The 72,089-nt window shown below is 43.1% G+C and overlaps 1 protein-coding gene across 1 annotated transcript; it reads right to left on the reverse strand.

Moving 5' to 3' along the window:
* Positions 1-37,121: 37,121 nt before the first annotated feature.
* On the reverse strand, positions 37,122-52,875 carry LOC310858452 (uncharacterized protein; the record flags this gene model as incomplete). Its single annotated transcript, XM_083764567.1, has 15 exons — positions 37,122-38,832; positions 40,469-40,531; positions 40,618-40,734; positions 40,823-40,900; positions 40,996-41,073; positions 41,243-41,300; positions 41,629-41,763; positions 42,397-42,542; positions 43,327-43,401; positions 43,503-43,811; positions 45,039-45,176; positions 46,501-46,561; positions 46,822-46,920; positions 51,720-51,841; positions 52,404-52,875. 13 exons carry the CDS (start codon positions 52,873-52,875, stop codon positions 40,619-40,621), a joined length of 1,887 nt encoding a protein of 628 aa, XP_083620693.1. The 3' UTR covers positions 37,122-38,832; positions 40,469-40,531; position 40,618.
* Between the last annotated feature and the right edge of the window lie 19,214 nt (positions 52,876-72,089).

Here is a 72,089-nt window from a genome sequence, read left to right on the forward strand (position 1 = left end):
TGTCAATTCACCTGCAGCATCATGTGTTCAGGTCCTTGAGCCTTCTCCTCCTCCCGGGCCAATGATTTTAGGACCTTTCGTTCACACTCGCTTCCGTTCCAGGCAAATGGTAATCGAGCAGGATTCTGGTGCATCTAGAGCACAAATGGAATCAAAGAGAATAAATGGAAAGCCCAATGGTATTATCAGAAAAGTCACAGCTGTCAATCCCCAGTTCCCACATATGCAAGATGGAGGTGATGCCACCCCCGGCACGATGGAAGAAGCGGGGTGCATACGTTGGTTAGACATACTAACAGTCTGACAGGCATTAGTCGGACAACACCGTCGCTCCAGACATGCGTGGTCGGTTACAACTAACCCATGGCGGGTTAAAACTAACCCGTGGCTTCCTGTGAGGTTAGGATTAGGGATGGGTTTTGGGTAGGGTGTCAGACTAATTAATGCCTGTCGGACTGTTAGTACGTTGTAAAAACACATGCACCCGGAAAAACTGTATATGTGTAGGGTTTATTTTTCCTTCCTTTGAATCTATTTCTACCCATGCTCTCGTTTGGCTTATTTAACTGCAGTTCTAAGGGCTGAACAAACTATGTTTCTCATGTCTTTCTGCTTGAGCACCTCATGTACAGTAGTGCTATGCATGGCCGTTTGCAGTTTTGGTGGAACTTGGTCGGCTAAGCCCTTTTTGTTCACAATTCACATCACATGACATAAATTATGTGTATTCCCTCGACGGTATATATATAAAAAAAATCACACCAGTGTGAACCAAGTGGTGCAACTCCCGTCTATTGGTTCTCTGTAACGTTCCAATTTGTATCATTCCAATTTCTTCTCTGTATCGTTCCAATTTCTTCTCTGTATCGTTTGCGTCCAGCAGGTGGCAGCCATGTCACATACTTCTCTCGTTCCAATTTCACGCATGCGCACACCACTCGTGCTCACACAGGTACCTCGGTACATCACAAACAGGTACACAGCTACACGGACATTGCATGCTGGGTGTAGAAGTGGTTGCACCACTTAAAAACTGACCGGCTGTTTTAATAACTGTTGGTTATTTTATCTATGCATACTGTATAGAAATGCAGACCAGTGATATGATTTTCCAAACGCGGGACGCTGCAGATATTTTACAGAATGATCTCAAATTTAATTTCCCTGAGTAGTGAGTACTAATGGTAATGTGATATAGATTGTCAGTTCTTTGTCTCTGTCTGCCCAAAACACTGTGCTATTATGGAGGTGAGAAAAATATAAAAATAAGGCAACCGTACATGCAACCAAAAACCAACCGAAACAAGTGACCAAGTACAATGATACAGGCACAGCAGGGCTCACCAGAGAGGATATGATGTGTAGTGGTCCACACAGATGGGCTCTGAGGTTGTAGGCTGAGAGCACACACCGGCAGACTGTGCACACGCAAAGGGGCTTATGATAAGCACGGTTGGTGACACACATCACAATATGAAGAAGACCTTGCCAAAAGAAAATGCTCTGTTAATTATTATTCAAATAAAGTATGGTAACTCATGTTTCCAACTGTGGAACAAATGATGTCTTCATTACAAAAACTACAAGAGCATTACACTGTAGCTCTTGAATGGCATAATAAATGGTAAATGGACTGCATTTATATAGCGCTTTTCTCCAAAGCGCTTTACATGATTACAATGTACTTCACAAGTTCAAATTCACACACCGATGGCATGCAAGGCACCAACCTGCTCATCGGGAGCAGTTGTTAGGGGTTCAGTGTCTTGCTCAAGGACAACTCGACACTTGCCACCTACTGCACCTACTGCATCACAGTGTTGATTATGATTCTACAGATGCAGTGGTGTCATGGTGTTTTTTTTTACTTGTACCACGGCGTTTTAATGATGTCACATGCACTCGTGTGTGCATGTGCATGCATATGCGCATCACGGCATGCTCACAGAACAGCTGATAGCCTAAGCCTATTGTTAAATAGTGTATGAGAGTTTTAGACACAAACACAAAAGTAGACTTAAAATAGTCAGACAAACATCTTTACTGCACACTATAGCGAAACTAAAAAGTTTGCTTTGGACGAATGAATCTGTTCTTTGATGGAGGAGGAGGCATTATTCTTGTGTGCAGAACACCACACAGCAGCAGTAGCCTACTGGACCCATAGCCTACTGCTGTAAGTGTGCATGCTTACCGGCGTATAGGCTACGTGCGCTCAGGTAAACAGTTAAAGCTGTCCTGTTGTTATGCAAAGTACACTGTACTTGACACAGCTAGTAAAGCAGACCACTGGGTACTTGGAAAGTCTGGTGACGCGAGGTTGATTAGGTGAGTCTTCTCTTGAATCTAGGGGGACACGTTCTAGCGTGCACGCACATGCACCGTTCCGTCCCTACGCGTGCACGTCAAAAGATTACTGGTACCACGGCATGGTACTGCGTCTAAGAGCATGACACCACTGTACAGATGAGACATAAAACAGCCCAACTCACCGATGACTGGTTCAGACCGATATTCTCTCTTGATGTACTGGCATTCATTTGTCAATATACTATTGGAGGCCACTGAGATAAAAGCAAAAGCAAGCATCAATTAAGCTTCACGGTTAACAATCAATGAAAAAAGAATGACAACCGATTGTCTGCACGTTTAAGCAGCACACCTCCATAATTACAAGGGGGCTCATTATAAAAAATACTCTCTGCAACATCTCTGATAGTCCAACATATAGAACAAGTAGAATAATAATAAATCATACCTGGTTCGTGCTCCAGTTCATCTGCTGTGATTGTAGAACAGAGGGTTAAGAATAAACAAGATGAATTAATGTCACATGCAGTACATGTGGTTAACAACAGACCATGAGATAACAGGGTTTAATATATTGTAGTACCTTCTGTCCAAAAGATTGTCTTCATTTCCTGTGGACATACAGACACAAGTCAATTCAATCATATTCTCACTTGTGGACAAATGTGTTATGATCAGACACAATACAATGATCATTTGGGCTGGCGTTAGCCTCGATACCCAGGCTTTCATTTCGTCTGCGCGAAAGATGAAAGCCTGGAAAAAGCCGTGGGCTGAACCAGTCTAAAAGTGGGAGTCAACCCTTCCGTGTGGGCGTCGCTCTAAATGATGTGACGTAGCGCTGCACTAGGGGGGAGAGGAGGGGCCGGGGGTGACGGACAGATCGATGAGATCCAATCAGGGTGCGCGCATTTCTGAGGCGCTACCCGCCCCTCTAGACCAGAAATGTCTCTGCTTAGGTCAGGCTAGGCTGGCGTCACATACAGTATGTCAATAGATTAACGAGAAACATGTAACTGGCACTTGAAATTTGTACAAGAGACCATTTGTTCAAGCTTTCTAAAGCCACAATTTGGGGATTTAGCATTGGGGAAGGGGTGTTACTAAAGTGGCTATTTTGGTCACCTGTCTAAATCCCTAAAATACCACCGCTACCCGTTACATTATGCATAGGTGTGGTTTACAATAATGAAACCAGTCACCGTGCCACATGCCATTGCCTTTAAGTGATCCCTTATCCGTTGCCCGTTATGCCCAGTAGGCCTACTATATTGCTTCATAGCCTTACGGTCTATACGGTCATAGCCCATGGAAGAGTGATGCGTTGCTGCCTTGAAGTCTCACTTGTGCTGCACCCCCAGAGCTCCAAAATTGGAACATTAATTATGAATTGAGTGGGCAAAACCATACCTATATTAGCTTGTTATCACCATGACACTTCCCCAATTCGTTACTTAATTAAGTATCTGAAGACAATTATTTATTTTATTACAAATTTAACATTTTTAAATATGCAAATGAGGCATTATGTAGGAAAATATGCAAAATAATCGAAAATATGAAAAAGCTACTACTGTGGAAGGGTTATCATGTATTCATTTACTTGTATTGATCCTATAAACAATTTTTGCTGCTTTTTGGCTGGGGCATTTTCTCTCTAACGCACGGATAGTGAATATTGTCAAACAATGTGAAAGTATGGCTCACCTTTTTGTGTTCCCATCCCACCACGTGAGCAGAATATTCCAATATGGACTCGAACTTCATAATGCATACCTGATCAAGAGTCAAAATTAGATCATATTAGCATCATCTTTAGATTATTACATTGTACTTTACAGCATTATAGGAAGAGGCAAGCAAGTACTGCGTTGTGTCTGGGGATTACGGGAGATTTACGGTTGAAATTAACTGGGAGACTCAGACAGTCCAGCAAGGTTTTAGGAATACATATGTGTATGTATGTATGTATGTGTATGTACGTTGTAACTGGCTGCTCTCCTACTGTCAAACAGCACTGGCAGTGTTTATGTCCTTTGTACAAGGTATTCCTGTACTTCTCATTATGTTGACATAAACACAAAATGTCAAGTGTGTGTGTGTGTGTGTGTGTGTGTGTGTGTGTGTGTGTGTGTGTGTGTGTGTGTGTGTGTGTGTGTGTAATGAGTGTGTCTCTGTATGTGTATGTGTGTTGGGTGTATGTGAGCTGCTGTATGTGTATGTCTCTTAATTCATATTCTACAACAGTGTGGTAAAAAAAATATATAATTCATATTCACCTGACAGCTTAGTATGCACTTTACTGTACCCTGTGCTGTGCAAAAAAGGGAAAAAAGAAGAAGAAAAATAAATAAATATCAAAAGCTGAAGGACAAATACAGTATACATATTTAATTTGCTGCGTTTGCCTTTACACTGGCTGTGTAAAGTAAACCGTACCCAGGAAAACCAGCAGGAAACGTTATCAATGTGTTCAATTCATAAACTACACAGTGTTGTGATCTCTAAATGGACCCTCTGGTCTGGCTCTGACAGGCTGGCAGTGTGTGACGATCCAGTACTTCTGTTGGTACGGAGACGGGCCCGGGAGAACAAACAATCACACATCGGTTCACAAAGTTTATTACACAGACAGGGAATATTTATAGTACTGGATCGTAGAAACGAGACAGTAAGATATGAAGATGCGTGACATAGGAACGTGGCATGCTGATGTGCAAGGTTGACCTCAAGATGTACAATGCTAACCTTACCGTCGGCATACCAGGCTGACCTTATGGATGCCACCTAACAGGATGCCTCACATATCTAGAAAGTACAATGCAGGCCAGATCACACGCTTCCATAACCAGAAAAAAAACTTGTTCGATGGATGTATGCACAGGTATTGAATCTCCTCAGGGTCACCAAATGTACAAGTGCAGTGGATTTCAGCAAAAAGCAGTTGGAGACCAGGTTGACTGAAAAGGCACCTTTAATTCTCAGTTCTCTTGTTGCAACAGATCCAGCTATGATAAACAGACAGCTTGCTTATCATACTGCATAACGTTAAGCATACATAGGTATTCAGAAAGGTCATACATACGTCACATTGAAACACATGTTCACTCTTAGTGATTAATATCTGTCGTGTATACATGCAGTACATATTGTTCACTTGATCTATTTTTAAAGAAAATTGTAGACCTACAATGTACTATGATATATGTTTCATATTAAAACTATGAATCTGTGTCTGTATTGCATATTCAAACCTAAAATGTATTTGACTAAGACTAAAAGACTAAGACTAATTTCAGAAGACTAAATGGGACTAAAGACTAAATGTGTGTTATTCAAAAGACTAACACTAAATCAAAATATGCTGAAAAAATTTACACTGAATCTGACTGCTGTTGCCATATAACCTCAGGCTTCATATCAACCTGGCCTGCCACAGTACCAACTAAAATGTATATCCTATCAAGGGCCACTGGTGGCCAGGGGGCTATACACCCCCAGACAGCACTGTATATGACAATCGCTGTGTCAGCAATGCTTGTGGAATCATAAAGGATGAAGATCCAATCCATCCAAACCATAAATTATTTAAGATGCTGCCATATGGGAAACGGCTACGCAGCCTCAAAGCCACTGGCAAGCAAAGCTTCTTCCCACGTACATTCAGGGGTAACAGGTACGGTCGCCCCTTTTCCATCTCACCCCACTACTCTACCTAGCTGTAAATAACAAACATAATTCATGTTGGTGCTTATATAAAACGTATTATCATATTAATTTATAATTGTTGAGTTCACTCTGTATATCCATGGACAAAATAATAGCATGATGATGCAATTACAAAACATGGGCTACATGGAAGAATGTGTTTAATAAAACTAAGTGGATTGTTTACACAGCATTGAAAGAAAGCAGTCACCATCTCGGTCTCATGTTATTCTTTCTTGCTTTTACAGAGTACAGAGATTGACTACTATACACAATCAAATACATCTAAAAAGCACTTTTCACTTTTTACTGTATTATCTCGTGCCTATAGTGCGGCTGCTTAGCTCCTGAATACACAAGAATCGTTCAGTTTGTGATAAAAGCATGACATTTGGTACACTTATAGCCAAAGGCATTACCAAAAGATTTGGATGTGGAGGCATCTTGAATTTTCATCACGGCTCCCATGGCAGCCATTTTTCAAAATGGCCGCCAGCAACAACTGCTTTATGAGTGATCGATATAAAATGACATTGCTGACACAATTTGTTGAATTTATTTGCCATACGTACTTGGTAATGTGTTTTTGGGATAATTGAACATTCTCATTGAAAATTCTTTTCTAGCTGGTTAGTTATGGATGATCTCTGTGTCGAATTATACATTTTTGTTGATGCAAAATTTGAATTAGGAACTTTAGAATTTCTAAAGAGCTTCCTTCTATCTCATAAGACTCATTAAAGATAGAGTGCTGTGATCCCCCCCCCTGCCCCCCCCCTATAAAACATCTTCAGGTACTATATGATTATACTAGGAGGAAGACTTATTTCTTATTTCTATTTTATTTTTCAGTGTACAGAAAGTGTTCAAATTATGTTTTCATGTGAGTTTTCAACAGCTCATTAAGTATACCTGGTTATCACCACCCACCTGAACTTAATTAAGCCTCGCCCACAGTGTTGTATGATAATGGGGGAGGGGTTAGGGTTATGATGTCACACAAATGGTGTATTTTCGATTAATTGGGCCTTTTGACTCAAATGCTTTCAGCTTTCAGGAAGAAACCAAAAATACACAGAGAAGACATATGCTATTTGAATATTCTAACCACATCTGGGGGTCTATTAGAGTAATGTTAACGCCATAGACACATACAAAACAGAAAAAGTACAAAAACTCCATCTTTAAGTGAAGGTAAACCTAGGGTGTTGCACAGGGAAGACTATTCACACTCACCTTCACAGAAATGGAGGGCTATCAGTCTGCACTGTAACTGAGCTTTTTTGCACTTGCACTGCCCAACACAAACCTTACTGTACATTTTCAAGAGATGTTCATACCTGGTCTGACCTGCATATAATAGAATAGTCCCCACTCCTTTGGGATTTTTGTTGTCACATAATGTAATTGTCATGGTCTGTCGCTCTACAGACCATGCCACCACATCAGCCACTCCCACTCTCCATTCCCCCTTTCAGTCCTTGTCACACACCTATTTCCACCCCCTCTTCAGCCCAACTGTGCCATGCCCATTCCACACCTGAGAACACTTCTGCAATCACCCTGCTCCCTATAAAACTGGACTCATTACACAAACACACGGTCAGGACATACATTGTTGTTCCAGTGATCTGCCTTGGACTTCTGGTTGCTATTTCCCTCCTAAAAGGTATCTTGGATTGCATATGCTTTGTGTGACTTCTGGTTTATGCAGTTATGCTTTGAAAGTATGCATTTTTGGACTTCTGTGTTTTTGCATTTTTGCGCCTGAAGTTTTGCCTTTTTTTGGATTTACATCTTGCATTGACTATTTACTTTGGCTGTATGCTTCTCTGCTTTAATAAATACTTTAATTTAAGACTATTCTGCGTTTGGCTCTGCACTTGGGTTCAGTCCTTCACTGCGAACAGTGACAGTATGTCCTGACCATAATGAACCCAGCAGAGCTAAAGCTTTTTCATAGAAAGGTGGCAGAATTAGAAAATGTGGTTTCTCGTCTCTTGGCCTCTCCACCTAAACTGCGTACTGAACTCCAAGTGGAGATATCAATACAGCAGCATTGGTTCAAGGAGAGACCATGGGTAAGCCATTTTGTCCCCCACCTGGATGTGGTGCGTGGGAGGCTTAAGGACTTTGAAGACGCCTCAATACCACATGTTTCTCAGCCAGCTCCCAACTCCATTAGGCTTGGAGTAGTGAGTCTGCAATCAGCCTGCCCTGTTCCAGACCAACAAAGGAACCAACCCTTGGACTTATTTTCATATTTTTGTAAACATGTGAAAATACCTGTGTACTCTGAGCCGGTTCAAGTCCTGGACCCATTTGAGGGGTCGCGCCTAGCCTTTTGTGTGGGGAACCGTGGGCCTGCTAGGGGAAGGCGTGGTCGCCATGGCCCTCTACATCCCCAGCGGTCGTCACTGCCCAGCACTTCGCTGCCTGGTGTCCAGACCACCCTTCTGCCCAGCACACCGCCGCCCAGCCTGCCTGGCTCTCCGCTGCCCGGCTCTCCGCCACCCAGCCTGCCTGGCTCTCCGCTGCCCGGCTCTCCGCCGCCCAGCCTGCCTGGCTCTCCGCTGCCTGGCTCTCCGCTGCCCAGCCTGCCCAGCTCTCCACCACCTCCTGTACCTGCAGTCCAGGCTCCAGAATCTGCAGCATCCTCCTCTCCTGGGTGTGCAGTGTCCTCTGGGGTCCCGTCTGCAGCATCCTCCTCCTCGCCTGGGTGTGCAGCATCCTCTCCTGGGTGTGCAGTGTCCTCTGGGGTCCCGTCTGCAGCATTCTCCTCCTCGCCTGGGTGTGCAGCATCCTCCTCTCCTGGTTGTGCAGCATCCTCCTCTCCTGGGTGTGCAGCATCCTCCTCTCCTGGGTGTGCAGCATCCTCTCCTGGGTGTGCAGCACCCTCCATGTCTCCTCGGTGTGCAGCTCTGCCTGCAGCACCTCCGGCCCCACCTCCTGAGGCTGCAGCTCCGCCTGCAGCCCTCCCTCCTGAGTCTGCAGCAATGGCTCCTGCAGCCCTGACACCTGCAGCTCTGGCTCCAGAGCCTGCAGCTCCTCCTGTGGTGTCGCCTCTGCCTGCAGCCTCTCCTGTGGCGTCGCCTCTGCCTGCGGCATTCCTGGCGTCGCCTCCAGCCTCTGCGGCATCCCTGGCGGCTCCTCCCAAATTCTACATCTCGACTCCGCCTCCTGGCCGACCTCCAGGCGACGCATCCTTCGTCTCCTCTCGACCTCCTGGCCGACCTCCAGACGTCTCGTCGCGGCCTCCTGGCCGACCTCCAGATCCATCCTTCGTCTCGTCTCAGCCTCCTGGCCGACCTCCAGATCCGTCCTTCATCTCGTCTCGGCCTCCTGGCCGACCTCCAGATCCGTCCTTCATCTCGTCTCGGCCTCCTGGCCGACCTCCAGATCCGTCCTTCGTGTCGTCTCGGCCTCCTGGCCGACTTCCAGATCCGTCCTTCGTCTCATCTCGTCCTCCCGGTCGTCCGCCCGACGACAACTTGACCTCCTCGTCTCGGCCTCCCGGTCGTCCGCCCGACGACAACTTGACCGTCTCGTCCCAGCCCCCAGGCCGTCCACCTGACCCCTCGTCCCATCATCCTGGCCGCCCACCTGACGTAATCTGCTCAGCATCAATTCCCTTCCCCCAGACCCCCTCCACCCACCCTGCTCTGTGTTCCGGGGCAGCATGGTGGGATGTCTGGATGCCGTCCCTTAAGGGGGAGGTACTGTCATGGTCTGTCGCTCTACAGACCATGCCACCACATCAGCCACTCCCACTCTCCATTCCCCCTTTCAGTCCTTGTCACACACCTATTTCCACCCCCTCTTCAGCCCAACTGTGCCATGCCCATTCCACACCTGAGAACACTTCTGCAATCACCCTGCTCCCTATAAAACTGGACTCATTACACAAACACACTGTCAGGACATACATTGTTGTTCCAGTGATCTGCCTTGGACTTCTGGTTGCTATTTCCCTCCTAAAAGGTATCTTGGATTGCATATGCTTTGTGTGACTTCTGGTTTATGCAGTTATGCTTTGAAAGTATGCATTTTTGGACTTCTGTGTTTTTGCATTTTTGCGCCTGAAGTTTTGCCTTTTTTTGGATTTACATCTTGCATTGACTATTTACTTTGGCTGTATGCTTCTCTGCTTTAATAAATACTTTAATTTAAGACTATTCTGCGTTTGGCTCTGCACTTGGGTTCAGTCCTTGACCGTGACAGTAATATGTATAGGCCTATACCCTATTATAGTATGCACATAGGTGAGATTCGTCCTCTACATAACAACTAGGAGCAGTGCAGCCATTACCTTATGTGGTATGTCATTTGAGCCTGACGACAGTTTCAACAGGACATGTATAATCTCAGGAAACAGTCTTTTTCCCATGGCCATCAAAGCTTGATACAGTGTGACAACCCATATATCAGCCCCATAGGGGCAGCAGTGGCTCAGGAGGTAGAGTGTCCGTTTCGAAAGTGGAAGGTCCGGAGTTCGATCCCCGGCTCCCCCAAAAGTAAATGTTGAAGTGTCCTTGAGAAAGACACTGAACCCCAAATTGCTCTCGATGAGGAGGTTCTTGCATGGATTCCTCCGGCATTGGTGTATGAATGTGTGTGTGAATAGGTGAATGTAGCACAATCTCTGTAAAACGTCTTGGATAAAGGCGCAATATACATGCACCACTTAAACCATAGTCAGTATACCATAGAGTCAGCACCAGATTCAGGACCATAGAAGTCAGTATACCAGAGTCAGGACCATAGTCAGTATACCATAGAGTCAGCACCAGAGTCAGCACCATAGACAGCAGAGTCAGCACCATAGACAGTATACCATAGTCAGCACCATAGTCATTACCGCAGACATAGCGCCATAGATAGTCAGCACCATAATCAATTGCCGATACTTAGCAGCCCATTAAATTGTGGCAGGGCTATGGCAGGAGAAACCAAGCAAACTACCAGTGTTCCATGCATTGACGGGTTGTGATACTGTGTCAAGCATGTTGGCCACGGGAAAAAGACTGCGTGGGCTGTATGGGCTCCTGAGCTTATACACATGCCCTGTTGATATTCAGTTGTAAGGAAGCTTCTGGACAATTTCAAAGTTCAAAATTTGAATTCTGGATCATAAAAAAATGACTGATTTGACACCGAGATCACCCATATCAGACAATCATACAAGTGATGGCTGCCATCTTGAAAAATGGCAGCCATCTTGAATATTCAATGACAATTTTCAATTATGCAAAAGACACTTACCAAGTACTATATATGGTAAATTAGTCTAAAATATCATATTATATCCATCATTCATAAGAAAACAGTTGTTGCTGGTGGCCATCTTGAAAAATGGCGGCCATCTTGAATATGCAATGACAATTTTAAATTATGCAAAAGACACTTACCTAGTACTATATATGGTAAATTAGTCTCAAATATCATATTATATCCATCATTCATAAGAAAACAGTTGTTGCTGGTGGCCATCTTGAAAAATGGCGGCCATCTTGAATATGCAATGACAATTTTCAAATGTGCAAAAGACACTTACCTAGTACTATATATTGTAAATGAGTCTCAAATATCATATTATGTCATTCATAAGAAAACAGTTGTTGCTGGCGGCCATTTTGAAAAATGGCTGCCATGGGTGCCATGTTGAAAATTCAGGATGCCTCCACATCCAATTATCTTTGGGATGCCTTTGGCTATATGTGTACCAAATGTCATGCTTTTATCACAAACTGAACGATTGTTATGGCTATGCATGCACATGCACTTTTTATGACCTATCGCATAGCACTTTAACGCCTGCACTTTAATGGTTATGTGCACTTTTGTACTCTGGTATCTGCTATGTGAACTGTTTGTTTATTTGTACTGTTTCATTGTTTAATGTACTGTCTATGCTGCAACCTAATTTGCCCTTCGGGGACACTAAATAAACTTGAACCTTGAACCTTGATCTGTAGTTTCAGATTTCAGCAGGGAGAGGGATGGAGATACTAAATTAACTGTTAACTAAATTAACACTTTTCGTGTGGGTGAATGAATGAATGAATGCCTTAATTGCAGACTCAGGGTCCATAGAAAAACATACAAAACACAAAATACATAGTGAGTTGGTAAAGGGGCGAGTTGTTTGGTATCCCATTCAGGTACATGAACGAACTCTCAAGAACGAGAAAGAACCAGGGTAGAAGGAAACCGCTAACTCTGTCTGTCCTTTCCCCCAATTTATCTGAAATTGCACATCGTCATTGACTATTGGCATATGCAGGAAACTAAACTGAGGACGCTGATTTTCTATGAGCAACACTGTCACTGTCGTCTCGTCGCTTTATTACCCCCCCCCCCCCCCCCCTCCCCCAAGCCGAAAGAACAAACAAACAAAAAAGTCTCACCTGTCTCAGTGTCAGAGCGCTGCGCTGCCAGTTCCTTCTCTGTAGCAACAACACGGCTGGTCTTCAACTTGCCAGGGAGAGGAACTGAAAATAATTACAGGCAACATTGAAGAAAACAAAAGGAAAACGGGAGAAACGAGGAACAGGTGTTTGTGAAAATTACCTCGTTTTATTCTCTCGTTACAAAAATGATGCACATGCATGCAAATCCAGATACAGGCATGTATCTGGATTTTACGTTTCACAATTAAGTAATTGTGAAAATGGTTGCTCTTTTCCCTCGTCTCCTAAATTCATATTACATAAACTATGTCTATTACATAATAGTTTATAATCAGAACAGTGTATACAAGTCATCTCCACATCCATCAGGCTCACAGCAGCATACTGTAATATAATCACAGATCGGCCATTCCATAACATTTGGCCAAAGAGTAAAGGTCCATGCAGACTAGACTTAAAGTAGGCCTAAAACCTTTCTTTTCATAAAGCTTATAATTAGGGGTGGCCCCATCCTGGACGCTAGTACACACCGTCTGCCAACCTGGAGAGAGCAACAGACTGACCTCATGCTCCTTCAATGCATGAGGAGTGAGCAGGCTGCTTCTTTTCACCTGAGGGGGGAGTTTTCCCGGTTGGACGTAGCGTGTAGAAGGAACACGTTATTCCAAACAGTTCCTTTCCCCACCATCAGGTGCCCCGGCTGGCCAGGGGGAGGCAGTATAGAAACCAGGATTACTACATGTTTTTTTTGTGAGGGTACCTACCCCTAGGGGACACAGGGAGAACATGCAAACACAGAAAGGCGCTTCTGCAAACCCCACCTATGGGTATGGGCACTGATGACGCACGCAGAGGAGAGAACACGCCCACAGCGTCCCCAGTGGGAAACGAATGAACCCAGGACCTTCTAGCTGTGAGCTGACAGCGCTAGCGACTGTGCCACCGTGCTCCCTTGAGAGATTAGGGCTGGTCCTAGGTTGCCTGAGATTAGCATTTAAATTATGTTCTGATCAAGGTTCTCATCTCCCTCTCCAACTGTACACATGTCACGTGCATCATGATTCATGCATTATATGCATGCATATAAATGCACGTCACTAACTTGACTTCTTCCAGCAAGTTTGTATCCATTTTCTTCTCACAGGCTTCCATATCCTGCCGCCTGGAGGGTGGGGCCAGGTGCTCGCGTGACGTGCCCAGCCAATCCTTGACTGGATTGAGCGTTTGACGTAATGCTTCTGTATGATCATGCCAGAGGGTGCTCTCCCATAGCGAGCTGTCGAAGCGCAGTTTGATTAATAAAACTCTGTCTTTTTCTCCTTTGTGGCTTTGTGGTGGAAAATTCACTAAGGAATAAGAACTGAGAACTGACAAGAAAGAAAGATTCACAGAGTCTGAAGTATAAAGTACAAAAATGAAGGTCTTAATGAAGTGTCCGCGGACAAAGTATAAAACCAACGTGGCAGACCAAAAATCGTAAAAAAGTACAAGAGCAGACACAGATGTGTGTCCCTTTATGTACCATTGTGCAGATGTACAATAAGTGCTTGATCAGCAGAGAGAGATATAAGGCACCTTCCATCTAAATTAAGCGTGTAATTGATATGACAGCTCTATTGTTCTCCGATAAACAAATGATGTAAATTTTGTTTGCATAAATTAAAAATGTTTGCATAATTAAATCTCAACCCTAAATGTGTGTAATTGAGTGTTTGTATAATTACCTTAATCCCCAATGCCCTATGGAATATCAATCGTGTGAATGTTTGATTGCCTAATCTAAAATAATTGAGAGGCGGGAGACCGCAGGAGGGTAGGGGTGGGGGTCGGCGAGTGAATATTAAAACAAATGCCTGCGGGAGAAAAAACCTAGGGGGGCTCATTAATGATCATATCAATGCCCAGGCCGTAGCGTAAAAAAAAAAAAAAAGATCATATCAATGCTCTCCTGCCGCGCACAATGGGGTGAGAAAGCCTCAGTGCCTTGGACACCAGGACGAGCACCCCTTTGTTTCCGGCTGGAACTTGGGCTGCTCCCCGTGGTGAGAAGGTCACTCTCAAACAGATAGTTTGTCACGGTGAAACATGATCGGACATGTTCTTAAAAAAACGTACACATACATACATACATTAATTTATGAAAACAACATTTACATAATTTGTTTATCGGAGAACAATAGAGCGTCGCAGTCCCACCCCCTTTCAGAACGACGAGTGGCCCAGGAATTGAATCCCAATGCATCTTGCCCATAGGCTTTTCTTAAAGTATTTATTTAAAGACGGTTATGCCTATGGGCAAAATGGGCAAAATGCATTGGGATTAATTTCCTGGGCCACTCGTCGTTCTGAAAGGGGGTGGGACTGCGACGCTCTATAGAGCTGTCATATCAATTACACGCTTAATTTAGATGGAAGGTGCCTTATATCTCTCTCTATCAGCATACAAGAAAACAGAAGGGGAAGTTGACTAGACATTTCTTTTCAGAGGTTCATAAAACGGGTCAGAGGGTCACCAAGAGTTGACAAATATTGAGGAATTTGTCAGTTCCTTGTCTGACATCCTGTCTTTGAATTGTCATCTCTGGGGAGTATAGTAGACACTGATGAAAGGTTTGTCACTTTCGCTGGGAATTCTACAGGGGCCTCTCCAGGGCCTCTTCCAGGTTTCCTGCTGTTGTACCATGGTACCTCAAGTCTCAATAGCAATCTCATGGCCTCAGCTAAATAGAATGAGCAAAACATGTTTGTGACTGCAGGGGGAAACACATAACTAGGAGAGATAACAAGAAAGCATATATTCTTTACTTCACAGCTTGACCAGACGATCTGATGTGATTGTACATATAGGCACTTACTATGTACAATCACATTATGTTTTTGTGAACTAGTGGGTTGGGGAAAAAAAAAAAATGGTTCACTCTCCCCACATTCAGGCTATGGGATCTGCAGTCACGGTTGCAGTCCCATAGCCTGGAATGGTTCCAATTGTCATGGTTTTTATTTTATTGGATGTCAGGTTGACTGTTGACTGTCAAGAAAGACTGTTGATAGGTTGGTGAACCAATAGGAAGTCGGCGTCGGTTTCCAGTGCTAGTTTGTTCCACCCCTCTATGCCCAGACAAGTATAGGGCTACCGGCTACCGCCATATTGGAAATGAAAAAAGCAGCCTCCATACGATACACGCCTATGGTCATGTCTATGGTCTCACCTGTCTCAGTGTGAGAACGCCGTGACGCCACTTCCTTCTCTGTAGCACCAACACGTCGTATCACGGACACTGCAGGGCCGTGAGAGGCAGTGCCGGTCTTCAACTTGCCAGGTACATGAACTGAAAAGAATACAGGCAACATTGAAGAAAAAAACAAAGGACAGAAACAATTCCCGGAAGGAGGGGATCTGAGAGAAACAGGGAACAGGTGTGTGTGAAGATTCTCTCAATTTGTTTTCTTATACATTTTTTGAAAATGAACAGATGCCCAATACCACATAATCTGTGGTCGTGTGAAGGATGCACAATCAAGTAACTCAAAAATCTGGATTTTATGTTTCACAATTAAGTAAACAAAAATATATAAAACATTAAAACCATATTTTAACACAAAAAGAAACACAATCATCATTAACAATTGTGATTTACAGAGTTAAAGGTGCAATACATAACTTGGTTGGCCAAGGGCACTGGTGTAATGTATGTACATAATACATTTACTAAAGTTCTGTACTCTTATAGACTAGGGAGACCGCCTCCACGCACTGCAGATGTGCTATAGTTATATTGTATTGACAAACTATTCCCCGCACAGGTCAATTGCATTGGTGTAGCTATAGGACAGGCAAAGATGGATGCACATCCACAGTGGTGGGCAGGCCAGGCACTGTCCCACTGCGCTACACACAGTGGTGGGCAGGCCAGGCACTATCCCACTATGCTACACACAGTGGTGGGCAGGCCAGGCACTGTCCTACTGCACTACACACAGTGGTGGGCAGGCCAGGCACTATCCCACTGCGCTACACACAATGGTGGGCAGGCCAGGCACGGTCCTACTGCGCTACACACAGTGGTGGGCAGGCCAGGCACGGTCCCACTGCGCTACACACAGACTGAAAGAAATAATATAATTCTAGCCATAACAGTGCAGTGCTATCTGGTGTAAAAGATCCAATGTCTTCTTTGATTGGTGAGGTCTCGTGTTGTTCTTGGAGGCATCCTGTCACTGTTCATTTAGATGATGTCACATCTGATTCCCTCAAATGTCAGGGTTGCATCAGTGAGCTGTATGGAAGAACTTCCACTCCACACATCAGAGACTGACTTTATGCATTTGTAGTATGATCTGGACATTATAATATACAAACACTGTCTATTACACATATTCAGGTCTGGATCACTGGCAGAGTGCCATGGATATAGCCTGGTTAATAAACCAGACCGAATCAGCCGTTGGCAAAAATAAATTGCCTGCCGGCGGATTACGGTCTGGAGAGGCTCAATTGTACGCCCATTTCCTACACCAGAGAAATGGGGCGGCCAATCGGGACACGGTATGCAATATGGGCGGGCTTTGGTACAGTGACTTTCAATGCTTGAGACCTTTGACTGACCTTAGCTCTGACCAATTGCGTCAAAAAGAAAATGTTTCAACCCGCTCCCCTGGAAATGAAATCCAAGCTGAGCCTCCCCAGACTAATATCCCGCGGTCCGTGCGATATTAGTCTGGTTTATTAACCAGGCTACCATGGATAGGGTGCACGCACACACACATGCCCTCTTTGCCCTCCACATATGGACATGTTTATGCTCCAGGCATTTACAGACATACTGTATACAAGAGAGATACTGCAGCACACACACAAACACACTCACGACCACGTCGTACAGCCCATATACAGACCTTTCACACGCATATCACACGCATGTATATGCGATATACATGGACAGTTTTGAGGCGTCTCATAGATATACCATTAGCCTCGTAAACCACCCCTTCCCCTTGAAATCATTTCAGTCATTTGGCAAGGGGAGAACATGGATCATGATATTGATATATCATGGATCATCATACTGAAAAGATTATCGGTGACAGCCCACCTTGACAAACATGAAAGCATGTGACAGCACACTGACAAAAATGAAAACATTTTGTGTCACATGCCTAGCACAACTTGACAAGTTTTGTTTTAAACGATGACAGACAGTGCACCTTGAAAAGTATGACAACACAACAAATAGGAAAACAAGACAGTGGACAATTAAACAGATGAAAGCAATAGGCTATGAGCCTTATTTACCTGTTTGTATTATTGTTAATCTTACCCCCCATTGAAGTTGTTTATTAACCATAACCATGTGATCCCTTTCTTTGTGTCTTAGTATCTTGTCTACCTATTGGTTTTATACCTGTATATACTGTATGTTGTGTGTATTGCTTTGTACTCAATTTATTTTTATACCTGTGTTTGTATGTTGTTTGTATGTCTGGCCTTGTGGGGAAAGATGGTGGGTGGGTGGGGAGTACTGCATTATGATCAAACTCTTTGAATAAAATTTACTTAAAAATAAAATAATAATAGACTATGAGCCGAGCACCTGTCCTGCACATTGACAACATTCATGTGTGCAGTCTGTGCACATAATAATAAAAAATAGGAGTTATAAACATACAAGTGTAGGTTGATTATTATTATTATGATAACTTTAACAGGTCGCAGATTACTATAAAAACCTGCAAAACCTGTCAGTCAGTGACTCAATCAGTGAGTCCGTCACACCAAAATATATGTCCATCAGTCCGTCACGCCTCCCATATATGGTCATATGGCCGCCATGCCTCGTGACACGCTCCGTGGCCGTCTCCATATATGAAGATCACGACATCAAACCCTGGATAGTCATACATTGAGAAGACTGGATCATCACCTAGATCTGCATATATGGAGCCGGCCAGCAACTGACTACATCAGAACTTAAAACCCTAGATCTCCATATATGGAGCCGACCTGTTCTGAGTCTGACATTCCACATGTTGATCCCTCCCCACCCGTCCTTCCTTTTCCTCTTATCTTCCTTTTGACTGATACCTGTCCATTCAAACTCTAGACGCGAAAACTAGAGTTCTCAACTTGCCCGAAATGTAAGGCCCGGCACTACCTGGGCCCTCATCAAACCCTGTACACTTAAGACACAGCTCCAGCTGCCACCCTTAGATCTTCATATATGGAGCTATGACCTATTCTGACATTCCATATGCTGATCTGACCTCATCAAAACCTGTACACTCAAGACACACTCCATATATGACCAGTACAGACTTAATTCCATGTGTTTATCTGACCCCCCCCATGCCAAAGCGCCAGCACTCGCCCAGCAGTCTGCCGTCACCCAGAAGATGTTCGCTCTGTGTCATCTCTTCTCTCTTCTCCCTCTGCAGTACATCAGCTGTCTTCTCATCTCACTTGTCCCTCTAGTCTACGACAGCTCCCTCAGCTGTGACCTCTTCTCTCTTCTCTCTCTACATCAGCTGTCATCTCTTCTCATAAGTTCGCCTACAGTTCAGTCAGGCAACTCTTAAGGTCATTACACACTGGCGAATTAGCGATATATTCGTGCGAATAATTCGCATTAAAAAAAAAACAATTGAAGTCCATGCAAGCTTCCACATCAGTGGCGAATGTGCGAAAATGCGACCGTTTTCGCTTTTATTTGTTCGCTCTGGTGTCGTATTTTGCAGAGATTCGCAGGCGAACTGCAACATGCAATATTTCGCATTTTCAGATCGCTTATTCACATCGCGTCGCTAATTCGCCAGTGTGTAATGACCTTTAGAGTGAATTTAGAATATATATTTATTGAGCATAATTGAGCATAGATATATGAAGCATAGATTGGCGTCAGGGCTCTGTCCCTATTCATTCCCTGTAACATTAACATTTTAGTTAAATTATAACTTATAAGCCAAGTAGAATTACAGGGAATGAATAAGACCCCCATGCAGGGGGATCTAGAAGCAGAGCCTGTATACAGGTGGATGCTGGGGAGGCGGTGGGAGGCGGTGGGATTTGCAAAAAAGCAGCAGGTTAGCAGCGAGCGAGGCAGGGAGACAGCAGCAGCAGCAGTGGCACACGACCGCACAGCGGGGAGAAGCCAGGAAAGAGAAGGTAGGCAGATAGGTTTAAATAGCCGCTCTGATCAGGTAAAGAGTGCATCAGGTAGGCGCGCTCACGAGTTGCCTGCCTGAACTAGCTCCGCAGGCTTCGCATTACAACAGAAACTCGATCTTGAAGACCACATCACTGCATGCCGGCGATATCTTTCAGTGTCTTCTTGTGCTAGATATCCGTCATTGATCTGTGATGCATGTGCAAGAGCTTGAGTCTTTGACCGGTTCACACATAGCGATCAAAGTGTTCACCGTGGCTGTGGCTGTACCTGTGGCTTCTCCTGAATTATTAACTCTGGTGAAGATTTTTTTGCTGCTTTACCAAAAGTAATACACATTTTTATAGGTTTTTTTATAGTAATAATAATAATGTCATAATGTCAAATTCCTTCAGTCTAATACATACCCAGCTTGTCTCCTGGTGTGATGGTAGTTATCAAGCTGCTCTCCTTGCGTTTCATCCTCCAGTCTTCCAGCATCTTCAAGGCTAAACATTGTCAGTCAAGCAATACGTATAAAATGAGACTTGTATATACCATACCATACCATACCATACCATACCATACCATACCATACCATACCATACCATCTTTATTTATATAGCACATTTAAATAACACCAAAGTTGTACCAAAGTGCTTTACAATAAAATAATAAAAATCACAACTTAATTTAAAAACAAACATACAGTAGAACACAGTGTCACTTTCAACATCAGAAACCGCTCATACTATGCATTCCATATATTATTGTAATTTACATACAAATGTGAGGGACTTTATTTATTTGACTACGTTTTTTTTAATATAGTTTATATAGTTTACCAAAAATCCCCTCTCTCTCTCTCTCTCTCTCTCTCTCTACCCCTGCCCTAAATTTAGCGTTCCGACTTTGGAACAAAAAAGAATAATAAACTTACCCTCTACGTAGGAAGTCCCTTCCACTGATGAGAACAAAGCAGGCTCCAGGATCACTCGCTATAACAGAAGTCCTTACAATTATTAAAACTATCGTAGACTACCAGTAGCCTGGCTGGAAAACCATCCCGATCGCGATCAAGAACGAAGACACATGATGATGTGAATTCACCCGATGGGGAAGGTTTACCAGGCTACACTAACAGAGCATCATGGGAAAAGGATGACTTCTAGTGTACTGTACTTCATTACCTTCATGTCAGTGATGGTTGTTGCATGGATTTCTTCCAATTGTTCCGCTAAATCCTGCATCATGCTGTGAAACCTACGGTTGTATTCATAGCACCTGTACATCATCAGAGTAGAGGGATGCCATGCATTCTGGGAAACACAAACAACACTGAGGTTAATTCAGTAGCCGATATGGTCTTAAAATCTCCCCAGTTTGCTAATTTGAATGTCTCGCCTGTGATGGCACAGGAAAAGAGCTTTCTTCCTCTTGGGACCATTAATGTGCAGTTGTGCACAGCAAATGTCATGGCAATCCAGGCATTCATTTAGATACACGTATGTTGGTCGCAGACAGGGAGACAGGGTAAGAAGAGACAATTAAAGCAGTGCTGATATCAAGCACTAACAGTATTAAGACTACATTGAGCATGTTGACTGGAGCGTTTCCATTTTATGCAACAACAATCAAGAGTGTCATAGAAAATTACAATGTAGCTGTGGATGTGATGAAAGCTGAGGAGATGGCAGATGATCTTGTGGTCGGTTAGAGTGAGTTTGCAGACGGTGCAGAGATATAAGCGTCTATCAGTCTGCTCCTCACAGCTGCATTCCACCAGGTGCTCCAGACCTGCAAAGATGAAAAGGTGCAACACAGTGCAATAATTAAGCAGCACGTTATTTACGCACCAACTGGTACAATTTTACCTTTGTACCAGTTGGCTACATTCACCCGATGAGCCAGTTCTTCCAGTAAGACTAAAGTGTGACTTATTATTCTGAGATGCAATGCACTGACCTAGAAGAGGATGCGTCCTGTTTGGGTTTCCCAGATATGCCTGTATAGTCATCTTGTTTGGCCTTGCGACTGAAGACAGATCACAATATAACAAAGTCAGGGTACCGGTATATAAATATTGGATAACAGGGCCATTTTTTTTTTTTTTTACTGAAGGGTTTGAGCAAACTGCATAATAATGAGGCAATCCTTGGGTAGCCAGAGGGAATTCAAGTCATCAACTGACCTGAGGTCTGCTTTAGAAGGTTGTCATGTTGACTCAGAGTGTCCATTGCTGTCAAAGTGTGAGGAGAATTATGAGTTAATTTGTACCACTCAAGAATACAAGTGTTCGCCAACTTCGCCCTTTTCTTGCCTGCATTGTTGTAGCATATTCACCACACATGGTGTTGTCAATCTAACGTGATCAGTATTAACACTTTAAATCTGTGGCCAAAGTAAATATTATATAGCAGCACTGTACCTTTTCCATAACTGGTGCCTTTCACTGTTTCAAACAAGGCTGGAGGCAAGTCCAGAACCTGCACACAATACAGCAAAGAATACAAAAGCTCATGCATATTATTGGAATCATCAACCATCCTGTTCCTTCTGGTTATATAATCAAATACATTTTATGAAATGTAAAAAAAATAGAGATAAAAACCAATATATACATTATATATCTACAAGCTCAATTTGTCGTGTATTTAGCCTAAAATGACATACCCAAGCTAATATTACAGTCCTTCTCAGTCTGTTCTGGAATTTGACGGCTGTAAATTAATTCCCTAACAACAAAGTAAAGGGTGGTCCTTTCTTTATAACCATTGCATTTCCATTATCACATTCAAGCGCTCTGCACAAGTTAAGTGACCTGCAAATCCCCACTGTGGACTTTCGAGGACTTCTTAGTTTCGCTGCAGGCCACAGGATCCACAATAGGTTCAGAATTTCGGCAGGGAATCCAGGAAAATCTCAGCACGTCGGGATTGTTGTAGTTCTAGGAAATAGGAAATATACATTTCAAGTAGAAAGAGCATTTATCCAAGCTATAGACACATTTCAAATGGAAAGCATTTAGCCAAGCTGAAGTGGTGGTGGTCAACATACAGAGGAGTTGCAGCAGTGCTTGATAGATTTGAGATGGATCGTCAGATTCCTTGCGTCCGAGATGGATTGCTCACACACACGACACAGGTAAAACATGGAGTCCTCCTCTGAACTCAAGCACAGTGTCACCAGAGACAAGCCTAGGAGGGAAGCAAATACAGAAAGGAAACCACATGGTTTCTACTAGTGACACAATCGATGGGGAATCCAAGCTAATAGAAACTGCAGCCGTTCTATTCCTGGAATGTTAGCATGCTATAATGGAAGCCGTTATTCTCAATACAAATCTTAAAGAAAAAAGTTGAAATCTTGTTTGGAAAGAAATTAAAGAAAAAATGTTAAACGATGATCACTGGTACATATTTCTGAAGTGTCCACAGCTATCCTCTACCAAATTATATGAAGGTTTATATATATATATATATATATATATATATATAATATATATATATATATATATAAATTGAAAATGAAGAGCACACACACACACACACACACACTTTACTAACCTATTTTTTTATGCCGTCCTCCCTGATTCAGGCGATGTCTCAGGAATTGTTCCTGATCATCAACCCGTTTCAAATTAACTGGAAGAGAGAGAGTCAGACATGGAGAAACATCAGCAATGCACAATATGAAATTATATTATTAAGTACAATTATGCTGTACTGACAAGTTTAAGAACTATTAAGGAGTACCGTATATTGAATAAGTCTCAACGGTATCTACTATTCCCATAAGAAAGAAAGAAAGAAAGAAAGAAAGAAAGAAAGAAAGAAAGAAAGAAAGAAGATCTTAAATAGACGGCAGCTTACCATGGCCTTGGAACACCTCTACAGACCAGGAGGAGAAGATCATTCAGAAAGAAAACAAACATAGGCGAATTAAAATACATCTTGAAGTCACTCGAGGTTAACGAAACCAGGAGATATTGACGTGTAGCTGCAGAGGACGAGTAGGTCTAACGCAATGACGTTTTTTGTGATTTAACCGGCCACACATGTGCCACTCAGCACTCACCTGTGGCTCCAACATGCGTGGCCGGTTAAGACTCACCCGTGGGCCAGTGGGATGGTGGTGCGTCGCACCAGCGCGCCCTATGGACTGACCGCCACTGCCCGTGGCATCCGCGTGCGGTTAGGTGCCCTTTGTGTGACCTTTAGGGTCATGGATAATTAATTTGTCAACTCGTGATTGCGTTACTGAGAATGATTCTTGGAAAGTGTTTTTTCTTTTTATAAATTTGTCCTCGTATGCACTTGTATCATGTATACGTACAGGTATGTATCTCAATGTAAAGTTATATCCTGGAAGCACAGTATTGATTTTTTTCCCCCCTTTACCAAATAAGAGATGACCTACCTTTCTCAAACAGTACTGCCTTTTCCTGTGGGTAGAGAACAAGAGAAGAGACATGGGTTTAGTAAGGCTTCATTTATACACTGTAGGCCTACACAAAGAAGCTGAAGCTAGTTTACATTGAGGCCCACTTTGAGACACAGAACACCACAAATCAAACTGTACGAACAACCATGAAACAAAGAAAAGACAATCCGAGTTAGAACCAATACAGGACAAGAGATAACACTAAGAGAAGACTCCAGTGCAGTCAGAGGAACGGGCTATCCAGGGTAGGGATCCAACTATGACCATAGTGAATATTGAAGGGAGGCCATTCCACTGAGTAGTCAGTGGCTGTGTAGCCTGACCTAAGCAGAGACATTTCTGGTCTAGAGGGGCGGGTCGCGCCTCAGAAATGCGCGCACCCTGATTGGATCTCATCGATCTGTCCGTCACCCCCGGCCCCTCCTCTCCCCCCTAGTGCAGCGTTACGTCACATAATTTAGAGCGACGCCCACCCGGAAGGGTTGACTCCCACTTTTAGACTGGTTCAGCCCACGGCTTTTTCCAGGCTTTCATCTTTCGCGCAGACGAAATGAAAGCCTGGGTATCGAGGCTAGTGGCTGTGTGATAAAACATTTTACCCTTAAGCTTCCTGAACCTGGGGATATTAAGTTCCCCTGGTCGAGCACCTGTGAACATCCTTCACTCTGGGCAGGTCATTTAATGAATGGGAACTGACTCAACAGAGGCATTTAGAATCGTGACCTGAAGACCAAACAAAGTGAAACCAGAGATACTCAGCTTTCGTGGTGGGCAGAGGTTAGATGAGACTGGGGGTTAACACATTTTGGGAGGTCGATCTGCAGCTGTCTTCAGTGACTTGAAGATTGTACCATGAGGTAAATGGAGTCAAAACAACTTGGTTGTGAAAACCAACCAAAAGCTATTTTCGTGATCGGACAGACCCAGCCAGTCAGCAAGCCAGGGACAGACCCAGGGACACACATAGCTGTTTATAGACCGATTCACAGTGGGGTGCCCTGGGCTCGGCCATTACTGAGGGGTAATCCATGGAGCAGGTGCTCCGTAGGCCAGGTGTAGCTAATCAGTGCTGCTGCACTCAATGGTACACCTCAGTAATGGCCGCACCCAGGAAACCCTCTGTGAATCGGTCTATAGGAGTGATTGCACCACTCAAAAACAGGTTGACGTGAGTCAACAGTCTGTTTTGAAAACGTTTGGGTTTCTGAGGCTGGTCTTGAGAGACTATAGTCAAAGTGACACGAATGAGGGCACTGGTCAAGGTCCTTATTGCACTACTGTTGACATATTATGAAGATAGCTGTCTTGTTCTTTGACCTTTGAGTGTTTGACCTTTGAGATCACCTTAAATAGCTCTTATTTTTGTTACTGCACAGTCTTAAGATTCAGCTTGTCCTTGTAACATTTCTATTCTAGAGTAACTATGGTCTGATCCCTGTGCTTGTTGGCAGAATATACTGTACTGCCGACCTGAGTGTTATTAATTCTCCCCATGATATCATGTACATTAAATCGCAACCATCACCACCTAGAATATTGTCTCGATCGGCATGCACACTTAACCAGCCAAAAATTCTAAATGCCTAAATTGTAAATTGATCCCCTCTTGCCTCATCAGTTATTGATTGTTGTCGTGGAATGGATTCATTCATTTACATGTTATTTTCATGGTGGTCAGTTTGTTTACCCAAAGATCAAAGACGACTGCACATGTTGCATTTAGGGACTCATATTACACAGCTGAGTCCAAACTGGAAATAGGCCACACAGGATTTAGGTCTAGGCATTTGGCATTAACACATTCCTGACTCGGGAGGAGATTTTATTTTTTATTTTATTTTTTTGATATTTTTTTGCGGCTTACGCCTTTTATTGGTTTTTTGAAGGGACAGACTGTAGGCTGACAGGAAACGGGAGAGAGATGGGGGAAGACATGCAGTAAAGGCCGTGTCGGGCTCGGGAGTCGAACCCGCGGCACACTGCGACTGGATTACCAGTCGGGTGCCCAGACGTTTACGCCACCGCCTGGGCCTCGGGAGGAGATTTGAACCGGAAACACTTATGACCTGAAGGTGTCAATTGTGTCTCTATAGAAATATATTGTACTACTGTGGTGGAGAAATCTACTAGTAAAGACAAAACACCTTCTGACAAGAAACAAATACTCAGTTTCAAAGTACAAAATAATGGTGAACAGGATCAGACAGCAACGCCATTCTCAAACAGGAATCGGATGCAAAGACTTTAGTACCCCCTTGGGTGCAATTGTATCTTCCCGGCTTGGTTATTGTAACGGACTACACCACTCCGAGACGCTCCTCATTAGACCATTAATTACTATTACTACTTTATATCACTGATCTTTTGTCCCTTGTTTGCCCATTGTTTTCTTTTATCCTGTGCAGCACGTTGGTCGACGTTGTCATGTTAAATGTGCTATATAAATACAATTTGAGTTGAATTTGAGTCGAGTTAAAAAATGCTGGGTCAGTCGACATTTTTAAAAGCATGTTGTCACCCAATTCCTTTATACAGGTCTGTTTTTATTTTAATCCTTGACTACTGTATCTTTGCATTATTATACTATGTAGTCTATGTAGAATTCGATTGTTTATATTGTGTGCTGTCCATTGTACAGCACTTTGTAACATTGTTTCGAAGGGTGCTTTATGGTTATGAATATAAGGTACTTACTTACTATGCATGGCTATACAGAAGAGGAAGCAAGTACCAAACAGGTCTAGGTTTGACACCTCAACCCATTTACAAAGTTCACTACACAGCAGAACCAACAGCCTTCTTGGGGGTCACTGCCAGTGTACAGTAGGTGAAAGACATGCACAACACTGACACAGACACAAACATTTCATGGTGCCAGCATGCTAACAATATAAACATGCTCATTCCCAGATGCGATAACGCTGAACAACACTGCATTCTCACACCATGCAAGGCATGCATGGGGATGATGGAAAAAACGTATAAAATGGGAATGGAATCAAGTAACCATACAGTTACAGGAAGTATACAGGAATACTTATAATCATATATACTCTACACTGCCCGATACCAAATACAATAAATACTGTACCAAATATTTAGATTTCTACAGAAGTACTGGGACATTGTGTGTACTTTGTGTTAAAGTATAGATGTTCGAAGGAACTCACTGTTGATTCGAAAAGCATAATGGGGCCCTTGACCAAGCAAATCATCAATCAAGCACAATTTAGGCATTTAGCAGATCTACGCTCTTAATCCAGAGTGATTAACAGTAAGCAAGAACATTAAACATGCAATACATCAAATACATAACCAGTAAGACGCCTGAGGGCGAGAAGCGACCTCACCCTAAAAGGCGAGGTCGTGTGCACGCATCCGCCTGGGTGACAGCAGACTGCTGGGCGATCGCTGGCGCTTTGGCATGGGGGGTAAGATCTTAATTTTCACCTTTGGTTGCTTTGAAGCACAATTAATAGTATGGACAGCAAACACGGACAGTTAGTGTTGGCACTGTGGGCATGTCTCAGCATGGCTGTGTTGACTCTCTGGACTTGGAACAACACCAGCAGATGTGGAAATTCACACTGGATGTTGATCAAGCAAATTGTATCATGTGACTCCCCAACCTGCTTCCAGACTCTGGGACATTGACTTCCAAATGAAATGCAAAATGTACTTTCATGTGAAAATTAGGTTGGGAATCTGTAAAGCCTGGTATTTCATTTCTCATACATTTCTGTATTATAAATACTTTTGTTGATTGGTCTCTATGTGCATTACATCATCATCATACTTGGACAGCCCATACATCCAAGCAGAAAAGTCCCATTTGATTGCATTAAATGACTTTAAACATTAAATTCACTTTGTCACTCGATTTGCCATTCACTTTATGCATGCCATACCCTCTATTGTTCTGAGGCTTAATTACTGGCTTTTAGATTTTCATGAGTTCTTTGGCAGGCGAATCGTCAGTCATTAAAACAAAGGGCATGCCATGAAATATAGTTTAAATATTCACATTTGATTTGAATCAAAGTACAGAACAAAATTAACTTTTTCATGATAATCGTTATGTTATCACATTAACAGATCTTAACCTACACGTGATAAATAGTGGGTGTATTTTGCACACCCCTTCTTATTCTGCTGCTATATGCTCGTCTCTCCCAGCTCCTTCGTCCAACCACAGAAAAAAAAAAAAAAAAAAAAAAAAGTTTGTACCGACACGACCCTTTTGTGGTGTGATTATTGGGCTTTAAAAACCACTGCATTATAGTGGTTAATCCACCCTTTCATCCACCTTTTCTGAGCAAAATCTAGTGAACTTAATTGGCAAATAGGCTATTGTTCTTAAATACACGAAAGATTTAAACATCTGAGAGAGTGCCTAAAAACGTAAACCCTTAAAATGTATAGGCGCACAAATTGACAGGTGCGTCGCGGTCGGTCACAGCGACACCTGCTGTCTGTAAAGTTGCGTGTCCCCTCAAATAGCGAATGTGGTGGACCGTGTGGTCCATGTGAAATCTCGTGGAAAGTGGAGATAGCCTATATTTCACTAAATGACAGGCCACACAGTACACGTGTTCTGTCAGGCTAGAAGAATAGATGACCAGCTGACTCATATAGGGTAGGCTATCTATCTATAATTTAAAGATACCCTTTTCATGATAGCCAGCTTATGTCCTATGCTCTATTCAATAGAGCATAGTACTGACAAGTTGGAGGTCAAGAAATTCAACAGAAAAAGGGAGTTAGATTATCAAGAAGGGGGAAGTACGTGCACCGGATTGTCTGGTTGAGTCATTCATTATTATTAGGACATTTTACCAGTAGTAGTCAACGGTTGAGAAACAGTGGGATGCACAGTATACGGGATGCATAGCAAGTGTTAATTTACAAAAGCACTAATCTTAGCCCATATCTCCACCCAACACAATAGTGGTCCCCAGGTTGATTCTAAGTCATGGTGGTGGTCCCTCGTTCACAATCAGTTGAAAACCCCTGCTCTATTGCCACTAGCTCTGGTCCATAGCCTTCTACTGGGCCGAAGCAGTAGAAGGCTATGGACCAGAGCTATATTGCCACACGCACCTGTCACCAGCCTTTTGAGGTGTGCATCTTGCAAAGGTGTGCCTTTTTCTATATAATGTTTTCTAGCCTAAATTATTATTAGTATACAGCATTATTACAAACCAGTTTATGTTGCTTAGATCTCAGATGTTCCCATATGCAGTTGCCTTCAAACTGGCAGACCTATAATAAAAAAACAGGGGGAAAAGCTCTCAGCTGCAGGAATTAAATGGATAGTGACATTTACATTTAATTTATTAAATGACATTGAATTGCACGAAGGGAAAATGACTTTTGCGTACGTACCTGGCAGTAGTAGAACAGTCCTGGATGAGCCATGCTGAAAAGAAATCCAACTGAACTGACCCGGAGAAATTAGTTTATAAAATGATCGGACATCGAGGCTGATCAGAGGGAACCGTTTATTCCCATGCAGGAGAGAAAACGGTGCGTGCGAGTGTATTTGAAAGAGTGACAAAAAAAAAAAAAAAAAATCATTGATCGTTCCCTTTTGCCTCAAGTGCGTTGTCGCCGAATGTAGCCTAAACTGGCCATCAGTCCAATGCTTACATTTATCCAGTAAACATGCCGTGAATGGCAGACGGTTCCTCACTTTTAATGACATATGGAAATGAGGAGGAGGGGGCCTAAAAGAGAGGCGGTGTCTGTGGGGGGGGGGGGGGATCCCCAGCCCAAAAAATGACGTGCTGTAGCCTGTAGCAGCTGACACTTGGCAGCAGTGGTGAAAAAAAGCAGGTTACTCCTACTAGAGAATAACTACTGCACTTACAATTTTGAGACTTTACTTATATCAAGTTGCAATACTTTCCCTTCTACTCCACTACACATCTCGGATACAAATAGTTTTCCATTACAATTATTTGAACTATAGTTGCTTTGTAGATTTTGATTATATAAAAAACAAAAAAACATATTGATCACTTCAACTCTAGGCCAACAATACATTTTGGCCATTCGAAAATAGCCAATCTGCAAGATCACATCACGCATGGTCAAAAGATTTTTATACATAATTTGAAAACTTGAAATGGGACATTCTATAAATGACCCTTTCTTTTGATGGCAATACTTTTGTACTTTTACTCAAGTACATTTTTATACACTCTTACTTGTAACTGTATGAAGTATTTATGCATGGCAGATTGGCAGTATTGATACTTTAAGACAGTAAAACAAAAATAGAGTACTTTTTCCACCACTGACACTTGGGCACAAATGGACAGCCCAAAAGGCAGTCAGTGGCAACACCACCACCACCTTAATGTAGCCTATAGCCTAGTATATGGGAGCAAAGGGTTGTGGTATCCATTTTAGTCCATATTTGCAATATTCTATGTCAAGACTGTCAGTTCGTCTCCAAGACCAGCTGTCTTTGTTCGTGCACACACACGCACGCTTCCGGATCCGTCTATCAGCACCGGCCCCACAGGTTGGAGGTATTCTAAACAAAGCTATACTGAGACACACAGACCAGCTAATGATGCCTGGACATCACTAAATGCCATGTGCACATACACACACATACACATACACACACACACACACACACACACACAAATATGATCTATTCTTACATGTATTTATGTCATGCATTTCACATATAAGGAGTTTGAGATCCTGGCACTAGCGTGGAAGAACCCGATTGGACAGACAGTATATGGGGTGCTATTGAATAACACGCACAAACATTGTGAACACATGAACACACGCCAGAACAGCGTGCACGTGCATTTACAGTAATGTATGGACTTGAGTATATAAGGCCAGACAAAGAACGATCTGGGCAGCCGGTTTCCCCCATTCCTCCTTCTCCTTACAATTTACAATTTACAATTTACAATTTAGGCATTTAGCAGACGCTCTTAATCCAGAGCGACTTACATTTAAGCAAGAACAAAAGCATGGGAATACATCACATAAAAGCATCTATCATGAAACATGCGTAAGCTAAGAAGGTAACAGTGGAATATCTATATGATGAAACTATACATACACTATACATAATAAACTATACATATTCACTACTATGCTATACATATGTACTATGTCGTGCTATGACTATATACAATACAATTATAGTGCTGTCTACATAACATGCTATAAGTCTGTATCAAATGCTATCTAAGCCAACAGAAATGCTATCTAAGGGGTTAGGGTAAGTGCTATGGGCCATGATGGAGTCTGAAAAGGTGGGTTTTCAGGCTACGGCGGAAGATTGGGAGTGATGCTGCAGTTCTGACTGCAATGGGAAGTGCATTCCACAGTTTTGGAGCCAGAAGGGAGAAGAGTTTGGGACGTGTGGAGCGTTGTCCCGGCGTTTTTAGTGAGGGTACTTCCAGTTTCCCTGCGTTGGCTGATCTGAGTGCGCGGGAGGGTTTGTAGGGTTCAATCATACTTGTAAGATATGGGGGAGCCATACCTTTGGTTGCTTTGAATGCCAGCATCAGAGTTTTGTATTCTGTGCGGGCAGCGACCGGGAGCCAATGGCGGGAGCGGAGCAGGGGGGAGACATGTGAGAATTTTGGCTGGTTGAAGACCAAGCGAGCTGCTGCATTTTGGATCAGCTGGAGAGGCTTAAGTGCACATGCTGGTAGGCCAGTAAGGAGGGAGTTACAATAGTCGAGTTTTGACAAGACTGTTGTCTGGATTAGGAGCTGGGCTGATTCCTGGGTGAGGAACGGTCTAATTCGTCGTATGTTATAGAGTGTGAACCTACATGATCGAGTGACAGCTGTGATGTGAGCTTTGAACGAGAGCTGACTGTCCAGGACAACACCAAGATTCCTGGCTGTTGGGACAGACGTTACCAGGGCGTTGTCTACGGAAATAGTTAGCTCCCGCATAGGGCAGGACTTAGCTGGGAAGAAGAGAAGCTCAGTCTTGTCTGGGTTCAGCTTGAGGTGGTTGGAGGACATCCACTGTGAGATGTCAGCCAGGCATGCAGTGATGCGCTCTTCCACCTGAGTGGCAGAGGGGGGGAAGGATAGGAACAGTTGTGTGTCATCGGCGTAGCAGTGATAGGATATATTGTGAGCAGAGATGATAGTGCCAAGGGATTTAGTGTACAGTGAGAAAAGGAGGGGACCAAGTACAGATCCCTGTGGGACCCCAGTTTGGAGGGTTCGGGGGGATGATAGCAGACCTTTCCAGGAAACCTGGTAGGTCCGATCGGTGAGGTAGGAGGAGAACCACTTTAGTGCCGTTCCACCGATGCCTAGCTCCGCTAGGGTTTCTAGGAGCAGCTGGTAACTTAACTCCCAATGTAACTGGGTCATTCTCCCTGACGGCGTAAGGCCGTCGGACCTATGCTGTTTGCTGTGCTGGTATTTTAATATACTACAGGGTCAAATATTATGCAGGAGGCCTCAGAGACTGAAAACATGCAAGTACAGGAATCAGAGTAGGCTACATTTGAGTAAAATATAATACTCGGATAAATCAGATATAGCAACCATATAGGCATAGCGCAGTGAGCGCACAGCAGCAGTTTAATGGAGATAAGAGAAGAGATCCTTAAAAGCCCCCCCACCCCTCCCCTCTTGATCATGAACTAGCCTACTAGACAAAAAGCCAACACAACTCAGAGAACGCTGAGAAAAAGCAACAGCAACAGGTTTCCCAGAACTCAAGGTCCCGGAACCATCTGGACTGGAGGAGTCCAATTTTAATGTCATACTGACATAGGCTTAATCATAATGTCATGACATGGGGGCGAAATGAACTTAGTCAAGGGGCTAATGAGATAAGGGGCTGATGGAGAGTTTAGTTGTTTAGACAACAGGTGACAACATTGTGTAAGAAAGCACGTACATGTGACAAAGAGTATAAACGCTTTGGTAAAATTGAGGTGAGGGTTGTATCCGGAGAGCCGGAGGCTGTAATGTCTTAGCATGCTGTTAAATAAATACTAGTAACTTAGCTTCCTCGACAAGACTGATTCATTCTGCACCTGGTGAAGATAATCCTTGGGTCATCTGATTTCTGATTAGGCATCCTAACCAGATGCCCGAACCACCTCAGCTGGCTCCTTTCCAGGCGAAGGAGCAGCGGTTCTACTCCGAGTCTCTCTCGTGTGACTGGGGACGGTCTCACTTATTATATTGTGCCTTAAGGTTCCCCTAGGCCGGGGCATAACAAAAGCAGACTGTATCCTTCTGGCTCTCAGAATCAATAGGTGACTGACTGTGGAACATGCACGTCCACAGTCCTGGGGCGACCTGGCCTGTCCTGGGGCGACCTGGCCTGTCCTGGGGCGACCTGGCCGCCCAGGTGACAGCAGAGATCAAAATCAGTCAAAGCTGGCCTCAGCATGGCCCGACAAAGAGGGGTCTTTGTTTTGTTAGCTGTAACACAGGAAAGCAAGATGGGCACCAAAACATTCTGGTCACTATAGGGGAGTGGGACATGTGGTGCCATGGTGGAAGAGTGGGCACTTGGAGAAGAGTGAGTGGGGGCAGTCACTCTGGGGACACTGCATGGCATGGGGAAATCTGGCCACCAGGAACATTTAAATCTGCTATTTTCGACATGCCTACGTAATCACCACAAGGTGGAGGCAAAAGTTCTATTTTATCCATAATATTGTAAAAGGAGATAGATAGGCTATAGATATACTTTAATCCCGGAGGGGATTCACCTTGCAAAGAAAAGGAGGGGGTAGGGGGGTGGGGCAGTTGGGCAGGCATGACATGGAAAGAGGGAAAAAAAGGAGAGCCCAACAGAGTGTGATGGGGGATTGTGCTACAAAATGAGGTAACATAATAACTAAGTGCATAATAAAACACTGATGATTTAGGCCATCTTATCTGCTATGGTGTTGATCCACTGACAGTGAAAACTTGTGATTCAGTATGTTGACAAGCTTCATGGAGATGCTAATTTTACTTTCCAGCTCGATTTGGCACCTGCCCACAGAGCCAAAACTACTAGTAACTGGTGTAATGACCATGGTATTACTGTGCTTAACTGACCAGCCAACTGGCCTGACCTGAACCTAACAGAGAATCTAGGTTGTATTGTCAAGAGGAAGGTGTGAGACATAAGACTGAACAATATAAATTAATGTACGGCTGTTATCAAAGCAAACATGGGCTTCCATAACACCTCAACAGTGCCACAGGCTGATCACCTCCATGCCATGCCCCATTGAGGAAATAATTTGTTCAAAAGTAGCCCAGACAAAGTATTAACTGCATACATTAATATACTTTTCAGATGGTCTACATTTAATTGAGATAGGACTTTTTTTCATTTTCATGAGCTGTAAGCCATAATCATCTATAGATTAAAACATTTTTTTTAAATACTTCACTTTATGCACAATGAATTGAGAATAATATATGAAAGTTTCACTTTTTGAATTATATTACGGAAGAAGATTTACTTTTACAAAATATTCTAATTCATTGAGATGGACCTGTATGTTTATAAATAAATAACTCACCATGTTGGTGTATTACTGTACATGAATTATTAAAGGTTAATTCAAGGGCAAAAATAAAAAGTAGGTTAGTAAAGTGTGCGTGTTTGTGTGTGTGTGTGTGTGTGTGTGTGTTAGTTACCTAGTGCACTAATATGTTAACTTGGCTGTGATGTCCTTGCTATACAAGTGCAGGGGAAGTTGATACCTACCATCAAAATATGTTTGACACTTCGGTTCAGAAGTTCATCAGACAGGTCGGGGGGTCGGCCGGCGTCGTCAGGTCGCTGTAACTTAAAAGGGATATAAAGAACTAATAACTTCCTGGTCTTGTCTCCTGACATCTTAAATATGCCGGTTGGGGGCCTCTCCTGACATCCTGTTTGCCAGTTACCGGTAACAAACATTCTCACAGAACATGTCCCACAGAATCATGTCACACATAAAACAGAACATGTCATATGCATGTCGTATGACATGTTCTGCTCCGTGTATTGTTGAGGGGCGCTAGCCCCTCCTATGTACTGCTTTGAGGGTTTGTGTAAACACGTGTAAAACTGTAAACACAAACATTGAAGACAAAAGTGAGGACGCAAATTGTGATTAGCCAGAATGAGATGATGCATGAGGATAACTGCCCCTCACTTCACACAGGTGATTTTAACTAGACTACAGACACACACTAGGTACCCTCCAGTATACTGTAAATTAGCCCAAACGCAGTCTGTGTATATAAACATCCCACAGAACATTTTAGGTTTTCTTGACTTTGTAAAACAAAATATCACAGTTTATTGGTCAAATCCTACTATCATAATCTATCAATAATCACATCATGATTTTATAATACATTATAAGATTATTATAGGCCACGGTATTACAACTATGATGGCTCCAAATTAGCAAATACCTTGACAAATAAAAGCAGGAAACAATTAGCCTATATCATAATACTTGACCTTATACGTCATTGTGACGAACTGAGTGCAGTGACCTCAGTATGTTGAGAAAGGAGGATACATTAAGTGAGGTGACATCTAAACATGGGCAAACATTAATGAACAAAAATAAGTAATCTGTTTAGTAAGTAAACGAGCAATCACCTAAAAAAAAAATAACACTGACCGCCCTCAGGACCAAACTAGGGCCTTTACTGTTCCCAATAGGGAAACAATATGACATATCAGCTTGTGACCACAATTTGTTCCTGTCTAAGTCCGGCTGGTCTTAGACAGGGACAATTTGCAGGTTAATAGGCCCTCAGATCTGTAAAACTGAATCCAGCAACCTATACTCAGCAAAAATACTTTGAAGACCCTAACAGGAGCCCTCATACCACGTTTCTTAGACTATGCATGCACCTCATGGTACCACAGCACCTCAAAGGCCCTAAAACAAGGCTCCAGACATCCAAAAACATCAGTGGTCAGACTACTATTTGGCCTTACTCGCAGAACCTGACCTCACCCCGCTCATCAGCAACTTGCAATGCATGGGCCTGGTCTACAAGATTCGCTACACCACTAAGATACCCATGTACCTGCAAAAATACTTCCTTAATGTCAACAATCACTTAATGTCACAATTACAACACCAGAGGGAGTTCCACAAACCACGTTCAACCCAGATTTGGGGCCGATTCAGCCATTAAACGTGAATCCCTAGACTCCTTCAAAACCGCCCTCAAAGAGCACTTATGGGCAGCTGCAATTCGAAACTGGTCCATTTGCATAGAAGTGAATATTTATGTCTTTAAATGTTCTGATGCATTGAAAATGGAGGACCCTGCTTTTTCTGGTTTTATCCTCTTAAGCAGTTGTTGTATTGACCTGTACTTTCCCTGAACTGTACCCATTCTGCAAACTGATAATACAATTTTCAATCAATCAGCATATTGTTCACAGACATTGATGTCAAATATCCATTTGATTATTAAAACAAAATGCTGTGACAGTACTTTATATGGCTCAGTTAGTAACAAAGTATTTTCATATTAAAAACTAAATAAAATCAAACAAAACAATTAAATTATTGTATAAACTCGCACATTTTATAAACAAATGACCCTCTCAGTCAACAATATTCTTCTAAGAAAATAAGACACATTAGTGTAACATAATAACAGGACATGACCGGTCATTGCTGGTGATAGGCAGAGGAATCCTGTGACATAAAATATAAAAACATATAGGCTACTATCAAAATAACTGATATCATGAAAATATGAAAATAGAACTTCCCGTCCTGTTCTCGCTTATGCTGACAAAGCACTTATGACTCGCTATAGGGGGCTACAAAAGGGGACATGCATCTTTGTTCACGCTCGCACTTCGGGGATTTTTGGTCTGTCACTTCGCTTTTGTATTTTGTCCGGGGACACTTCATTAAAACCTTCTTTTGTACCCCCCCCCCCCATTTCCTGTCAGCCTACCGTCTGTCCCTCCATAAAACAAATAAAATAAAAGGCGAAAGCCACAAAAAATATATTATAAAAAAATAAAACAACTACAGTAGAGCGTAGTGATTAAACTGTGGCTGGTGAACAGTAAACGCCAAAGTACCAGTGGGTACCAACAGCGTTTCCTGGGACATTATTGCGGCTGCTGTTGTCTTTGCACGTCAGGCCAGACTCCTGCAGGTGCAGTGGTGGTATAGGTGCCTCCAGTCATCACAGCCTGCCCCGCCCCCTGCTGAGAGGTAGGGGGAACACTGTAGTTTACATACTGTGAGAACACGGGGTGTTGCTGCACTGGAGCTTGGTGAATACCAGTGGGCCCAGTTCCATCTGTCCAGTATCCATGTGAGACATCACTGTTCTGGGTCCCGGTTCCAAACGGATATCCATGTGTGAAATTATTGTTCTGGGTCCCGGTTCCAAACGGATATCCATTAGTGAAATTATTGTTTTGGGTCCCGGTTCCGGGTGGAATTCCATGTGCGAAGTAAGAGTTCTGGGTAGAACCAGTTGAGGGCAGATATCCATGTGTCATATAAGTGTTGAGGGTCCCAATTGAGGGCGAATATCCAGGTGGCATATAATTGTTGTGGGTTCCGATTGAGGGCGAATATCCAGGTGGCATATAATTGTTGTGGGTCCACGGATATCCGGGCGGATATCCATGTGTGAAATAAGGGTTGTAGGTGACTTGACTGGAAGGATACACTGGGGTGCCATAGCCTGTAGCTGGCAGGGATGTACTGGGGCTTACGGTTGCTATGGTGAGCTGGTCGTTTCTGTAATCATAGTCATTAAATTGCTGACTAGCTGGCTGAAGAGGAGACACAGTGGTGTTACTAGGCTGCAACACTTGAGCAGTGTCTGTTTGAATGACTGTGGTCGGACTGTGGTCGGACTCCTCATCAACAACTTTGGCAGCCAGGCTTTCCGGCATCAACTGCCGGTTCTCGTAGTTCGTGGTGTCATCGTCTGCAGGCTTTGAGGCTGAAGGTTCACACGTCAGCACGTTGACACTTCGGTTTGGTTTCGGAATTTGACACTTTGAGTCCAATTGTATCCTGGGCTTTACACGACCTACAGAGATTTGACTGGACGTTGAAGTCCAGTCAAGTCCATTTTTATTTGTTATTTTGCACTTTTCTTGCCTAGGAGAGCCATCCTTCTGTAACTGCTTGGCTTGCACTGAAGATGTGTGTCTAAACTTTTCCTTGTCAACGATGGGTGTCATCGGTTCACTAGAGGGCAGGTCTTTGTTGGCTGGAGGGGACAGGGTGACAGCGGTCAGAGAGGCTTGTTTAGCGCCTGACGGGGTGGACTGAAGGTCCGGCTGTGGCTCACGTTCAGCCAGTGAAGGATCTATGAAGCAAGGAGTGCTTGACGGCTCAGTAGATGCAGGTGAGGCTGACTTTGTTGGAGAGCATTCAAGGTTAAAGTTAGAGGAAGCTAATATTTGAAGTGTGTTCAAGAGCAGCTCAAGCTTCCACTCAGGATGCACGTGTGAAGGTTCACCGTGCGGCACTTGAGAAACAAGAGTAGGTGATATGGGTTCTACTTTAACTTTGGCCACATGGTGTTGGGGAGAGGGACACTGACGGGTTTCAACTTTCACTCTGACCTCTTGGTTTTGAGTAGAGGGACATTGGCTACTTTCTACGTTCACTTGGAGTTGGGGAGAGGGACAGTGGCTGGCAGGTGATGAGACGTTCAAATGAGGACCTGAAAGACTGTCATATGTTTCGCTGCCATCATGAGACTTTGAAATTCTTCTCCGCTTGTCTGTCTCTCCATCTCCATTCAATGACACGTAATCTGATTCCAAACCATGTTTCACAGTTTTCCTCATTTCTTGGGGAGAAAAAAAAAAGAAGACAAATTATGTTTGTTAGGACCAGACTGTCACACATATTCAATACACAAGCATGACAAACATGACTTCCATACAGCTACAACTGCAGAAATCAAGAGGCTTTCTGGGGAAATCAAATTCATTGTAGGGCTGTGTGTGTGTGTGTGTGTGTGTGTCAGGGGGGCAGTCAGCCAGATATTTCGTGAAGCCTCATTTGAAATCGGTAGTTCATATAATGGCCTGTTGTGGCGCTGGACTGGACCCAAAAAGCCCCATAGCTCCATAGAGGCCCATGTATTTTGGCCCAACTTCACCTAGACTGTATTACCTTAATAAACATGGTCATGAATACTTTCTTCTTCCAGTCACTAGTTTAAAGTCTCATTTCTAATGTCATAATATTCTTTTTGGAAAATTATGGTCCCATTAATTAAAAAAATGACCATAAAGAAAAAAAAACATTGCGTATGTTCTGAGGGGCGTGGCTACCGTTACAGTCTATGATCGGGATTCCCCTCCCACTCGAGTCAAAATAAAAACCAACGGAGAAGAAGGGGGGAAGTCCCGCCTCGTTGTCTGGGCAGCCAATGGCCAGCTGGTCCAAAACGGAGCCAGCCAATGGCCAGCTGGTACCAAACAGATCTAGAAAGATGGCGACTTACATCAGGAATTACCATATTATTACAGGCTTCATTTTACGTTCATGTTAGACCCGGCGAACGCTTTGTCCATATTTTTTACAGTCTATGGTGTGTGTGTTTGTGTGAGTGAGAGTGAGAGAGAAACTCCACCAGGGCAGGTCAGGTTGTGGCCTCCTGGTGGCGCTATAATAGGCCAATGTGAAAAGGGTGCCGTGGAGGCAATTGGATGATTTGAGGCACTTTGTTCCAAAAATGTGTTTTGAAAAAATCCACCTGTTGGTGGCGCTATAACAGGCCAATGTGAAAAGGGTGGGATATATTCCTCAGCCTAGTAGGAAAGTCTGTGAAAGATTTCACATAAATTTCACGCTGCGTTCATTGTTTTAGGCTTTTTGTTAAAAACAGTCCAATCCTGCAAACTTTGAAAGCCACGTTAGCCAATTAGGATGGAATATGAAATATCGGACAGATCCATCTTGAACACATGACTATAGAGATACTGTGGAATGATTTGCGGGATCTTTGGACAGAATCTGGAGGAGTAATATCAGAAAATGTGTTTTACAAAAGTCGGCCTCCTAGTGGTGCTATAACAGGCCAATCTGGAAGATTTGGGGCAGAGGTTCATGTTGGCATCCAGGGCGTGTGTGTGCAAAATTTGGCATCGACCAGGTTAACGGTGCCGGAGATTAGCTGCTAACAGACGGACAGACGGACGGACACACACACGGACGGAGTGCAAAACATACTCTCTCAAAAATTGCTAGTCATGGGTGCACATGGGTCTGTGTGATTCCTTCACTGTGTTTAGAGTCACAGAGTTATCTCTAAGGTAAATTAACACTGTGCATAACTTAAAAGGAAGTCAATAGACTGAGCATCAAACCTTTTTTTGCCTTTGTTATCAATAGCTATAAGAGTACAGTTGGTCAAAACAGCAGGATTACCAGGACAACAAAACAAGTTCTGTGCCAGTATAACAGTCAGTATTTACCAGTATGTCCAGAGAAACAGGGGTGGGTGTGGTTTTCCTGTTTCACCTCCCGTTTAATGGTGACTGGAAACAGCAGAGACACAATTTAATTAGACCAATTAGACAGGATTTTATATTCAACATTCTATGTGTGTGGGAGTAATGTTGACCTCACACACCTGAGCTGTGAGCGTTCAGGGTTGTGAGACGCTCTGGGATCGGCTCAGTCTTCACGATGGCCAAATTGATCTTTGTCAAACGTGGATTTTCTTTGTTGTCTGTCGCTTCTGTATTGGAAACAATGATAATAAGATTATCAACTTCAACAGTGATCACTAGCTGGATTTTGTGTGTGATGTTGGTCCTTGTATATACCTTTATCTCTGCTCTTCTCTGCCTCTGTTGGCCTGGATGACTCCTCTGTGTGAGTAGGGTCTTGTGAACTCTGCTGGTCTGTTCAACAGAAGGCAGAACAACGACATGTCCATCTCATTCTAACATTGTTTTAGTGGAACATAAAGCTTGTCTGTGGATGGAGAGGTTCTCACCTGGTGGTTGTTGGTCAGCAGGTGGACAGGAGGAGGTCACATTCTGTTGTCTCCAGATGTCCTCCAGGATGTGGATGCCTACAGACAATCAATACACTACAGTTACAACAGCACACATTACAAACTTGAACCCACCTATTCTTGGGGGAACATTTGAAAGAAAGAAAAAATAAATGGTGAGCTTGTACTTTAAAACTGTGAAGTAATAATAATATTAATTAATAATAATAATAAAAGACTACTGTACCTTCACTGAATGGAGCCGATTGGACTATATGATATGAGTGCTTGTCAAGCAGTATAACCTTGACAAGAGAACAACAAAACATTAGGTAAAAAACTAAGAAGAAAATACAAACAGTCGAGACCTGACTCGACTGAGTTGTAAAATAAAGTCTGCATCACACACAAGGACATTGTTTGCTCTCTAATCTCACACATATTCACACTACAAGATTAGAAAATAAAGGTACATTGACAAACTACACAATATTGTAGTTTGTGGTATATTTTCCCTTTGAATGTGTATAGTTCCACTTCCATTACAGTTTCATCACCAGCTGTAACACAAAGATGAACCCACAGGCAGCAGAGGTTAACTTCATGGTATACCACAGCTATCTAAATGGTTACCTCAGCATCCATTTGGACAATCTGTTCCCATTCAGCGACTTTGCCGATGGCGGCCTCAAAGCCTTCCCTCTTCTGTTTCTCATTCCAGTCCTTCCAATTACTGATTTCAGCCATTAGACTCGGGCGCTTCTCCCACTAACACAAACATACAGAACACATTTCAAAACGTAGCTCAACACAGCCACTGTCATAGTATTAGTGTTCAAAACATAGCTCAACACAGCCACTGTCATTAGTGTGACTAGAATTTGGCTCGGCCGGTCTCACTCTAGTGCCACGCCATCCAGGAGGCCAGTGTACTATACTGTACTGTACTGTAATGTACCGCACTGTACTGTATGGTGCCATACTGTACTGGAGCAGACGTAGAATACGCACATCGACAGGCTGGGTGCTGGACTAAATAAACTTCAGTAGGTATTGGATGGAGCCCGCACACCAAAGGTATAAGAAAGACGTTCTTTATTGAAATACTGACAACGCTTCGATCTATTTGATCCTCATCAGGTCATACTGTACTGTACAATACTGTACTGTACAATATGATGTACTGTACTGTGCTGTACCATACTGTACTGTGCTGCACTGTACAATACTGTACCATACTGTACTGCACCATAATAATTGCCATACATATTCTGAAGAAAACCTGGAGACTGACATTCAGTAATTGGATGTTATGATAATGATGTGTAAAACAGAAGACATGTTGGTGACCCCTGCTTGTAAAAATGTTCTATTGTGAGAAGCACTGGAGATGCCACTGACCATGTACTTGAGCTGGTGATGGACGCTGGTGATGTGTCCACAGATGAGGCTGAGTTGGACAGTCTCTTGGCAGCTACGACACATGTAGAATGGGTAGAGCTTCTCAGAGTTGTCTCCACACAGACACTCCAGCACCGAGCTCAGACCTGAGACACACACACACACACACTTTTATTTCGTTTTTATTTGACAAAATTGTCAGTATATTTAGTCAGTTTTAGTCATCATAGCTTTTTTCCATTTAGATTGTCAGAGAAGAAAGGTAGTCAACGTACAATATTCGTCATAGTTTTAGTCGACAAATCAAGACTGCCTGGGACTTAACCAAGGGGCCAGTGAGGCACTCCAACGTTGAAGCGCTGGGCCTTAGTGGTAAGAGGAAGGACTGCAGGCGGACCCGTGGATTCATGACGAGGAAACCCGTGCAACCGAGCGCTCAATGTTAAAGCCCAGCTGCACTTCCGCATTTGGGCACCAAAATTTGGTGCCCAAATGCTGAATCAGCGAAAAAACGCGGAAGTAGACGGTCCTTCCGGGTGCTTCAAAACGCCACTGAGCAACTTCCACTGACATGAATAGCGGAGGGGGCGGAGCTTCGCGCCAGATCAGTCTCTATCCTTTTCATACTCTATGGACTTAACCCATTATGGGTGGGAACCCCTTTTGGTGTTAGCATTATGTTGTGCTTTAGCTATTGAAAAATAGCAGATCTACAAGCTCACACGCTACGAGCTTGTAGGTCTGCTATTTTTGAAAAATCGAAGAACGACTGACATAGAAACATAGCTTTTTCAGAAAACTGTAGAAGACATTTTTTGAATCTGATCTCAGGTCAGAATGGGTTAATTAAGACTTATATGAATGATGTAATACTTGACACTTGAGGCTACAATATCCTTGTTGACAACCCTTGCGTAAACAAACACTCACCTACGACTTGCCTTCTCTCAGCCTCCGACAGCTTCACTTTGAGGAAACAGGACACACGGCTGTTAATCAATTCCCCTGTGAGAGACAGACAAGTCAACCGATAGATACAAACTTACACAGAAAGTGAAACATGAAATCAAATCAAATCTATTCGATGTGACTCAATCCACACGTACCTGCTGAACTGTATTGGCGCACCGCTTGCACAACAGGCTGCTGGTAATGTCCACTGTCAAAGAACGTACGTTTATCTGGACATTCCAGTGCATTCTGTGTTTCCTCTACTTTTATTCTTCTTCCCTCCCACGGTTCTGGGTCCTGTGGTTCTGGGTCCTGTGGTTCTGGGTCCTGTGGTTGTATACCAGGGTGTTGAGGTGCTCTCCCACTGGTACCAGAGTACTGAGGAGCCATGGATCGTGTGCCAGAAGCCTGCTGCATTGTACCAGGGTCTGGAGGAGCCTCCTGCCTTTGGTTTGTTTCATTACCTATGGATGGAGGAAAGTGATAGTTGGTGGTCTGAATGCAAATAAACATGGTCAGAAATGGATTCAGAAACGGATGGAGAGTAGAAACTGAAAACATGATATGGGCTGACAAAATGGGACTTTTAAGCTTTGCACCCATTAACCCATTTAGGCCTGACGTCAAAATTTATACAATCTCGAAATGTATAGTATAGTAAGTCTTCTAAATCCTGACACATTTCTGTCAGGATTTGTGCCACATTTTCACGATTTTTCAAAAATAGCAGACCTACAATATGTTTCATATTCACTAATTTCCCTATTTTATTATCTTTTAACATATTGTTCTCAAACTGCTCTTAAACTCCATATATGGTCTCAGACTCCAATGCTGACTGCAAGTAGGTCTCCAGGGAACCCCTTATCAAGAAGGCACTGTCAGAGACTTTCTCCAAGGTCGTGACACTGCTACACTTTGCTACATCTATCAATGGGCTTTGTACTTTGCACGGCTAGGTGAGCAACCAGTTTGAACCAGCACAGACTGTTGCTGCCCAGCTCATGCATGTATGTACAGGATCCACCCAATTTTCAGATAATGTGCTCTCATATACTCAATGCAATGTCAATTTATTTCATGTGGCCCTGACGACTCCTTCCGAGTGGTCGTGACCAGAATTTTCTCAAGTACTTTTTATTGACTCATCTTGTGCATTAAAAACTCAGATCACCGTCCAAAATTGATTAATTAATTCCATAAAGACTTCAGAAAACCAAACCTTAGCTGGACCAGAGCTCAACCAGAGCTCAATGTGTTGCAATGGGATCCACCGATTCACTCAGTTCATCCCACATTGGCTGAAAAGCAGCTAACCTCTGTTTCACTAGGACTTATTTTGATATGGATGTGAAAAGCATTTTCAGCTCGTCTTTAATGGACAGTAATACGATTGGTCCATAATACATTTACAGTTTCTTATAATATTGTACGCCTGTCGGAAACAATTCATGTGTGACATTTATTTTCTTGTATTTGTTGTGTTCCATACTGTAGGAATGACTTATTTGTATTCTTTGTGGAAAACTATTTAACTTACAGGTACAATTCTGGGCCCTGCTTACAGGCCCCTTAGAGTAGACCCTCTGATAGGTCTTCTAGCTGTTTGCCTGCATACAAAGTTGTTGTCTTGGTTTGTTCAACGCTGAATTCAGCTGATGTTTTGAGAAAAGGATGGTTGGTGCATTTACCATCAGGGTGATGTGAAGGTTCATGTAAACCAGTTGACATGTCCTGGTGTTTCAGGCTCTCTGGTTGAGGATTAGTTGCAGAAGATGAATCCTGTGATCCTCTCTGCTGTCTCAGGATGGCTTTTATTTTAGCCAGGGCTAAAAGGAGAAAGAGCACAAACACAAATCAAAACCCAAAGCTCTGCACTAAACATCCAGGTTATTATAGTTCCCCACGTTAACTGAAACTACTACGTAAGAAACATTTTAAAAAATAAAGCTAAATTAATAAAACTAGCTAAATGAACTAAAACAAAAATAATACTAACTAATAACTAAACTATAAAAACTTCACTTCATCCGTAAAACTAAAATCAAATTACATTTGAATCAAAAACAAACTTTAACACTAAATAAAAACCAAAACTGAACAAATGATACACATTTCTAAACCACAATAACTGTCATAGACAGATGATGTTCCATGCAGGAAAAAAAACAATCAATCATCACATTCCGTGCTACAAACACACATACACACAAGGCTGTGCATAGGAGGGTCTGGCGCCCCTCAAAAACAGCTGCTTTAAAAGTATATCGAGACATTCAAGAGCAGAATAACCTTCCAAATAGACTTCCATCCTGTGTCTCGCTAACATTCTGCTCCAAGTCCTACCGCAAGTTCAAAAAGCAGAGATCTCTCTCTCCCTCCCCCCCCCCCCCCCCCACACACACACACACACACACACACACACACACACACAGAGAATGTGAGGAGGAGCACACAGTGAATGGACAACTGCAATTCTTACAGAGTCCCTAAATGGTTGCAAGGAGTTGCATCGGTGTGGACTGGCCATAAACCCGTTTTAGAATATTTTATTGGATGAAGACAAGAGTGTCCAAAGGTCAGTAAAGCACAAACTCAGGCTGTAAGTTGTAACCTAAAGTCCTAAATGGTGGAAATGGAAAGAGAACATTTGGAAAATAGCTAAACAATAAGGGGACAGGTTGCCAAATTGATGAATTTGATTATGATGTTACGTGACTGAAGGTCTATAAAAGATGGGATTTGATGTGGGGAGTGGACATCGAGATTCGGGTGGATACGCTGACAGATTGCATGCCTAACGCCAGGGCTCCACTGGGCGCGTTTGGGCGCGTTGCGTCACGCGTGCGTGCGTCAAAAAACGAACCGGTTCAATTTTATGGTGACGCGACGCAACGCGGGCAGTGGAGCCACCCTCCATTGATTAAAAGGGCACATTCCCGACGTTGACGGAGACGCGACGCAGACGCGCCCAGTGGAGCCCTGGCGTAACACTGCTTGCTGTACAGTATCATCTTTAGCTGTAATAAACACTATACTCTATCTATGCTGAGTCCTTGCATCTGGTGAAGATACATTGCCTGGTTCAATTAGCACCTTTCCTCTTCAGTTTCTTTCACGTGTTTTCTGTCCAAGTGCACAGCAGGGTTTTACCTTCTGGTACTTCTGCTTTCGTCAGATCTTCGTACTGTCGTTCACTTCTCATCCTCACCATCTATGCAAAGAAAAGAGACAATCATATACTCTGAGTGTGCGTGTGTCTGAGTGTGTATTTGTATGTGTGTGTGTGTGTGTGTGTGTGTGTGTGTGTGTGTGTGTTTAATTTAATTATTACTAGCGCTATCAATCTATTCCTCGTGTAACATGTAACATCTTTTCATATCAGTATATGCCTAGGACATCATTTGTTTAACCGGGGGTCCATGGCCTAATGAAAATGCATTTGGGGGACAAAAAATAAATGATGTGAGTTACCTGTGTTCTGTTGCCTGTGTCTTTCTCAGCCAACTCAGTGGCAATCTTCAGGAGCTCTGTGTCCGACAGAGGAGCGGTCAACTCTGGGCGCTTGAACCTCTGAATGAATCATTCATAACATACAGTTAAAGGTGATATAGACAAGTTTCCAGTGTTTGTACACAGAAGCGAGTGAGTGTTTCCAAACAAATGCATATCTAGCTCCACCCCCCTCCCCCCCCTCATTCTATTGGCTGAGCCAGGTCACTTCACGCTATGGGATTGTTGTTGCTGCTGGGACGGACGCTATGGTTTTTGCTTCGTATGGCTAAATATGACATTACAAAATTATGAATTTCTATCAATATCATAGTTACAACAATGACATTGAGTTGACATGTTTTTTAAGGGTAACTGTAGCATAATCGCAATATCACACCGAGTCCCGCAAATGAGGAAGTAGGAAGTAAAGGAGACTCACTGGCTCTCAATTCAATTCTCTTTTATTTGTAATCGTGCATATAAAACATATTGCCCCTCAAATGCCCCATGCCACTACAGCATCGTTCATTCATGTGAACTACTTTGTCCACGGTTATTCATTGCAATGAAGAAAAATCGCTATGATGATCCGCGACGGCCTGTCACCGTTGGCGAGCACGGGTTGAATGCATGCTTCAAGCCGGCCGGCAGGCAGGCAGTCGCCGCGGTGGAGCGGCGGTGCAGGGTGAAATACTATTACTCACTTCCACTATTTCAACAAATAAGCACATACAACCCACATGAACGAAAACGATATTGATGTAGGCCTAAACAGGAGATTTTATTGGGGTCTGAGTTGTTCTGTGACTAACGATCCTCTGAGTTCTGTGGGCTTATGGCTGCTGGTGTTGTTCAGTTTCACACCACCCAACCATGCACTATACATAGCGATTCTCATAATTCCAATAGGCTTACATATTAAATCATAAACATACTATTTCACATGAACAATGTTAGTGAAACTAAGATATGGGGATATTATACATTGCAATTGAAATCGCATATCGCATCGCATCATTATAATACTGCAGTGCTGGGTTGAACACACCGCCACAGCCTCGCACTGCAATTGGCTAAAAGTTTAAATCCCCTCCGACGTCCCGAGTAGTAAACTGTAGTGGATATAAACAGCGCATTCAGCCACAGGGGGGGAAAGGGGGAGTGTGCTGTTGCAGGAGAACACCTCAGCATCATAATATAGGGAAAGATACAGGGGAAAAAGGCCAAAAGAATACATTTATATATATTTAAAATTTTGGCTGAAAACTTGTCTATATCACCTTTAACTAGAAAGCAGTTCCTGTAGAAACTGCGTGGGCTCGCGTAAAATGCTTTGTATAAAGTTATTGCCGTGTCAAGTTTGAAACTCGGGGACCGGAGTAATGGTGTTACCATTGGTGGTCTAAGTCCATAATCAAAATTTCTGGACTGTAACATATTGTAAAGAAAAGTAGAAAATGTATTAAAGCTGAAGTAAAAGTTAAAAAAGTATGAACATTTGTAAAAACTATAGTTTAAGCATAAATAACTGCATAAAGCGGAAATAAAGTATGTGGAAGTAGTATGATGCCCAAAAAGGGGCAGAATAAAGTAAGTAAAGTATTACTGTCTACTAATGATTTGTAATGTATGAATAATGCTTTACAATGTATTCTTGATGAATCAAGAAAAGGTAAAAAAGAAAAAAAATAGTCAATCCAATGGAGTATACATATAAAAGCATTCATGAGCTTAACAGAAATAGCATAATTTTACATGTAAAAAGAAGGTTCAAATAGCATATAGGCCTATCTTTAAAAGCATAAACACAATGATTATTGATAATGGTCTAAGATATTTCTTAAAAAAAATATTAAGATAAAAAATATTAAGTTCATTATTATTTTTTTCCTTTTAAGTTTAAAAGAAAGTTAGTTTTAATTTTTTAATGTTTTTCATTTTTTTTAATTTTTAAATTTTTTAATCATGCTAATGCTAACATGCTAATGCTAACATGCTAATGCTAACATGCTAACATGCTAATGCTATCATGCTAACATGCTAATGTTAACATGCTAATGCTATCATGCTAATGCTAACATGCTAATGCTAACATGATAATGCTAACATGCTAATGCTAACATGCTAACATGCTAATGCTAACATGCTAACATGCTAATGCTAACATGCTAACATGCTAACATGCTAATGCTAACATGCTAACATGCTAATGCTAACATGCTAATGCTAACATGCTAACATGCTAATGCTAACATGCTAATGCTATCATGCTAACATGCTAATGCTAACATGCTAACATGCTAATGCTAACATGCTAATGCTAACATGCTAACATGCTAATGCTAACATGCTAACATGCTAATGCTATCATGCTAACATGCTAATGTTAACATGCTAATGCTAACATGCTAATGCTAACATGCTAACATGCTAATGCTAACATGCTAATGCTAACATGCTAACATGCTAATGCTATCATGCTAACATGCTAACATGCTAATGTCAACATGCTAATGCTAACATGCTAACATGCTAATGCTATCATGCTAACATGCTAATGCTATCATGCTAATGCTAACATGCTAACATGCTAACATGCTAATGCTAACATGCTAATTTTTAAGTTTTCATTTTTTTCATTTTTTTTCAATTTTTCCATTTTTTTATTTTATTTTTATTTTTTTATTTTTTTTTAATTTCTTTAATTTTTTTTAATTTTTTTTAATTTTTTTAAAAAAAATTTAATTTTTTTTAATTTTTTTTAGTTTTTTTATTTTTTATTTTTTTTTTTTTTAAATATGTTTTTATAAACGTGTGTGTGTGTGTGCGTGCGTGCGTGCACTTGCGAGAGCTGTGTAAAGGCCAGCCAATAGGAAGACAGGGTGTGTGTGTGCGTGCGTGCATGCGTGCGTGCGTGCTCTTGCGAGAGCTGTGTAAAGGCCATCCAATTGCACAAATAGCAGACCTACAAGCCCACAAGGTATCGCAGAGCAACTCATTGAGATCTTGTAACTTTAATTTCAGCCCTGTAATTAAGCTCTTATATGTCTCAGCTGTGGAAGTGTAAAAGACAAACAAGTGGCGCGCAACTTGAAGGTCTTGATCTTGAATGGTCTTGAATGGGGGGAAACTATGCCCGAACAAATTGCTCTATCGCAAAAAGTAAAAGTCGAATGCAAATAATTTCTTCGCTGTGAGTGGCCTGAGATATTGAGGTACACCATGTGCGATTGTGGTGTTGGTACGATCGAAAATGTGGTTATAAGAGCGAGTTAAGAATTGTCATCGCGATAATTTCCTCGTAAGGATTTTACAATGGAGGTCAATGAGCAGATTGACTGTATTTGTGTCACTTAAAAGGCCGTAGTTCACATTCTGTATGTCTCTGTGTTTTGGTGGTCACATTGTGTGAAAGAGGACATGTGTGGCTACAAAATGACCAAAGGACATGCGTGTAAAGTGAATATTTTGGCCGGGACGGCAATTTGTTTGGTAAATTTTCAAGGAAAGATTTTCACTTCCCGCACTCTAGTGAAAGAAGCCCTGCACTCTAACTTGGCACTAATTAGGCGAAACGGCCTGCGATTGAACTGCGATTTCGGAAAAAACGTTTAACGTATTCGAATACGGTTTGAACCACGAAAAAGTCCAGAGTCGTGTGAGCTTTCTAAAGTTTAAATCACGTTTCTACGACAAAGTATGCCAGAGTAATGAGGCTGCAAAAGTGAGGTTGATTTAGAGATAAATCCCATACATTGTCAATGGGAGGAAAAAACTATAAATAAAGTTAAATATTTTAAAAAGTATAAACTTTTTCAAAACAACTTTTTCACCAATGAAAGTTCAAAGATAGATGAACATTATAAAGTTTGAATGAAGTTTCAAAGTGAAAGTATGACGGAGTAATAAGAGCTCAAAAAAGTTAACTGTGAAAAATGGGACCTTTCTTCCATCGACTCTCACTATAAAGAATGTAAAAAAAAGTTAAAAAGTTAAAAAGTATAAAAAGTATAAAACTTTGTAAAAATTCTAATTGGAGCATAAATAACTGCAAAGAGCTGAACAGTTTGAAGTTTGAACTAAATTTCTAGTATAAAGTTTGCGGAAGTAGTTAGGTGCCAAAAAAACGGCGGAATAAAGAAGCGGAATAAATATAAACTGGCAATATCTAGTGTGTGCTCGCTGTGGCGAGCCCACAACTAGAAAAAGTGCCCTTCTGGGCACAGGTCTCCACCAGGTTATCCACAGATCCGTGCAGTTAGAGGTAAAAACACTTTTCGGCCAGTTATAGCGCCACCTTGAGGCTGAGTTGAAATTGTTCATGTGGCATTTCGTCCTCGGCCTAGTGGGAATGTGGGTGCACAATTTCACGGAAATCACGCGATGTGTTCATGATTTGCAGCATTTTGTTTGAAACTGAGCACTCCTGTGAACTTTGGAAGCCAATCTTAACCAATCAGGATGGAGTCTGAGAAATCTGAAAGACCCGTTTAGTTGAATGGCTCTAGAGAGACTGTGTAGCAATTTGCGTGATGTTTGGACAAAATCTGTAGGTGTACTGTGAAAAATCTTGTTTTGCACAAAGCGGCCTCCTGGTGGCGCTATAACAGGCCGTTCTGGAAAGTTTGGGGCAGAGGTTCATCGTTGGCATCCAGGGAGTGTGTGTGCAAATGTTGGCATCGACCGGGTTAACGGTGGCCGAGATTAGCTGTTCACGGACACACGGACGGACACACGGACGGACACACGGACGGACGGACGGACACACGGACGGACGAAGTGCAAAACATACTCTCCCCACATGCCTTCGGCCTGGTGGAGACAATAAAGAAAACCAACCCGTTTCCTAAAACCTATAAGACGTTTTCATCACTCACCACGTAGTTTGATCGGTGTAGGGTGCCGAACCTGTGGTGCTTGGTTCCTGCCTTAATCTCACACAGTTGACAATAGATTGCAATCCTTTTCTTGTACACGACGCAAACCAGGAAGTTCAAACCTGAAAGGTCGAGCACAGGTTATTTTACCATTTCTGATCTTTTTTTTTTTTTTTTTTTTTTTAAGATATTTTTTTGCGGCTTACGCCTTTTATTGATTTTTGAAGGGACAGACAGTAGGCTGACAGGAAACGGGAGAGAGATGGGGGGATGACATGCAGTAAAGGCCGTGTCGGGTCAGGGAGTCGAACCCGCGGCACACTGCGACTGGATTACCAGTCCGGTGCCCAGACCGTTACGCTACGGCCTGGGCCCATTTCTGATCTTTTAACCCATTCTGACCGGGCACCCATTTTGGTGTCAGCATCATGTCATGCTTTAGCTATTGAAAAATAGCAGATCTACAAGCTCATATCGCGCCACCGAGTGGCGCGATACGAGCTTGTAGGTCTGCTATTTTTTTTTAAATCGAAGAACGACTGACATTTTTAGAATCTGATCTCAGGTCAGAATGGGTTCATCAGACCAGTCTGTGTCCGGCGGAAACCTCGTGTGAATCTGATCTCAGGTCAGAATGGGTTAATCACTTCAGAAAGAAAGAAAAAAAGAAAGAAAGACACCCACCCACTGCAGGTCCAGGTGTTGTGGATTTGGGACTCCTGGTGCATTCTGGTGTTTCTACAGGGCTGCTCCCAGTAGATGCAGGAGACACGGCTGTGGCCAGTGAGAGAAGCAACCTCCGGGTTGTATCATCACCATTTGACGTCACACGTTTGGAATTGGCTGTAGTTCTTGAGATGGGTGGCGTTGCACTGGAGGTAGTCTGGGTCAGGTGCGACTTGGCTCCAGTAGATTTGGAGAGGGCAGATGTTGCCCTGGAGGTAGTCTGGGTCAGGTGCGACTTGGCTCCAGTAGATTTGGAGAGGGCAGATGTTGCCCTGGAGGTGCCTGCAGCACGAGATGAGATCACAGATCTGGACGTGGTTGCACGTCTCCTACTTTTACCATCAGTGTGTGGCGTGGCTGTGACAACGTTGCCTATGGAAATAGTTTTGGCTGCATCTTCAGTTCGGCAGCTCTTGGATAGGTCATTCATTTTGAGGGCTTTGTTCATTTTAAGAGAAACATCCATTGTTTCAGTGCTTGTGCCGTCTGCTTTCAAAGGGAACTTGGCAGTAGCTTTCAGGGATTGGCTTGTGGATGACCTCGACACCGTCTCCTTTAATTAAAATAGCACACAATATTATATTATACAAGTTATTGCTTATTTAATACCTTTCAAATGTGTAGGACTAGGCAGTGGCACAAGTTCGAATCTGATTCCCCTCCCTGGCATCCTGGAACAGATATTTCTGTTTCCACATCCACTTGTGTTTAATTGCATTCTGGTAACTAGAGGGTTATAATTATGTTATGCATGTTATCTTATGTCTGACACTATTGTTTAATTATTGCATACAGAAGATTGCTGGGAATATGGTTATCTAGAGTTCGTAGTAGAACAATTACCGGTAGGTGTTTTTATGTACGACGAGGTGAAGTGGTGTTTATCGTACAGTATGTCTTCCAGAGTGGGTCAACCTTATTCACAGTGACTTGTGGCACCGTTGAGGTTTGTTAATAAATGGGACAACAATAGAGCTTCACAGTCCCGCCCCCTTTCATGACGACGTGAGACACAGAAGTGAATTCTCCATAAATTTTCTCCATATGGCTTTTCAACATTTTGGACTGAACAAATAATTACAAAGAAGAAAAACAAAAAGTGTTGTAACCTGTCGTTTTCTTCTTCTTTTCTAATTATTTATTCGGCCCGAAAATGTTTGTTTGTTGTCATGATTTGTCACAACTCGAGTTGGCTTTGTACGAGGCTCAAAAGGTCTTTAAATAAATACTTTTTTAAATGTCTGAGGAAAATAATTTCCTGGGCCCTGGTAGGGGGCGGGACTGCGACAGACTCTGCTGATTCGGTCTGGCTTTAGCCAGGCTAGAACAATACCAGTACCAGACTTAATATGGATGGACATTTCTTTTGTTTGTTTTTACTATTGCAAAGTTAATGTTCCCTGCTGATTAACATTGAATTGAATGTCCTGGGCATCAGAGCCGAGTGTACTTGCCTGGGGATGGCAGTCAGGTGCCGATGGAGGGGTTTGTTGGCCGTGGGGATGGGTTGGGCTGACATTCATGTTGTGCATACTGCTCATGTCTCCTGCTCTGCCTAGCTCTTCTTTGCACGTCTTTTGGGTCTTCTCACAGGCTGATATTTCCTCTGCATCGCTGAGTCGTTGTCTTTTACCCCCAGCCTCTGAACTGGAGTGTTCATTCTTTTGCCTTTTCTCACGTGTCCTGCTCTCCATTTCGCCATCAAAGTCTCTCCCAACTCTTGGCGTGGCGTCCTCGCTCGTCGTGACCCTTTCTGTTCTGGCAACATTTCCCGCATTACCCTCTCTTTCCCGGGCCTTGTCCTGACTCTTACAACTCTGTCTTCTCCCCGTCGACTTGGCAGACACCCGAATCGACCCACTCTGGACATGGTTCAGAGTGAGTTTCTTTGACTTTTTCGGTCGTTTCCTTTTTTCTTCTGTACTTCTGTCTCTGTCCACACTGGTGCCTGTATCTGCTCTACGTTCCACAGAGGAGTTCTGAGTGGGACACTTCTTCTCATCGGGTTTATGAATACAGGAATCTTTCTCTGGCACCGTTTTCTTTTCCACTGGAACAGCCTGTGGAGTGGGATCATTCACGCCTGGAGGCTGTGGAGTACAATCCTTCACATCTGGACGTTCTTTGTCAGCATCGCTCTCAGGCATCTTGGTCATTTTGGGACTTGTGTCACTTCCAAAGTCTTTGTCCGTTTCCTTCAGAGTTTCTGTAGGGACTGAGAAAAAACATTAGGTAATACAAACGAGAGCATCATTACACGTCACATTGGAAACACAAGAAATAGACCTCGACATCAACAGTTGTCATCAACACATCATATGTTCATTCTACTTGCGGCAAACACTTAATGTAAAATGCCAGACACTTCAGATCATAGCTGATGGACCTGAGTATGTTGGGTGTGCTTATCATAACCTTATGCTAAGCACACCCGACATAGCGAGTCCATATGCTTCAAGGCCTTTGAAGAACTTTTAACACTAGCATGTCTGAGAGGTCATTTTGACAGTTTTTTTATTTTATTTTGAAGTTTATTACTGTATCTTTGCCCATGAAGCTTTCAGAAGGTTCCCCTTCCATGACCATCATCATCCAACACCATTCTATCATCTCAGAAATGTTTGACATCTGAAACATTTTCTAAATATGAATTTAAGCACATGCTACTTTACTTCAGTCATGCTAAATAGACACAGATGATTATTCAAAATGATTACTTCAGTCATGCTAAATAGACACAGATGATTATTCAAAATGATAACAATAAATGGCAGTGAATGGAGCCGGGTGGACCAGCTAACAAATATTATTTCTGAACAATTGAGACCTTTGTCATATAAATCGATTCAGGAATATAAAAGACGACATGTCACAGGTTGTTTTCTAAGCACTTGCTTTTCGATTATCATTTTTTTTTATCATACAGAATATCATTTTATTGGAGGATCTAAACAGCAGCAGGTATCGTTTCTGTCTCGGAGGTATCGCGAGATTTGGCTGCCAGACAGGAAACGGTGGGAAGAAATGCCACCTCAACAGTAAGTGTGACTTAAGAGCAAAATGACCGCCCTGTGAATATGGTGAATGGAAAAGTGGATATAGATGTGTTTATAGGATAATAAATACATGACCCATAACAGAAATATTCATTACTTGACTGTAGGTGTTCAGGTTCCTGGTTCAGAACTTCTGTGCATCCCTTACATTTGAATGTACATAATAAAAGGGATTTACACTCTTGTGTGCCAGTGGACAAAAACATGACTAGGCTTACCCAATTTCTGTCCCACTGCTAAAACAGGAATAAGCTCTCCTTCACCAAGATTCTTCTTTTCCCTTTGCAGGACGATGACAGCTGGAACACATACGAGTAGTTAAGACACCAACTCTACTTCTATCATACATTATATTTGTACACCATGAGACTCTATAGGAGGGAAAGTGCAGACCTACACCATCTGCTGGTTGCATTCACTCTTTTGGCTTTTGAGTCATATTTTCGGCCAAGTCTAAGGACATTTAATGTTTGTTTAGAGCACAAAACATGTGGCAGCCAAGTCTATTTTTGTATTTAATTTTGAGTGGTGCAACCACTCCAAGGAACAGCAATGTCTGTCCCTCCCTATGTTTAGGGTACCAATAGGGGCAAAAGTGGCGCTGTTGGGCTAGAAACAGAGAGATAGTGTTGCACTGTTGCCTGATAATAGTGTGGAGCGTGCATGAGAAATGGGGGGAGAGAGAGAGAGAGAAGAGATGTCTGCTAATTCCCCCACACAGTAACTGTCATTTCTCGACCATTTCGGACGCGGGGTGTTCCGGTGGGTCTGGAAGTTCCGGGGACCCCCACACAGAGTTGCACCACTCAATTCACACGGGTGTGATTTTTATGTCACTGACTTCCTGTCCTGTGAATCAGCATCTCTGGGGAGCTACAGACACCCATAGTGTCCACATGTTGACACATCTATGAGGAGTTACAGACACCCAGTGTCCACATGTTGACACATCTATGGGGAGTTACAGACACCCATAGTGTCCACATGTTGACACATCTATGGGGAGTTACAGACACCCATAGTGTCCACATGACACATCTATGGGGAGTTACAGACACCCATAGTGTCAACATGACACATCTATGGGGAGCTACAGACACCCATAGTGTCCACATGACACATCTCTGAGGAGCTACAGACACCCATAGTGTCCACATGACACATCTATGGGGAGCTACAGACACCCATAGTGTCCACATGACACATCTATGGGGAGCTACAGACACCCATAGTGTCCACATGACACATCTATGGGGAGCTACAGACACCCATAGTGTCAACATGACACATCTATGGGGAGCTACAGACACCCATTGTGTCCACATGTTGACACATCTATGGGGAGCTACAGACACCCATAGTGTCAACATGACACATCTATGGGGAGCTACAGACACCCATAGTGTCCACATGACACATATCTGAGGAGCTACAGACACCCATAGTGTCCACATGACACATCTATGGGGAGCTACAGACACCCATAGTGTCCACATCTATGGGGAGCTACAGACACCCATAGTGTCCACATGACACATCTATGGGGAGCTACAGACACTCATAGTGTCCACTTGACACATCTCTGAGGAGCTACAGACACCCATAGTGTCAACATGACACATCTATGGGGAGCTACAGACACCCATAGTGTCCACATGTTGACACATCTATGGGGAGCTACAGACACCCATAGTGTCAACATGACACATCTATGGGGAGCTACAGACACCCATAGTGTCCACATGACACATCTATGGGGAGCTACAGACACCCATAGTGTCAACATGACACATCTATGGGGAGCTACAGACACCTATATTGTCCACATGACACATATATGGGGAGATACAGACACCCATAGTGTCAACATGACACATCTATGGGGAGCTACAGACACCCAGTGTCCACATCTATGGGGAGCTACAGACACCCATAGTGTCCACATGACACATCTATGGGGAGCTACAGACACCCATAGTGTCAACATGACACATCTATGGGGAGCTACAGACACCCATAGTGTCCACATGACACATCTCTGAGGAGCTACAGACACCCATAGTGTCCACATGACATCTATGGGGAGCTACAGACACCCATAGTGTCCACATGACACATCTATGGGGAGCTACAGACACCCATAGTGTCCACATGACACATCTATGGGGAGCTACAGACACCCATAGTGTCCACATGACACATCTATGGGGAGCTACAGACACCCATAGTGTCCACATGACACATCTATGGGGAGCTACAGACACCCATAGTGTCCACATGACACATCTATGGGGAGCTACAGACACCCATAGTGTCCACATGACACATCTATGGGGAGCTACAGACACCCATAGTGTCCACATGTTGACACATCTATGGGGAGCTACAGACACCCATAGTGTCAACATGACACATCTATGGGGAGCTACAGACACCCATAGTGTCAACATGACACATCTATGGGGAGCTACAGACACCTATAGTGTCCACATGACACATCTATGGGGAGATACAGACACCCATAGTGTCAACATGACACATCTATGGGGAGCTACAGACACCCAGTGTCCACATCTATGGGGAGCTACAGACACCCATAGTGTCCACATGACACATCTATGGGGAGCTACAGACACCCATAGTGTCAACATGACACATCTATGGGGAGCTACAGACACCCATAGTGTCCACATGACACATCTCTGAGGAGCTACAGACACCCATAGTGTCAACATGACACATCTATGGGGAGCTACAGACACCCATAGTGTCCACATGACACATCTATGGGGAGCTACAGACACCCATAGTGTCCACATGTTGACACATCTATGGGGAGCTACAGACACCCATAGTGTCAACATGACACATCTATGGGGAGCTACAGACACCCATAGTGTCCACATGACACATCTATGGGGAGCTACAGACACCCATAGTGTCCACATGACGCATCTATGGGGAGCTACAGACACCCATAGTGTCAACATGACACATCTATGGGGAGTTACAGACACCCATAGTGTCCACATGACACATCTATGGGGAGTTACAGACACCCATAGTGTCCACATCTCTGGGGAGCTACAGACACCCATAGTGTTCACATGACGCATCTATGGGGAGCTACAGACACCCATAGTGTCAACATGACACATCTATGGGGAGCTACAGACACCCATAGTGTCCACATCTATGGGGAGCTACAGACACCCATAGTGTCCACATGTTGACACATCTATGAGGAGTTACAGACACCCATAGTGTCCACATCTATGGGGAGTTACAGACACCCATAGTGTCCACATGACGCATCTATGGGGAGCTACAGACACCCATAGTGTCCACATGTTGACACATCTATGGGGAGCTACAGACACCCATAGTGTCCACATGACACATCTATGGGGAGCTACAGACACCGATAGTGTCCACATGACACATCTCTGAGGAGCTACAGACACCCATAGTGTCAACATGACACATCTATGGGGAGCTACAGACACCCATAGTGTCCACATGACACATCTCTGAGGAGCTACAGACACCCATAGTGTCCACATGACACATCTATGGGGAGCTACAGACACCCATAGTGTCCACATGACACATCTATGGGGAGATACAGACACCCATAGTGTCAACATGACACATCTATGGGGAGCTACAGACACCCAGTGTCCACATCTATGGGGAGCTACAGACACCCATAGTGTCCACATGACACATCTATGGGGAGCTACAGACACCCATAGTGTCAACATGACACATCTATGGGGAGCTACAGACACCCATAGTGTCAACATGACACATCTATGGGGAGCTACAGACACCCATAGTGTCCACATGACACATCTCTGAGGAGCTACAGACACCCATAGTGTCAACATGACACATCTATGGGGAGCTACAGACACCCATAGTGTCCACATGACACATCTCTGAGGAGCTACAGACACCCATAGTGTCCACATGACACATCTATGGGGAGCTACAGACACCCATAGTGTCCACATGACACATCTATGGGGAGATACAGACACCCATAGTGTCAACATGACACATCTATGGGGAGCTACAGACACCCAGTGTCCACATCTATGGGGAGCTACAGACACCCATAGTGTCCACATGACACATCTATGGGGAGCTACAGACACCCATAGTGTCAACATGACACATCTATGGGGAGCTACAGACACCCATAGTGTCCACATGACACATCTCTGAGGAGCTACAGACACCCATAGTGTCAACATGACACATCTATGGGGAGCTACAGACACCCATAGTGTCCACATGACACATCTATGGGGAGCTACAGACACCCATAGTGTCCACATGACACATCTATGGGGAGCTACAGACACCCATAGTGTCCACATGACACATCTATGGGGAGATACAGACACCCATAGTGTCAACATGACACATCTATGGGGAGCTACAGACACCCATAGTGTCAACATGACACATCTATGGGGAGCTACAGACACCCATAGTGTCAACATGACACATCTCTGGGGAGCTATAGACACCCATAGTGTTCACATGACGCATCTATGGGGAGCTACAGACACCCATAGTGTCCACATGTTGACACATCTATGAGGAGTTACAGACACCCATAGTGTCCACATCTATGGGGAGTTACAGACACCCATAGTGTCCACATGACGCATCTATGGGGAGCTACAGACACCCATAGTGTCCACATGTTGACACATCTATGGGGAGCTACAGACACCCATAGTGTCCACATGACGCATCTATGGGGAGCTACAGACACCCATAGTGTCCACATGTTGACACATCTATGGGGAGCTACAGACACCCATAGTGTCCACATGACACATCTATGGGGAGCTACAGACACCGATAGTGTCCACATGACACATCTCTGAGGAGCTACAGACACCCATAGTGTCCACATGACACATCTATGGGGAGCTACAGACACCCATAGTGTCAACATGACACATCTATGGGGAGCTACAGACACCCATAGTGTCCACATGACACATCTATGGGGAGATACAGACACCCATAGTGTCCACATGACACATCTCTGAGGAGCTACAGACACCCATAGTGTCCACATGACACATCTATGGGGAGCTACAGACACCCATAGTGTCCACATGTTGACACATCTATGGGGAGCTACAGACACCCATAGTGTCCACATGTTGACACATCTATGGGGAGCTACAGACACCCATAGTGTCCACATGTTGACACATCTCTGAGGAGCTACAGACACCCATAGTGTCCACATGTTGACACATCTCTGAGGAGCTACAGACACCCATAGTGTCCACATGACACATCTATGGGGAGCTACAGACACCCATAGTGTCAACATGACACATCTATGGGGAGCTACAGACACCCATAGTGTCCACATGACACATCTATGGGGAGCTACAGACACCCATAGTGTCAACATGACACATCTATGGGGAGCTACAGACACCCATAGTGTCAACATGACACATCTATGGGGAGCTACAGACACCCATAGTGTCCACATGACACATCTCTGAGGAGCTACAGACACCCATAGTGTCCACATGACACATCTATGGGGAGCTACAGACACCCATAGTTGCGAACGCAGTGAGCCACTTACTATGACAGCAAGGGTTGAATGTCTGTGTGTGTGTGTGTGTGTGTCACGCTGTTACACCACCCGCCCGCCACCAGAGGGCGCAGCTGTAGCACACACACACACGCACACACACACACACACACACACACACACACACACACACACACACAGTCACACACACACACACACACAACCACACACACACGAGCTGCGTTCGCTTCCCGCGTTTGCGCGTCTTACTTGTGTCAACATGACACATCTATGGGGAGCTACAGACACCCATAGTGTCAACATGACACATCTATGGGGAGCTACAAATACCCATAGTGTCCACATGAATAGTGTCCACATGAATGTATGCATTGACCTGAGCAAAACAATTTTCCCTTGTGGATAATAAAGACATGTAATCTAATCTATGTTGACACTTTCAACTGGACATTCTCCAGGGCCTCTTCCAGGTTTCCTGGTACCTCAAGACTAGATGGTAATCTCATCGAGAATGCTCAAATAGAATGACAAAACAAGTTTTACGACTGGGGAAATTCCTAACAAGAAGAGATAGTTGGAAAGCATTATATTTTTACTTCACAGTTCACAGTGCCACCTACAGTAGTTTGAGGCTTTGTTGTCTGTGCTCTACTGAGCACATTTTCTAGTTGAATGCAAACAGCAGAGGGTGATCTGACAACTGTCCTTGTGTATAGCCACACTTACCGTCTTTATAGGAATGTGGAAAGACGGGGATTTTCAGTCTCTGTAAGACATAAAATATATGTGTGTCTTGAAACGGATCACATTGCTGCATGTACATAACTCATGATATCTAGTGTACATGATGTGTAGTACAGTGTACCTGTATACAACCGGTGGGGTGGATTTCCGCTGCCTGCTTTGCCAAGTCCAGCAACATGTCAGGGGTTTTCTTTGCTTCAGAATCCAGTGACCCTGGGTGGGCACGTTGCTGCAATGCGCGCGCGCGCACACACCCCCACACAACACACCACACACACACACACACACACACACACGTTTAAAACAAATCGTGGAATTTCCCTCTACCATTGTTCGTTTGAAAATATCTCTAAATGTGGCCATTTGAGATTACCATACTCACCAGAAATGCTTTGACGTGTTCAAAACCGAATACGTGGGAGGACAATTCAACTTTATTCAGGATCCTCTTACAGAGTAAACATAAGGATCCTGATTGGTGCCTGCTGTCAGATTTGTAACTAACCAGAAACTGCAGGCCTGGTAGGGAAAGAGGGCATAAATCAATACTTGGTCTGCACAAATAAAAATGTATTCAGTTAATTTGCCTAATGTATAGTATAATTAATATATATTAACCCATTTAGGCCTGACCTCAAAATTAAAAAATCTTCTAAATCCTCCAGTTTTCTGAAATAAATACGACATCCTACTTCGGCACACTGTTTTACCTTGAGAAACAACACAACAAATAAGAAACATTTGGACCACATGTCCCACATGTCTCACTTGGGAAATGTGTTGGTGATTCTTTCAAGGGAGTTGGTAATATGATAATATCTACATGCTTTTCACAAAACTCTGTGGACAAATGGGGCCCCTTGATATAAAATTGTCATGGCCCAGGCTTGTTTTGGGAATATTATAAAAGATGTGGAATATATGGGAAAGGAGGGTCGGGGAAAAGAGAGATGGAACACAGTCTTAGTGCCTGTTGGGGTCAATACTGATCACCCCTAGTTCTCCATATATGGAGATGGCCTGTTCTGACATCACAATGTCGAGGTCGCCCATCATTGTGATGTTAGATCATTGTGATGTCAGAACATTGTGATGTCAGAACAGGCCATCTCCATATATGGAGATCTAGGGGTGATCAGTGCCCGTTGGGGGGTGATCAGGTAGGCAAATAAAGGGAAAGGTCTCATCATTGTGTTGTCAGAAAATAAGTCGATGGGGTGAACGGTTCTCGAGTTGAGGATTATAGACGTACATACAAATACGTGGTGCATTTATACAGTAGATAGATAGACTAGAGCGGTGCCCATTAGGCACTGGCTTACATGGAACGATGCAGTTATTAAGTCTGTGTCCCTTTTAGGCCCATATATGGAGTTCTTAGTCAGGCATGCCCAAATATGGAGTCTATGCAGATGTCAGAACAACTCTGGGATGTCAGAACAGGGCAGCTCTACATATGTAGGTCAGGTGTGAACAATTGTCCGCATCCCGGGCAGATCGGCTTTTGTGCTGGTTCTGGACAACCAGCTATCCGACGGACTTGACACTGCACCACCTGTGGTGGTGTGGAACGTGTGTGTCAAACCTACACACGTGCATTTATAGATATAACATGGTCTTAGTTTGTACATGCACATCTTTAGGTTGTATGTGTGTATTAGTATGTGTGTGTGTGTGTGTGTGTGTGTGTGTGTGTGTGTGTGTGTGTGTTAAGCTGGTGTGCGCATTTACCAGTGGTATTGTCCAATGTTAAGTCTAGATTCTCCCAGAAATAAGAAACTACACTTTAGAAACGAGCCCAAAGGCCCAGCGGTCCGGACATTTAGTCTCAATGTACAGGTTTGAGTCCCGATCGCGACAGCATTTGCTGCGTCATTCCCTGTGTCTCTGTTTCCTGTCTCTCTTCACTAATACTATCCAATAAAGGCAGAAAAAGCAAAAATAAATACAAATAAATATCTAAAACAAAAAAAGAAACCAGCCCCCCCAAAACTTGTAAGCCGTAATTACTAATATTTGCAAGCAACTTTACAGAAAAACAAGCCCAAAGTCGCGTATATTAAGCAAACATGGCAACACTCACCCAGATGAGGAGATGTGTGGCAGCCCAGCAGGTCATCAACTGTGACGAACTTTGGAACTATGCATACACACAAAAACAGGCAACGTCACATAAATAATAAAACAAACATTATTTAACTGAATTGGAAGGGAATGATGAAAGGGATTGTTACTGTGATATTGATATCACTAACCTTCCAGATGCCAGTCATAGCAGAAGTACCCATCAAGCACGTCGCAGACTGTCAAAGAATCATTGGAAAGCATTTCAATGCAAAGATGAGAAAACAGTGTAGGACAGTGAGGTGTGTGGATGTGGGCCTCAAATAGTTCCTACCTGACAAGCCCCAGTATAAATGGTAAATGGTGCATTTATATAGCACCTTTATCCAAGGCTCTTTGGAATGATTGTGCATTACATTTTAGCTTTCTTAGCTTACATATGATTTATGATGACAATTTTTATATATATATATATATATATATATATATGATGCATTATCATGTTTTTTTGTTCTTGCTTACTGTAAATCGCTCTGGATTAAGAGTGTCTGCTAAATGCCTATACCCATTCACACTGATTCATAATGGCGGAGGAAACCATGCAAGGCACCAACCTGCTCATGGGGAACAATTAGGGGTTCAGAGTCTTGCTCAAGGACACTGACAGTAAACCCGCTCTACCTGCTCCTGAGCCACTACCTGCCGCCCAGTATGTTTGATTGCAAGGCCAGTACTCACCATGCGAAAAGTCGTTGCTAAACAGAGTAAAACTCCAGCTTGGTAGATCAATTATCTGAAAGAAATGAAATAAAACTCCTTATAGCACAAGCCTGATGACGTGTCCAGGGAAATGACAGGAAATGTACAGTTGAAGTGAACTGGGAGACTCAGACAGTCCGGCAAGGTTTAAGCATACGTACATTTATTGTACAATTGAATAAGTGGAGGAATAGGATTGGGGAAAGTGAAGGATGATTCCCTTCAAATTATGTGTCTGTGCTTAACTGTGCTTTCTGTGTGTGCTTGTGTGTGTGTGGGTGCCGTGCGTGCATGTGACCCTATGGGTTTGTGTGTATATGTGCTGTACTGTATGGCCTGTGTGTGTGTGTGGGATTTAAGTTGGGAGTGCTGTTGATTGATTGTACCCCTCCACGGTATGCATGTGAGTTGATCTAATCCAGCTGTGTGTGAGTGTGTGTGTGTGAGAGAGAGAGAGAGAGAGAGAGAGCGAGAGAGCGAGAGAGCGAGAGCGAGAGCGAGAGCGAGAGCGAGAGCGAGAGCGAGAGCGAGAGCGAGAGCGAGAGCGAGAGCGAGAGCGAGAGCGAGAGCGAGAGCGAGAGCGAGAGCGAGAGCGAGAGCGAGAGCGAGAGAGAGAGAGAGAGAGAGAGAGAGAGAGAGAGAGAGAGAGAGAGAGAGAGAGAGTTGGGTTCTGTTGATGTGTCTGTGAGTGGTCCTATATGAAATATTCTACACTTACATCGATGACTTTCAATGTGCTTGATTTGCCATTTTACCTTGATCATCATGTGTCCAGGTCCTTGAGCGTTCTCCTCCTCCCAGGCCAATGATTTTAGGGCCTTTTGACACTTCCCATATCCCTTCCAGGCAAATGGTAATCGAGCAGGATTCTGGTGCATCTAAAGCGTAAATTGAATTAAAGAGAACAAATGCAAAGCTCAACGTTATTATTTCCCCACTAAAACAATAACCTGTGTGGTGACATCATCCTCGGCACACGTACAGCAGTTAGAATTTCCGCTCTTTCTGAGCAGTGTTGGTGATGAAAAATGTTCGTCACTACCTTTTTTCACTGAGGTAAACTAGGTACATAAAAACGCCTACCTACGGAAATGAGGGGGGAAAAAATATATCACTAAAATAAGTAAAAAGCCACTAATGATGACGTTAGTGAGGAGACCAAAATGAGGCAACCGTACAGTACATAACCCAAAATCTACAGAAAGTAACCTGAGCATGACTGACCGAGTACACTACAGGTACAGTAGGGCTCACCAGAGTGTGTTTGAGGTGTAGTGGATGATACAGATGTGCTCTGAGGTTGTGGGCTGGGAACGTACGCTGGCAGACCATGCAGACACAAAGGGGCTTGCAGAAAGCACGGTTGGTGACACATATCACAATATGAAGAAGACCTTGCCAAAAGAAAAAAGGGCAAAAAGTAATTTGTGTTTGCCACTGTGGAACAAAGTATGTTTTCACTTTCAATAACTACAAAGACATGACACCGACTGTAGCTCTTGAATGGCATCACAGTGATTATACCGATGAGACATAAAGCCCAACTCACCGATGACTGGGTCAGACCGATCTTCTCTGTTGATGTACCGCCATTCATTCATCAACATTGAACTGAAGACCACTAAGATAAAAGCAAGCATAAGCTTCACGGTTTACAATCAATGACAAAAGAATGACATCCGATTGTCTGCACGTTTAATTCCCGACATTCCCAACTTTTTTGATAAAAAACCTACTTCCCTGCTGATCGACAATCCCGACTTTTGTTTTCTTGTTTAATTCGCTGTTTTGGATAACTTTTAAGAGATGCATAGTTTCCATCGGACACAGTAGGATTCTTCAAAGGTTAGTGAAATACTTATTTCACGATCCTCCATTATTACAAGGGGGCTCATTGTGAAAATTCTCACTGCAACATCTCTGATAGTCAGTCCAACATGTAGAACAAGTAGAATAATAATAAATCATACCCGGTTCATTCTCCACTTCATCTGCTGTGATTGTAGAACAGAGGGTTAAGAATAAACAAGAATAAGATGCATTAATGTGACATACAGTACATTGGTTAATAACAGATCATGAGATAACAAACGGGGTTTAATATACTGTAGTACCTTCTGTCACAAAGATGGACTTCATTCTCTGTGGGACAGACAGACAATAGGTTAGAAATAAGCCACGGCACGTAATAACAAACATGCTTGGCTGGCCATCTCTCTCTCACTTGTAAACAAAGTTAACAGACAGTAGCGGCGCTGCATATGGGTGCAATGATTGAGATTCTAATATAACGTCCCATATCCTGAAGGGATGGGCTGCTCCGATTGGTTCAGAAACGGGGCGGCAGTGGCTCAGGGGTAGAGTGGACGCTTGGGAAGCTTAGCGGAAGGTTCCCAGTTCAGTCAATCTATGTCAAGCGCCTTTATGCTATATAAATGCACCATTTACCAATATGAAAGTATGGCTCACCTGCTTGTGTTTCCATCCTTCCACGTGAGAAAAATATTCCAATATGGTCTCGAATTTCATATCGCAGACCTGATCAAGAGTCAAAATAAGATTATCTTTAGCCCACTGGATTATTGACATTGTACTTTATGGCATTATAGGAAGTGACAAGCAAGTACAATGTAATTCATATTCACCTGGCAGCTTAGTAGACAGAACATTACTGGAACATTTGCAGGACACTTTGCTGTGCAAATAAATTATATAAAAAGAGAAAAGAATGAATATCAGTATGCAGGTATTAAAGAATCAGATGGAATGGAACACAAGAAAACTAAGTCATACTGTACAACTTTATATCAGTGTTCTGAACGCCACCATATTAGCCCATTTCTAGGACAATCCAGATTTACCACTGGACATTACCACTGGTAAATGCACACACCAGTTTAACACACTGTAATCGATTACAACAATTCATTCAGTCACTCCCATTCCCATGCAGCCTCTGGGAACAGTTCAGACAGGATGGACCCGGAGTTAGTTCCCGGACCCTTTTCAACCTGAGCCGTTCTGAACCATCACAATTCCAGAACACTCAAACCGACCAAAAACATTAAAATATTCCATGGGTCATCAATCGCCAGTAAAGTAGCTTTAGCTCTAAGGTTTTTACGGTTAATTTCCCGGCATTAGCCCAAATCCTTGTCAGTGGCGCTTCCTGCATTTTTATTAAATCACTAGTTCACTACTGAATCCTGTCCCTGACATCGAACCTTATGCGAAAGTGATAAACGTTTAGAGTATTATTACGATTAAAATGCAGGATAGAGAGAGCAGCTGGGGAAGTGCTCATCTACTGACCAAATATACAGGAACGTCACCTTTTTATCCTTAAACCTTGCATAAACACGTAAAGATGTCATTTAAAGCCCAGAATAAATCAGTTCTTGTATCATCAACTGTCTCAAGTCTGGGGAATTGAGACAGGTGATGATACAAGAACTGATTTATATTTGTAATACAGGGCAGTTGATTAAAGGTACAATCCCTATGTATTCCTTCCCTTCCTTATAGACATTTTGTCATATTGGGCAAAGTCACTCAGAAAGTTTAAACATCATAGCCAACTTTATCCATATCATATATTAGGATAAATACATTCACATTCATGCGACCTGCATGGAGTGTGTGAGCATAATATAGTCAGATTCTTTACGATGGATGATCTATGAGACTGCCCGTGTCTTTGCATCTGGTGAAGATACATTTCCCTGGTTCGACTGATACGTACAATCACAACCTTCTTCCTGTGTGTGTGTGTGTGTGTGTGTGTGTGTGTGTGTGTGTGTGTGTGTGTGTGTGTGTGTGTGTGTGTGTGTGTGTGTGTGTGTGTGTGTGTGTGTGTGTGTGTGTGTGTGTGTGTGTTGTGTGTGTGTGTGTGTGTGTGTGTGTCTGTCCTCGCTGGACAAATTCCAAAAAGGAAAAGACAGATGAGGAGGGAGAGAGAGGAAATTGAGATATAACCCAAAATAACCGCTATGCTCGAACGTGGGATTCCCATGTAACCTTAGAGCCTTATCATAGAATGATGTGTGAAACAGTGTTGATTTTGTCTACTAAAACTATGACGAACATTCGTCAACTACCTTTTTTTCACTTACAGTAGGGAAACTAAGCTATGGCGACTAAAACTAAGACTAAATGTATCAACAATTTCGTCAACAAATAAAAACTGGACTAAAATTAATGTTAGTGGAGAAGAGATACAGTAGAACTTAAAGACAAGACAATTTATTTTTGGTTGCGATCGTGTGTTGCACTCTGAAAATAGCAGATCTACATGCTCATAACACTGCGACATGAAAATACAGTACATGAGTTTGATCCAGTGTTAATTTTGACAGCAAATTCTGATTTAGTCTTATGAATAACACATCATAGCCAACAGGCTTCTTTTGTTTAAAGTGGGAAATTTGGTATATATATTTAATTGGCCTGAAATATCACCCACCCCCCCCCCCATACCTGTTTTAGTGTCAGAGCACTGTGATGCAAATTCCTTCTCAATAACAAGTTCTTTCACGGACACTGGGCCAGGAGAGGTGTTGCTGGTCTTGCCACAGATAGGAACTGAAAATAAAAAAATAAAACATTGAAGAAGAAATCATGGGATATAACAATTAAAACAATCCCACTAGACCAGAGGTTTTCAACTGGTGGTCCGTGGACCACTGGTGGTCCGTGAAGGTATTGCATGTGGTCCCTGGCCATGCATTTAGTATGTTTTTTATCGACCACTAGTTGGAAAACAAACTAGTTCATTAAGTGACCTGTCAAGAACTTCCACAGAAAGGGAGTTCTGAGGAAAAGTGAACCGGATTGACTGGTTGAGTCTATTATTGTGCCCATATAATCATGCAGGTTAAGAGAACAGAGTAAGGGCAACCATGCAAAGGAATAGCTCCGGACGACTAACATATATTAAATTACTGACTGTTAAGGGCTTGATTTAATTCACCTCAAATTAACAAATTTGATATTGATTTTAATATCCCCCAGGTTGATTATTAGTCAGCGTGGTGGTCCCTGGTTCATAATCAGTTGAAAACCCCTGCACTAGACTAAACATTTCAAAGAGGGAGTGGTTAACAAGGCTGCTTTTGTTATCTGCCCCTTTGTAGTCTGCTAGGATGATGTGTGGGTTGAGAGAAGGTGTGAACCAAAAAGTAGACGTAGTATTGCATGATACATTGAAATACCGTGGTGAAGTATAGTACAGGTAGAATAAGTATAAAACAATGACATCTAACCAGACAACACTACAGTACAGATGTTTGGTTCTATTAAATAGGCTTCAGGCGTGTCTGAGGATTAGCCCATGCCTCGCAGCTTGTTCCCAGAGGAACAACTAGACTGCAAACCTGTACGGCTCTAGCCCTGGTCCAGTGCGTTAGCTAGTTCTCGTTAAAGCCCAAGACCACACCAATGTAGCCTGACCTAAGCAGAGACATTTCTGGTCTAGAGGGGCGGGACGCGCCTCAGAAATGCGCGCACCCTGATTGGATCTCATCGATCTGTCCGTCACCCCCGGCCCCTCCTCTCCCCCCTAGTGCAGCGCTACGTCACATCATTTAGAGCGACGCCCACCCGGAAGGGTTGACTCCCACTTTTAGACTGGTTCAGCCCACGGCTTTTTCCAGGCTTTCATCTTTCGCGCAGACGAAATGAAAGCCTGGGTATCGAGGCTAACACCAATGCAACTCATTGAAACTCAATGAGTTGCATTGGTTTACTTTAAAACAGTTTTGTCCCAACCCGACCCTTTGGTGTGGTTTGGGCTTAACACCTGCCAGGAACACCTCTGACCTCTGCGTCACACCAACAAAACATTCAACTGCAATGCGAACTAGTGCACTGTCTCCCCCTCATTCCCAGCGAATCGTCACTGAGAATTTACTGAGAATAAGGTTAGAAATAAGTTTAGCTTTAGGCGTAGTTTTACTGGGGTTACGTTTAGGATTAGCATTAGGTTTAGGCATAGTTTTACTCAGGTTAAGGTTAGGAATAAGGTTAGGTTTAACTGGTTTTAAGCATAATTTACTTAGGTTACTTTAGGAATACCAGTCTGAGCAGTTCCATCGGCTGTACCTGTTTTGTATTCATTCACATGAATCTCGTATGTTTACATACTGCTCTACAAACTGCCAACCAGGTTAAGAAAAGAAATCACAGATGCCTTAACCTTTGCTTTTAAATATCTGAGACTATTAAGATTTTATGGAAAACGCTTCTTAACATATTATTTCTAGATTGACCACTTCAAATTCTCCAATCGTAAAATAACCAAAAATGGCCTATGATCTAGAAGCTCTCAGTGGGTGTAGATCGGCTATTTTCAGTGCTCGCAACATGATTCCATCCAAATGACTGAAATCAGTCCTGTCAGCAACTGAGAACTTTAATCCATGCAGATAATGTCTAGCCCTAGAATGTCTGTGATCTTACATACATTTCATGTATTCTTATATTCTATAGCATGATTGTGTACTCACCCAATAATTAATTCCTAAGAGTTGGAGTCAGATATTATCCTCTAGTTTCATATCCATTTAAAAGTTCTTGCAAAAGACATGTGATTAGTCAAATATCTCCACTTTTTCACAAGAGAATTCAACATTCTAGAAAGCTGGACTGCCATGCATGTCACTCTGCATGTCACTCTGGGTGGGACCGATCTATGGCTGTGTATTTGGAATGCATGAATAGTGATTAGAAAAGATCAGACATTCTAGGTCTACATAATGTCATATTCCTTCAGTCTGATACTTACCCAGCTTGTCTCCTGATGTGATTCCAGTTAGCAAGCTGCTCTGCTTGCGTATCTTCCTCAGAATTTCCAGCTTCTTCAAGGCTAAAAAGTAAAACGTAACGTACAAAATGAAACTAGAGACAGATACTGTAGGCTGTCCTGGATTTCTGTTAAGGGATTCTGTTATGGCAACCCCCAGACAAAAAACACAAGAAGGTGTCATGGCAGCTCGGCAGTCCTGTCTGACTGATACTCTCTGTTTGGAGCTGCACTCTGCCATGTGGGAGAGGTGTGTCCTGGCAATTACCTGCAGGCTGTCTCCATTCTGGCAATTACCTGGCTGTCGTCTAGAATGAATAGGCTGTCGTGCCTGACTGTGGTCAGTAGCCTGGGCAGCATTCCTTTTCGGGTGTATGATCCGGTCGGAGCGGATGGTAATTTATGTCATGTTGTAGTCAATGATCTGTAGTCATCAGGCAGGAAACCACAAAGCGGAATCAGAAGTACCCAAAGTAATTCCTGCGATCATAATTTTAGGGCCAACCCAATAAAATCCTTGATGCAGCGTAGTTTAGCTTATTTTTAAAATATAAATGCGAGTGTACTTTCCAGAGACTATTTAGCGTCTGTACCTTTGTTGTCCCATGGGATTTTCTTTT

The sequence above is a fragment of the Protomyctophum parallelum genome (genome assembly GCF_964188405.1).
Source record: "Protomyctophum parallelum genome assembly, chromosome: 1".
NCBI classification, from domain to species: domain Eukaryota; kingdom Metazoa; phylum Chordata; class Actinopteri; order Myctophiformes; family Myctophidae; genus Protomyctophum; species Protomyctophum parallelum.